At 41.8% G+C, this 72,089-nt stretch overlaps 3 protein-coding genes across 3 annotated transcripts; all 3 read left to right on the forward strand.

The window, feature by feature from the left end:
- The first annotated feature begins 29,519 nt into the window (after positions 1 to 29,519).
- On the forward strand, positions 29,520 to 30,681 carry LOC122039480 (peroxidase 57-like). Its single transcript, XM_042599119.1, has 3 exons — positions 29,520 to 29,732; positions 29,807 to 30,155; positions 30,236 to 30,681. The coding sequence occupies exons 1-3, from the start codon at positions 29,520 to 29,522 to the stop codon at positions 30,679 to 30,681; spliced, it is 1,008 nt and encodes a 335-aa protein (XP_042455053.1).
- Positions 30,682 to 39,178: 8,497 nt separating this feature from the next.
- LOC122039496 (uncharacterized protein ycf23-like) lies at positions 39,179 to 40,007 on the forward strand. The gene is made up of 5 exons (XM_042599121.1): positions 39,179 to 39,259; positions 39,339 to 39,398; positions 39,490 to 39,579; positions 39,657 to 39,764; positions 39,840 to 40,007. The coding sequence occupies exons 1-5, from the start codon at positions 39,179 to 39,181 to the stop codon at positions 40,005 to 40,007; spliced, it is 507 nt and encodes a 168-aa protein (XP_042455055.1).
- Positions 40,008 to 43,009: 3,002 nt separating this feature from the next.
- On the forward strand, positions 43,010 to 44,478 carry LOC121975885. Its single transcript, XM_042527838.1, has 4 exons — positions 43,010 to 43,291; positions 43,379 to 43,457; positions 43,514 to 43,658; positions 44,130 to 44,478. The coding sequence occupies exons 1-4, from the start codon at positions 43,169 to 43,171 to the stop codon at positions 44,191 to 44,193; spliced, it is 411 nt and encodes a 136-aa protein (XP_042383772.1). The 5' UTR covers positions 43,010 to 43,168; the 3' UTR covers positions 44,194 to 44,478.
- The last annotated feature ends 27,611 nt before the right edge of the window (positions 44,479 to 72,089 follow it).

Consider the following 72,089-nt stretch of genomic DNA (forward strand, 5'->3'; position numbering starts at 1 on the left):
AAGTAGGAGAAAACTGTACTAACCAGGACCAAGGTATAAGGACAATAGGGTCGTCAGACCAAAAGTGTCATAATCCTGTATGCATGTCAATCATATGCATCCATATAAATGCAGCAAATAATGCAGCAAATACAAGTAATAAATGCATCATGCATATGATGCCAATGTCATGGTCACCCCTGACGCCAGTCAGCCATCTCACACACAATGGTGAGACCGAGCGGGTAGGGCCATGATAACCGTGCACTCTGACATCACTACTCCTAATGAGTGACCGAGTGGACGAGGATGCTGTCGGAGTACACCTATCCTCCTACCCCAAATCATAAATGGGGGAGCTCAATGCTCTCATCTCCCGGTACACGATGACAGGGAGGAATCTCTGCCGGCTATCACGCTGCATCACACTACCCATGAGCGGACCAACAGAGCCAAACAGAGTCCAACCGCCTTTCGGCTACCACGCTGCTACACTAAACCAGCGGAGCCAAACAGAGCAGAACTGTCTGTCGGCTACCACGCTGAGTCACCAGACCAACGGAGCCAAACAGTAAAACTGCCACACACCTGTCTGATATACCACTAACCCATGAGTGGTGGTGTGTACAGATATATGTAACTGGCGATGTGCTCCACAATAATGGAGCAAACTATCGCACAGCATGCAATCATGCGGGATGATGCATGACACTAAACATGACAATATCCTGAATAGCATAGCAATATGCATACATAAATATAAAATGTGTACCATAGGACAATGGATCAAATCAAGGTACACAGACTAGATAAAGTACCAAAAACCCTAGGTCCTGAACATGATAAATAACATGAATGTGGCACTACCTATATAAATAGGTATAATCAGGTAAACACTAACATGAGGTGCATAGCAAATAAACAAACAAGCATGTAACAGATCAGGTAGTGATCAACCGAAGCAAATAAGAAACACAATCATTGCTATTTGTTAAAAACATTATTATGCATATCAAATGACATAAAGTCAAAGTACCCGCCTCCAATCGAAAAGGTCCAATCCGATAATCGAGATACTCGTCTCGCGTCAAAGTCCTGTGTCAACCATATAATGCACATTTTTATTTAGCTACAAATTATACGAATAGCTAAATAAAATCTTCTAAATCAATTTAGGGTAAAACCATAATCATTCCACAACTCGATTACATTAAAACCTACACATGAATCCAAGTTAACAATTCTTGCTAACACTTCTCATCTGCAATAAGGATCTGTTACCCTACATCTTACCTAGATTCCATATCTGTTTAACAACACAATTTAAGCCAATACTCACTAACCTTCAAGGCGATCGCTAGTGTCCTACAATCAAAGATGGTGTACAGCCGGTGATAACAACTGATGCTCCGAATAGATGGCGAACAGTATTACCGAAACTGAGAAGACAAATCAAACCACATCAATACCACACCCGAACACTCATTTGTAGCCTCACAGCCCATGAAGTTGCTGAAAATAAAAACCCAGGTGGAGTCACTGACCTGAGTAGCCGGAGATGGGCAGATCGGATCTAGGGCACAGATGAACTCGGCCGCCGGCGCTAGGGCACAGGCGACAACAGCGCTGGTTCGGGTCGAGAGACGGCAGTGGCGCCGAATACAAACTAGGGCAGAGGAGTTTGGCCGGCACTAGGTCAGATCGGTGGCCGACGGAGGTAGATCGGCGTCGGCGCGCAGATCTGAAGAGGGAAGGGCGGCGCTCAAGTGCCGGCAAGGAGAAAACGTCAGCGACACAGGAGGAGAAGTGATCGGGCGGCGCGGCTCGGAAGAGAGGGGAAGATCAGGCTCGGAGAAGAGGAGGAGGCGGTCGGTATCGACGTCGGCCAGGGGAGAGGAGAGATGGCTCTTGTCGTCGGCGGCAGAGGGGGTGAGGGCGTGCACACGAGGGAGAAAAGGAGAGGATCGGGTTTTGGGAGAAGAAGTAGAAGGAGAGGAGGAGAAGAACCGCCTTGAGCGGTTAGGGCACGAGAGGGCTTCGGCGGGGATCGGCGTCGGCCACGCACACGGGGAAGGAGAAAAACAATTAAAGAAAAGAAGAAAAAGAAATAAAAAGGAAAAGAAAACTTTTCCTCGTTAAAATGGGGTAGCCTAAATAGGTTTTCCCGGGCCCCGTTTTTATCCCCGTTAACTCGTTCATACGAGCTCCGAAAAATTCCCGAAAAATTTTAAAAAATTTCGGAAAAAATCTCTTATTATTATCTATCCTTTTCCGATATTTTACATTCTCCCCCACTAATAAAAATTTGGTCCCCAAATTTCGTTATCTTCCATCAGCAAATACTAACAACAGGTAAAGAGTATAAATGTTGAACGGTAAATTAAATCACATACCTCAAGTGAAAAGATGGGGGTATCGAGCTCGGATAGTATCCTCAAGCTCCCAAGTAGCCTCCTCTTCTGTATGATGTTGCCATCCGACTTTAACTAGTTGGATAGTCTTGTTCCGCAACTGACGTTCCTTCTCGTCCAAAATCCGTACTGGAATCTCTCATAAGTGACGTCAGGCTGAACTGGACCTGAGATATCTGTCAGCACATCCGTCGGGTCGGGTACGTATCTTCTCAGCATATATACGTGGAATACATCGTGCACGCCTACCAGGGACGGTGGTAGTGCCAGCCGGTAAGCTACTGCTCCAATCCTCTCCAGGATCTGGAAAGGGCCAATGTATCGCGGAGCTAACTTACATCTGAGACCAAATCTCTTCACCCCTTTCGTGGGCGAAACTCGTAGAAATACATGGTCACCAATAGAGAACTCCAAAGGTCTACATCTCCGATCAGCATAACTCTTCTGGCGGTCCTGCGCCTCTGACATCCTTCGTCTGATAGTATAGACCAACTCTGCCTCCTGCTGAGCTCTATGAGGTCCCAACAACTGGACCTCTTCAACCTCATCCCAGAGGGTGGGTGTCCGACAAGGCCTACCATACAATGCTTCAAACGGTGCCATCTGGATAGCCGAATGAAAGCTGTTGTTGTAGGCGAACTCTACCAATGGAAAATGGTCCTCCCAACTGCCTCCAAAATCTAGTACACAAGATCTCAACAAGTTCTCTAGAGTCTGAATAGTCCGCTCTGACTGTCCATCTGTCTGCGGATGGAAAACTGTACTAAATCGGAGCTGAGTGCCCAAGGCCTGCTGCAGACTCTGCCAGAAACGAGACGTGAACTGGGGGTCTCTATCCGAAATAATAGTCAAAGGGACACCATGTAATCTAATGATCTCCCGGCAGTACAGATCTGCCAATCGATCCAGGGGATCAGTCCTCCGGATCGCTAAGAAGTGCGCGGATTTGGTTAATCGATCAACGACTACCCAAATCGCGTCATGGCCTCATCGTGTCCTCGGCAAACCCACCACAAAGTCCATGGTAATATGTTCCCATTTCCACTCGGGAATAGGAATCCACTGAAGTAAACTGGCAGGTCTCTGGTGCTTAGCCTTCACCTGCTGACAGACAAGACATCTAGCTACGAATTCCGCGATGTCTTTGTTGGTGCAACATCCCTCAGGTCAAGGTTGACCTGGTTGACCAAGCTGAGTCTTGGTTTGAGTTTAGATGTTTGACAATAAGATGTTAATTGAAGAAGAGTCAAGTAGGTCAAGGTTGACCGAATACTTGACTGGGAAGTCCTAACTGGGATGTTAGGCAGAAGGAAAATCCTGGTGAGTGAAGCCAGGTGAAAGACCTAGTGAGTGAAGCTAGGCAGATGGAAAACCCTGGTGAGTGAAGCCAGGTGAAAGACCTAGTGAGTGAAGCTAGGCAGATGGAAAACCCTGGTGAGTGAAGCCAGGTGAAAGACCTAGTGAGTGAAGCTAGGCAGATGAAAAACCCTAGTGAGTGAAGCTAGGTGAAAGTCCTGGTGAGTGAAGCCAGGTGAAAGACCTAGTGAGTGAAGCTAGGCAGATGGAAAACCCTAGTGAGTGAAGCTAGGTGAAAGTCCTGGTGAGTGAAGCCAGGCAAGGGAAAATCCAGATGGATCAAGGATGATCGGACATCTGGTGTTGGGAAGTCCAAGTAGGTCAAAGGATTGACTGGATACTTGGCACGAGGAAATACAGATAGGTCAAAGGGATTGACCAGACATCTGAATAGGAAAGTCCAAGTAGGTCAAGGGAATGACCAGATACTTGGCATGACGAGAAAAGTCCAAGTGGGTCAAAGGAATTGACCGGACACTTGGTGGGAAGTCCTGGCAGGTCAAGGTAGTGACCAGATGCTAGGCATGATGTACCAACAGGTCAAGGATGACCGGATGTTGGTTTGGGAGTCTTGGAACTTGGTTTTTGACAAAAACCAAGTGCTGGATCGATCAGGGGATCGATCCAGGAGCTGGATCGATCAGTGGATCGATCAAGGCTTTTCCCAGCGAACAGAAGCCTCTGGATCGATCCGTGGATCGATCCAGATGTCCCAATCGATAAGTGGATCGATTGGGACGCGGCTGCTTCGCGCGATAAGCGCTGGATCGATCCGTGGATCGATCCAGGCGTTTTTCCTAGAGCACAGAGGCGCTCTGGATCGATCCGTGGATCGATCCAAAGCCTCCCCGATCGATTGGGAACATTTGAATCGATCGGGTTCCGACCGTTGGCGTCGATTTAAGCTGCAGGCGTGTGATGGCTGCGGCATCTCTTAACCGATTCACTCCAGATCTCTCGCCAACTTCTCCACAGCGCTCTCAAAGATCAGATCGCCAGTTCTTGAAGGATCTTGGAAGCTTTCCAAGTCAAGAGGCGGATCAAAGGCAAGAAGAGAAGCTAGGGTTAGGGTTTTCTGTACTCATTGTAAGCTTTGCGCTTGTGTTTTGTTTCCCTTTCCTTTCTTCTTGTACTGAGAGTCTTGTAGGGCTTCTCCGCCCTCGGTAGTTACCGAAAAGGAGTGTTTTCATAGTGGAGGGTGCGTGCGTGGTGTGGATCCTTGGACTAGTCACCTCTTGTGAGGTGGATACCAAGTAAACCAACCTTGTTAGCGTTGTGTGATTTGTTTCGTATTTCCGCTGCACATCTTAGAAGAAACGAGCAACGCCGAGCAACGAGCACGCGACGAGCTATTCACCCCCTAGCTACTTTTGGTCCTAACAAGTGGTATCAGAGCGAGGCCGCTCTTCACCGGAATCATCGCCGGAAGGGTCAAGCATAACAAGAAAAGCTAGAGGGTGAAGAAGTTGGAGCAAATTCTTCAAGTTCAAGACTTTATCAAGCTCAACTTCAAGATGCAATTCCAAGATGGACTTGGATTTGACACAAGGGTGGCTCTACCATACACTTCTACGAGTTTCGATTCTTGGAAATCAAGAATCGAAAATTTTCTTATGATGGAGATAGAGCAATGGTTTGCTCTAATGGAAGGCTTCAAGGCTCCAAGAAATTCAAAGGGCAAAGTTCTCAAGAGGAGCAAGTGGAGCCAAGAGCAAGTCCAAAGGTGCGAGGCAAATGACAAAGTGACCAAGCTTTTGGTCAATTTATTGCCAAGCACCATCCTTTGCAAAATTGGAGAATTTGAAGATGCAAAGGAATTATGGAGCAAATTGGACAAGCTTCATGAAGAGATCCCCTCCACTGTACAAGATCATGAAGAATCCAGAGAGGGTGACTCTTTGGAGCAAGACCAAGAGGAGGACTCCGAGGTTGAGAGATGCTCAACCTCCGAAGAAGAGGAAATCCAAGAAGCTTCATCCTCAAGGGAATGCAACGAAGGGAACAAGGAGGGAGCATACTCCTTGTTTCATGTTCAAGATGATGAAGCCTCCACCTCTAGGATTGAGGGGGAGCAATCCTTGGTGACGCCGGATCAAGAAGAAGGAGAAGCTTCGACATCCGGGTCAAGTGAAGAAGAAGAAGGTGGTGCCACCTCCGAAATTCAAGAAATAGCAAATGGAGGAGGAAGTGTCATCCCTACACAAGAAGGTATAAATGTTTCAATTAAAAATAAAAATCATATAATATGTTTTGAGTGTAGGGAAAGTGGGCACTACAAGAGCAAGTGTCCCAACTTGGCCAAGAAGAAGGACCAAGTGGCACAAAAGGGCAAGGAGAAGCCCAAGGAGACCATCCCCGGAACAAAAAGGAGCAAGGAGCACATTGTGTGCTTTTCTTGCAACCAAAAAGGGCATTACCGAAGTCAATGCCCCAAGGGGAAGAAGATGGTCAAGGCTCAAGGAGGCATTAGTCAAGGGGGAGCCTCCAAGGTAAAGAAGAAGGTAACATTTATTGAGCTTACCCCTTTACATTATGGTAAAAAGCATGATAGTTCTAACTTATATCATTTTAATGCGATTTACCATAAGAATAGGAAGCATGAGGGCTTTAAGGAAAAGCATGTGGCCCTACATGCCAAAACTACTACACCTAAGGCTAGGAATGTAGGTAAAAGTCTAGGCAAGAACTCTAAGGATTGTAGCTACAAGCCTAGAAACAAAAATGCTCATGAACTTAATGGAAAAACAAAAACTAAGGACTTAGTGATGGAAAATCAAGTCTTGAGGTCAAGACTTGATAAAATGGAAAAGACCCTAAAAAGGATGGAAAATATCCTATTAGGGCAAAAAGAGCATAACCTAGGTTTAGGGGTACAAAAGCCATCCAATGGCCATAGAGGTTTGGGATACAAACCAAAGGCTAAGAAGGATGTGCCCTCTTACCATAGAGTTCCATATAGTTATGGAACAAACCCTAGGTCTAGTGGTCAAGCCAAAAATACTAGGGAAGTCATCCCTAAGAGTATTTTTGCAATAAATGTGACTAAGGCTTCTAAGAAGTCTAAGAAAGTCACAAACAAGGTCACAAGGGAGGCTATCCCTAGAGTTGACCTAGAAAGTGTGACCAAGGCCTCCAAGAAGCCAAACAAGGTCACTAGGAAAGTATCTAGGGAAGTTATCCCTAGTGAATACCTAGAGCATCCAAGGAGCACCAATAGGTGTTGGGTTCCTAGGAGCATCTTCTCTACCCCATAGATGGGTTAGAGAGTGTCAACTCCGATTAAAAGGGTAGTTAACCCAACTTTGAGGAAATTGACACTCAAGGAGCATTTTCAAGATTTTTGTTAACCTTTGAAAATGAAATGGAATTATTATTTACTCCTTGAAAGAGTAAAATGTGCCTAATGGTGGAAAAATTGATTTTAATCTTAAATGGCACATATTGGGAAATTCATAAGAACTACCAAGTTGGGATTTTGGTATGTTCTTAGTAAATTTAAGGCAATCCGGACCTTAATTTAAAAGTGCTACTCTTGTGGAAAAATGAAATATGCCAACATTTGAGGATATGCTTACTTTCGACTGGCATAAATTAATCAAGGGAATTAGAAATGCCAATTTAAGCTTTGGCATTTTCTTAAAGCACTTTAGGGCAAATCTAGGTTTAAGTTGTAAGTTTAGCTAAGGTTTTAAGGATACTTAGATAGTTAATCTAGGTATATTTTATTTATGCTAAATCTTGCCATGATTGTTTGCCCATCATATGTTATGACATCATGTCTATTTTTGCATTCATGTTTTATTATGCAAAATCCAAAAATACCATGTCATGACATTCATACATCATGTAGTTATAGGAATCTTTCTTTTGAAAGTTATTTTATTTTGATGTATGCCATAACATTATCATGCATTAGTTTATTTCCTTGTAATTAAGGACAAATGGCATTTAACAACAATTATTGACAAGTGACATCCTAGGTGGATGTCTAATATCTCTAGAATGCCTAGATAGATATGCATGATCCCTAGATTAGGGCAAAACCAAAATCTCACATCTCACAAGGACTATAAGGTGACTTGTACGTGTTTTAGTGTACATTAGATACAAGTGAGATGTTAGGAAGATGAACAAAACTCAAGATGTTGATTTAGTGCATTCTTTTGAGTTTTAAGTTTCATCAAAACACATAGTTATGTGTTTTCCCATCATTGGGAAAGCTAATGTACAAGTCATGTGCATTATGCCCAAGGAACATGATGGGATATTTGTTTTGAAAATGTTTTTAAAATATTTTTGGAAAACCTTGTTGAAGACTATCTTTTGATAGTAATCACCATTGAATAGTTAGACACAAACTTGAAGAAAACGCTAAAGTTTTTGCAAGTTTTCAAGTTTGTGTCAATCTTTGAAAATATGAAGTATTTTCATAGAAAACTATCTTTCCATGATTAAGTATGCCCTAAATAATGTCTACACGAAATTTCATGATTTTTGGATTTTTGTAGAATTTTCTAGGGGTTCCTGAAGTTGGCTGAATTTGAAATTCAGCAACTATCAGAGGCTCCGATCGATCCATGGATCGATTGGAATGCCTGAATCGATCCGTGGATCGATTCAGAAGGCAACTCTTGCGAGCAGAAGCTCGCTGGATCGATCAGCCGATCGATCCACACATCCTGAATCGATCAGTGGATCGATTCAAATAGGTTGAATCGATTGGAACCCAACTCCAATCGATCTAGGACGCTGATTTTGGCTGGGAAGGTCTGATTTCTGCACTCTAAACCTAATTGAGTCTAGGTAACCATTCCAAACCCCTAAAAATACATTTGTATACATAAAACGGGTGTTTTCGTGTGGAAAACAAGGATGGATTGGTTAAGGAAGGCTAAGTTGAAGTTTAGGTTGAGGTTTGTTTCAAATTTTGAATATTTGAACCTCAAAACTTCTAAATTTGGGTTTCCTAAAGGTTTAGGGATTCCAAGTCATTATTGGTGCAATGACAGAAGTTACCACCATGTCTTTAGGGGGAGGGACTCTTTAAAGACATGAAAAATTATTTTTCATGAACCTTGGAGGGTGGTTAACCTTCTTTAAAGAAAATGCTCTTGTATGAGCTTTTGAACTTGAAATGGGGAGTGGATATCCTTATTATTTCAAGTAGGAACTCACGTGGTTAGAAAATGCTCAAGGTTGAGTATTTGTCTACAATGAGGGAGAAGTTAAGGATAAATGAAGGGTATGGGACCTTCTTTATCGTGTTGATCACAACGAGTGATGTTGTGAACAACGATGAGCAACTCTTCAGGGGGAGAGTCTTTCAACAATGGATTTGTTGAAGTATACCCGAAATTGAGGCATGGGTTGATGTGTGCCTAAAGATGGGTTGAGTGTGCCCTACAGGGGAGTTTGATGTGTGCCAATAGGGGGAGAATGAAAAGACTAGTGAAAGGGAGACAGTTAGGCTTTCATTATCTAAGAGGGAGTTTGCCCTCTTAGGGGGAGAATGAAGAGCTTAACTTATGCTTTCATTACCTAGTGGCATGAAGAATGAGGCTATGGGATTAGCCTAACTTACATGTGGTATTGTAAGTATTATTGTGGTATTGTCAAACATCAAAAAGGGGGAGATTGTTGGTGCAACATCCCTCAGGTCAAGGTTGACCTGGTTGACCAAGCTGAGTCTTGGTTTGATTTTAGATGTTTGACAATAAGATGTTAATTGAAGAAGAGTCAAGTAGGTCAAGGTTGACCGAATACTTGACTGGGAAGTCCTAACTGGGATGTTAGGCAGAAGGAAAATCCTGGTGAGTGAAGCCAGGTGAAAGACCTAGTGAGTGAAGCTAGGCAGATGGAAAACCCTGGTGAATGAAGCCAGGTGAAAGACCTAGTGAGTGAAGCTAGGCAGATGGAAAACCCTGGTGAGTGAAGCCAGGTGAAAGACCTAGTGAGTGAAGCTAGGCAGATGGAAAACCCTAGTGAGTGAAGCTAGGTGAAAGTCCTGGTGAGTGAAGCCAGGTGAAAGACCTAGTGAGTGAAGCTAGGCAGATGGAAAACCCTAGTGAGTGAAGCTAGGTGAAAGTCCTGGTGAGTGAAGCCAGGCAAGGGAAAATCCAGATGGATCAAGGATGATCGGACATCTGGTGTTGGGAAGTCCAAGTAGGTCAAAGGATTGACTGGATACTTGGCACGAGGAAATACAGATAGGTCAAAGGGATTGACCAGACATCTGAATAGAAAAGTCCAAGTAGGTCAAGGGAGTGACCAGATACTTGGCATGACGAGAAAATTCCAAGTGGGTCAAAGGAATTGACCGGACACTTGGTGGGAAGTCCTGGCAGGTCAAGGGAGTGACCAGATGCTAGGCATGATGTACCAACAGGTCAAGGATGACCGGATGTTGGTTTGGGAGTCTTGGAACTTGGTTTTGGGCAAAAACCAAGTGCTGGATCGATCAGGGGATCGATCCAGGCTTTTCCCAGCGAACAGAAAGCCTCTGGATCGATCCGTGGATCGATCCAGATGTCCCAATCGATCAGTGGATCGATTGGGACGCGGCTGCTTCGCGCGATAAACGCTGGATCGATCCAGGCGTTTTTCCTAGAGCACAGAGGCGCTCTGGATCGATCCGTGGATCGATCCAAAGCCTCCCCGATCGATTGGGAACATTTGAATCGATCGGGTTCCGACCGTTGGCGTCGATTTAAGCTGCAGGCGTGCGATGGCTGCGGCATCTCTTAACCGATTCACTCCAGATCTCTCGCCAACTTCTCCACAGCACTCTCAAAGATCAGATCGCCAGTTCTTGAAGGATCTTGGAAGCTTTCCAAGTCAAGAGGCGGATCAAAGGCAAGAAGAGAAGCTAGGGTTAGGGTTTTCTGTACTCATTGTAAGCTTTGCGCTTGTGTTTTGTTTCCCTTTCCTTTCTTCTTGTACTGAGAGTCTTGTAGGGCTTCTCCGCCCTCGGTAGTTACCGAAAAGGAGTGTTTTCATAGTGGAGGGTGCGTGCGTGGTGAGGATCCTTGGACTAGTCACCTCTTGTGAGGTGGATACCAAGTAAACCAACCTTGTTAGCGTTGTGTGATTTGTTTCTGTATTTTCCGCTGCACATCTTAGAAGAAACGAGCAACGCCGAGCAACGAGCACGCGACGAGCTATTCACCCCCCCCCCCCTCTAGCTACTTTTGGTCCTAACAGTCTTTCTTCATACCGTTCCACCATTAGGAACACCTCAAATCTCGATACATGCGGGTCCCGCCTGGATGGATCGCAAATCGAGAGCGATGAGCCTCCTAAAGTAGCTCTTGTAAGACCGAATGAAACTGAGGTACGTATAATCTGCCTCGGAAGTATATAATACCCTCCTCGTCTCGTGTGAACTCGATCTGCTGCTCGGAAGCTATCTGGCTGCCAATGAACTGCAAATGTTGATCACTAGCCTGGGCCTCTCGGATCCTCGTCCTGATCGACGACTGAGCAACCATGGTAACAAGAATACCCTGCTCTGTATGTCCCTGCTCCTCAAGGTCTAACTCGGAGAAACCCTGAACCAAGTCCGTAACTGAAACTCGGTGGCAAGCCAAAGTCCCTCTGGACTTCCTGTTGAGTGCATCGGCAACCACATTAGCTTTCCTCGGGTGGTAGCTAATGATACAATCATAATTTTTCAGGAACTCCATCCATCTCCTTTGTCGGAGATTAAGCTCCTTCTGAGTAAAAATATATTTGAGACTTTTATGATCAGTGAGAATCTCAAATGTAATGCCGTATAAATGATGTCGCCAAAGCTTCAGAGCAAAGATGATGGCAGCTAACTCTAGATCATGAACTGGGTAGTTCTTCTCATGCTTCTTCAACTGTCGAGAGGCATAGGAGATTACCCTGCCGTGCTGCATCAGAACAATGCCCAAACCTTGAAGAGACGCGTCGGTGTAGAGTACAAATCCATCCTCTCCAGAAGGTAAAACTAACACTGAAGCCGACACTAATCTCCGCTTCAGCTCCTGAAAGCTGGTCTTGCAATCCTCGGACCACGTGAACTTCACGCCTTTCCTGGTAAGACGTGTCAGCGGCATAGCAATACGCGAGAAACCCTCGACAAAACGTCGGTAATATCCTGCTAGTCGCAGAAAACTGCGGATCTCCTGTACTGATTTCGGCTGCTCCCAACTAGTGACAGCCTCGATCTTCTGAGGGTCTACTGAAATACCTCTGCTCGAGACCACATGTCCCAGAAAACCAACTGAGGATAACCAGAATGCACACTTGCTGAACTTCGCGTACAGCTGATGTCGTCGAAGAGTCTCCAAGACTATACGAAGATGTTGTGCATGCTCCTTCTCGGAATGCGAGTAAACCAATATGTCATCGATGAAAATGATAACAAACTGATCAAGATACTCCAGAAAGACGTGGTTCATCAAGTCCATAAACACCGCTGGAGCATTGGTAAGCCCAAATGGCATTACCAAAAACTCATAATGACCGTATTTGGTGCGAAATGCTGTCTTCTGGATATCAGAATCTCGTACTCTCAGCTGATGATATCCGGACCATAGATCAATCTTAGAATACACTGATGTACCTCTGAGCTGATCAAACAAATCCTCAATCCGTGGTAAAGGATATTTATTTCTGACTGTCACTACATTCAGCTGTCTGTAGTAAATACATAACCTCAGAGTACCATCCTTTTTCTTGACAAATAATACCGGATAACCCCATGGAGAAACACTAGGGCGAATAAATCCCCTGTCTAAAAGCTCCTGAAGTTGAACCTTCAGCTCGTTCAACTCTTTTGGTGCCATATGATAAGGAGCTTTCGATGCCGATGCGGTCCCCGGAATCAGCTCAATAGCAAACTCCACTTGCCTCCTTGGAAGCAGACCTGGTAGCTCCTCTGGGAATACATCTGGGTACTCTCAGACCACCGGAACGTCGGAGAGCTGCGAACTACTACTGTCCACAGTACTAATCAAAGATAACAGAAAACCCTGACAGTCATGTGACAGCAGCTTCTGAGCCTGAATCGTCGAAATGATCGATATGCCGTTGTCTCTGATGCCAGTGAAATTCCACGAGGGTTGGTTCGGAGGCCGGAATGTGACCACCCTCGTCTGACAATCAACAGTGACATGATATGATGACAAACAGTCCATGCCAAGAATAATATCAAAATCAACCATTTCCAATACTAAAAGTGTTGGGTTCGTCGGGCCGCGAAAACCGCTTTTTCGCGTCTCGGAAACCCCGAGTCACCCAAAGCCATGGATCTCGTGCAAAGATTCGTAAACAAAATTTTTCGAAAAAAACCTTTTTCTTGTACGAGTTTGTAAAAACTTTAGATCTACACTAAAGTTAAGATCATTACCCTTGATGCGCGCCCCACGCGAATCCCGCTCGTCCAAATGGTGCCGGATCTCAAGACCGTCAAGCGTACGGTCCTCTAGAAGTATCCACACGGACACACTAGATGGAGGTGACCAAAAACCAAGGTGTGCTAGCACCTATGTGGTTCGGCCAAGGAAGGAGGAGAGGGAGAGAGCAAGAAGAACTTTAGGAGGAAGAAGAAGGAATGAATGATGGAATAATTTTCAAAATGAAAATTATTCTCCTCATTCAAGTGGCCGGCCACCTTCTCATGTCTAACTCCCATTTCCACATTAAATGCAATTAATGTGGAGCCATTAAAGAGTTGTAACCCCCATGAGGTGGCACTCTAGGATGATGTGGATCAACACTATTGGTCCACATCTTGCCACCTCACTAAATGACATGGCAACAAGTGTAACCTCCTCATTTAATGTGGGCCACATTAAATGCTATGGAGGCTTGTAACCTCCATGAGGTGGGACACATTGATGATGTGGAGCAATCTATTGGTCCACATCTTGCCAACTCACTAGTGATGTGGCAAAAAGTCAAGTCAAACATAACTTTTTCTCTTCCTCTCAAATCAAGTCAAACTTGATCAAATCTCTCTCATGGTTGATCTAATCCAACCATATGATTCAAGCCAACTTAATATAATGAATCTAATTCATTAAATTAAGTTGATTTAATGAGTCATAATCTAAATTAGACTCATTGAATACATGAATCAACTTGAGTACAACTCAATTAGCCCAATTTGGATTACTCTTAATCCAATATGATTCATCAAATAAATCTAATCCTCTTGGTTCATCATATGAACCAAATCTCCATCTAATTGTCCTTAGTGTGTGACCCTATAGGTTCTTGTAAAGTTGGCAATGCCCTAAACTTATTTAGGAGCATAAGTAATGAGCGGTATCTAGCAACACATCATTACTACCCAAGTTACAAGAATGTCGAGATCCGACATCACCTTGTGACTACTAATTGTGACTCCTCACAATATATGACAAGTGTCCTTCTATCCTAGACATCTAGATTGATCAATATGAGGCATAGACCGTGTCATCCTCTAATCAATCTAAATCTTGAACTCCAAGTAGACTCACTCGATCAAATGAGCTCAACATCTAATGTTGACTCATTTGGGCATGGCCATGCACTTAGTGGTCTCACTCTATCAAGAATACCGATGTCGCTCCCGTCATATGGGAGGGATAGATCCCATCTACATCACTCACATCCCTCTACATAATTCGTTATATACCCAGTAATCGCCTTTATAATTCACCCAGTTGCGGGTGACGTTTGACGAAACCAAAGTACATAACTCCTTATGTAGGGATCCATGGTGACTTCAGGTCTAAGGACTAATAGTCATACTAATAGCCACATGAGAAAGTATATGACACTCATATAACGATCCATGATACTTTCTCATGGCGGGTCATTCAGTATACATTCTCTAATGCATACCCATGTGTCAGCTTGATATCTCTATATCCATGACTTGTGAGATCAAGTCATAGAGCTAACCTACATGCTAGTCTTATTGTATTAACATTGTCCCTGAATGTTAATACTCGACTAGGAATGATTTAGAGTAGTGTTCCCTGTATCATCTCACTATCGATTCAACCAATCGATTGATATAGGTAAGAACCTTCTACTCAAGGACGCTATTATACTTAGTCTATTTGGCACTAATATAAATAAGTATAATAACCAAACAAATGCCTTTATTAATATACTAGAATATGATATACATGAGTCCATATAATCATCAAATGATTGGCTCTAGGGCTCTAACTAACAATCTCCCACTAGCACTAGTACCAATCAGTATAGGCTCTAAGGCCTAAAGACCTAGTGTGACCATCATGCTTCCTCCGTACAAAGCCTTGGTCAAGGGATCCGCGATGTTAGCCTCTCTCTAGAAATCTTCACATCTCCTCTATCGATAATCTCTCGAATGAGATGGAAGCGTCGTAGTTTAGTCCGCTGGTGTGAGGGAGGTTCCTTCGCCCGTGCTATAGCTCCATTGTTGTCACAATAGAGCTCAACTGGGTCAGCGATGCTAGGAACCACCCCAAGTTGGCCTCCTTTGCTGCCTCTGATGCAGCAATATACTCGGCTTCTGTTGTAGAATCAGCTACTATATCCTGCTTCGAACTCTTCCAGCTGACAGTACCACCATTAATGCAAAATAAGAACCCTGACTGCGATCGGTAATCATCCTGATCGGTCTGAAAGCTGGCATCACTGTAACACTTTACAGTTAGCTCATCATTGCCTCCATATATCAAGAAATATTCTCTAGTCCTTCGTAAGTACTTAAGAATATTCTTGACCACTATCCAGTGACTTTCACCTGGATCTGACTAGTATCTGCTCGTCATACTCAAAGCATACGAGACATCAGGTCGAGTACACAGCATGACGTACATGATCGATCCTATGGCTGAGGCATAAGGGATCTGATCCATGCGGTCTCTCTCCTCTCTAGAAGAGGGACCTTGAGTCTTCGAAATACTCACGCCATGTGACATCGGCAGAAATCCCTTCTTGGAATTCTGCATGGCAAACCGAAGGAGTACCTTGTCAATGTATGTACTCTGACTTAGGCCAAACAATCTCTTAGATCTATCTCTATAGATCTGTATCCCTAGAATGCGGGATGCCTCACCTAAGTCCTTCATTGAGAAGTAACTCCCTAGCCATGTCTTGACAGACTGAAGCATAGGGATGTCCTTCCCAATGAGTAGTATGTCATCCACATACAATATGAGGAAGACAACTATGTCCCCTACAACCTTCTTGTAGACACAAGGCTCATCTTCGTTCTTGATGAAACCAAACTGTTTGATCGCATCATCGAATCGAAGATTCCAGCTCCGAGAAGCTTGCTATTGTAGCCTACCATGACTATGAGATATGGCAGATGGATGTCAAAACCGCGTTTCTGAATGGAAGGACACTTGTCATATATTGTGAGGAGTCACAATTAGTAGTCACAAGGTGATGTCGGATCTCGACATTCTTGTAACTTGGGTAGTCATATATGGATGTCTAGGATAGAAGGACACTTGTCATATATTGTGAGGAGTCACAATTAGTAGTCACAAGGTGATGTCGGATCTCGACATTCTTGTAACTTGGGTAGTAATGATGTGTTGCTAGATACCGCTCATTACTTATGCTCCTAAATAGGTTTAGGGCATTGCCAATGTTACAAGAACCTATAGGATCACACACTAAGGACAAAGGCAAAGGCATCCATCGTCCAAAGGAAATACTAGGGCAAGCCCAAAGGTAAGGGAAAGTCCCAAACCAAGGGCAAAGGCAAGGCACTGAAGCCTAAAGGAGGGGTCGCCAAGGATGCTACCTACTTCCACTGCGGTCAGACCGGGCATTGGAAGAGGAACTGCAAGGTATGCTTGGAGCTTTGCTCTTGGGCTCTCCCCAGAAGGCCTCATGCCAATGGAGATATCTTTTCTCTTATAAACCCATGATCTTTTCCATGTTTTTCCAATATGGGACTATGTTTGCAACCTTGCAACCCCAACAATCCCCCCCTCAAACAAAGGACCATAGGCTTCCCACGTCCGATCCTCGACCCACCAGGTCTTCCTGCCCCTCAGTCCACCCGACCTACTAGGACTTCCTTGCCTAGTCGCAACTAGGACTTCCTGCCTGGTGTCTGGTCCTCTTGATCCGAACATAGGAGCCCCCCTTTCTTTGTTCGAGGTAAATATTATACCCACATGGTTCAATCAGATCATAGCTCTTGTGCACAGTCGGCGGTTAAACCTTCTGACAGTCCAGGCTCTGATACCAATTATTGACTTTATCTCATTGATTCATTCACTCTTCTTCTCCCTTGGGTGCTCTCTCTTCTCCTTCTCCCATTCCATATCCTATATGGTGTCTTTATCACGGCCTTGGATGGAACTCGGTTGAGAATGAAAGATGTCGTGTCTAGAGCATAGCCCCAAAGGTATGTCGGAAGATTTGTGTGACTCATCATAGATCGTACCATATCTAATAAGGTGCGATTCCTCCTTTCGGATACACCATTCCACTGTGGTGTTTCAGGAGGAGTGAGTTGGGATAGAATCCCACACTCAGCTAAATAGTCACGAAACTCATGGCTTAAGTATTCACCACCTCGATCTGATCGAAGTATCTTAATACTCTTGCCAAGTTGGTTCTGTACTTCATTCTTGAATTCTTTGAACTTTTCAAAGGATTCAGACTTATGTGTCATCAAGTACACATAACCATATCTACTGAAGTCATCAGTAAATGTGATGAAGTATCTATAACCGCCTCTAGCAGCAACATTGAAAGAGCCACATACATCACTATGTATGAGTCCTAACAAATCAGTTGCTCTCTCGTTGTGCCCACTAAAGGGAGTCTTGGTCATCTTGCCTCGTAGGCATGACTCGTATATCTCATATGATTCAAAATCAAATGAGTCCAGCAAACCATCCTTATAGAGCTGGGATAAGCGCTTGTCATTTATATGACCTAAGCGATAGTGCCAGAGATAGGTGTGGTTCATATCGTTCGATTTGAACCTCTTAGTACTAACGTTATAAATAGAGCTCTCAAGGTCTAGAATATAGAGTCCGTTCATCAGAGGTGCACTACAATAGAACATATCGTTTAAATAGACAGAACAACATTTGTTCTTTATTATAAACGAGAATCCTTTCTTGTCCAAACAAGAAACTGATATAATGTTCTTAGTCAATGCAGGCACATAACAACAATCGTCTAACTCTAGTATAAGCCCAAAGGGCAGAGATAGAAAATAAGTCCCTACAGCAACAGCAGCAACCCGTGCTCCATTGCCTACTCGTTGGTCTATCTCGCCCTTTGTCAATGCTCTGCTATTTCTCTGTGCTTGTACATTAATACAAATGTGCAAAACACATCCGGTATCTAATACCCACGTCGAAGAAATAGAGAGGTTGACTTCTATAACATTTATACCTAAAGTAGAAATCTTATTTCTCTTCTTGTTAAGATCTTCCAGGTGTCCTGTGAAGTTCCTCTTCCAGTGCCCTGCTTGTCCTTGATATAGTTGACGAAGATGTGCAACCATATCGTAAGCATCCATCAACTCATGTTGCTTCTGAAGCTCAGAGTTCATGGTTGCGAGCATTAGACAGGACACATCTAATGCGTCATCTTGATGCTTCTTATAAGCATCCCGGTCAGCTCGCGAGGCAGTGGCAGGAGGAGCCTCCGGAATGGGCTGCTCCAGAACGTACAGTTTACGTTCCTGAGTGGGAACTATTCTCTGGTTCCTGTACCAGTCCAGGAAATTTGCTCCGTTGAGCTTGTCCTTCTTAAGGACAGATCGCAGAGAGAAAGTGTTCGTATTCTACGTCATGGATATTCTACAACAGAAATAAATGCAGAAATAAATATCATATTCTTTAAAAATCATTTAATTAGGCCTTTAATTAAATGATGCTCCCACTGAATTCTATAATTCTTATGGGACAAGATCCACATCATACTAACCCTTGAGTTAGCTTTGGCTAATACGCCCAAGGCTTAGTATGATCGATAGGTAACGATTACCAATTACATCTCTATGCAACTCTTGTTTATAGAATCAATATCCGTATTTATATTAAAACTCGAGTTAGCTTTGGCCCGAGAGTTAATATAAACGTGATTTTGTCCTACCTTTCCAACTATTGGAAGAATGCCTATAGTTGACTCGATCCAACCGAGTAACTTGGAATACTCAATCTAATTGAGTTTGTATTCACCCATGCGTTGATAGGCGCGACCAAAATTGTCCCTCCGTACCCTACCAAGATAATATGTATTGCTCTGCTTTGGCAGATTCAACAATACATGTGATCGAGGTAGTGATAGGTATCACGGCACGGTTAGGCATTTAGAGTTGGTTCGATCTAGATCTAATCTAATCGAGAAGGATGCATCTTGTGCACGACTTAGATCTAATCTAATCGCAAGGGTGCATCATGTGCACGACTTAGATCTAATCTAATCGTTAAGGCACTAATTAATTAATTAATTATTAAACATGCATCAGATACATAACAATTAATTAATTAATCTATTTGTGATTTAGTCATGGCCCTACTACGATCTTCTCAAGCCAATGAGAAGATCGAATGGTCAACCTAGGGTCAACAGCTTCTCCAAGCTCCTCCCTTTGACCACCTTGTGTTGCTCGTGCCCGCCTCGGAACTCCGTCTCGTATGGACCCTCCACCGCTCCAATTTGTACATTAGAATTTGAAACTCGAGTTACATTCGAGTCTAAATCTAATTTACAACTAGAATAAGAGAAAGGCACGACACGCAGGCCGTGGAAAAAAAAATAAAAATACAGCACACACCACGCAGGTCGTATTATGAATTACAACACAAATCAATCTTATTGGGTATTTTGGGCCATGACTATCACAAATTAATATATAATTCAAAATTATATATTTTCATAATTTTCTATAATTTTAAAATAATTTTTACAATTTTATGAATAAAATTTCCCGGCGGTCCCGTTTAGCAATCGCGGAACGGATCCCCTTGCGGGGCCCAGGGGCAGCGCCCCTACCCGCGATCTAACCATCGCGAGGGTTCCTTTGAGATCCAACAGTGCCTAAACTCGCTGTCCCAAAACGATTTGGGTCGAGACATTGCCGTTTCGGAAAAATCTTCCCGGCAGGTGCAATCGCGAAGCAAATTCCCTTGCGGGGTTAGGGGCTATGCCCCTACCCACGATCTAACCATCGTGAGTTGCTCCTTTGTGATCTAATGACACCCGACCCCGCTGTCCCAAACGGATTTGGGGCAAAACGAAGCCGTTTAAAAGAAAACCTTCCGGTAGCCGAAGCCCACAATTGCAGAGACACTTGCGCTTCGCTTCTACGGAAAAATTACTCACAAAACCTCTAAAACCTTCATGTTTACAGAACATCACAGAAGGTATATTTTTCATAAAAATACAAACGAACTCGTACAAGTCTTTGCATCGGGGCTCTAAAACCGCTTTTTCGCGTCGCGGAAACCCCGAGTCACCCAAAGCCATGGATCTCGTGCAAAGATTCGTAAACAAAATTTTTCGAAAAAAACCTTTTTCTTGTACGAGTTTGTAAAAACTTTAGATCTACACTAAAGTTAAGATCATTACCCTTGATGCGCGCCCCACGCGAATCCCGCTCGTCCAAATGGTGCCGGATCTCAAGACCGTCAAGCGCACGGTCCTCTAGAAGTATCCACACGGATACACTAGATGGAGGTGACCAAAAACCAAGGTGTGCTAGCACCTATGTGGTTCGGCCAAGGAAGGAGGAGAGGGAGAGAGCAAGAAGAACTCTAGGAGGAAGAAGAAGGAATGAATGATGGAATAATTTTCAAAATGAAAATTATTCTCCTCATTCAAGTGGACGGCCACCTTCTCATGTCTAACTCCCATTTCCACATTAAATGCAATTAATGTGGAGCCATTAAAGAGTTGTAACCCCCATGAGGTGGCACTCTAGGATGATGTGGATCAACACTATTGGTCCACATCTTGCCACCTCACTAAATGACATGGCAACAAGTGTAACCTCCTCATTTAATGTGGGCCGGCCACATTAAATGCTATGGAGGCTTGTAACCTCCATGAGGTGGGACACATTGATGATGTGGAGCAATCTATTGGTCCACATCTTGCCAACTCACTAGTGATGTGGCAAAAAGTCAAGTCAAACATAACTTTTTCTCTTCCTCTCAAATCAAGTCAAACTTGATCAAATCTCTCTCATGGTTGATCTAATCCAACCATATGATTCAAGCCAACTTAATATAATGAATCTAATTCATTAAATTAAGTTGATTTAATGAGTCATAATCTAAATTAGACTCATTGAATACATGAATCAACTTGAGTACAACTCAATTAGCCTAATTTGGATTACTCTTAATCCAATATGATTCATCAAATAAATCTAATCCTCTTGGTTCATCATATGAACCAAATCTCCATCTAATTGTCCTTAGTGTGTGACCCTATAGGTTCTTGTAAAGTTGGCAATGCCCTAAACTTATTTAGGAGCATAAGTAATGAGCGGTATCTAGCAACACATCATTACTACCCAAGTTACAAGAATGTCGAGATCCGACATCACCTTGTGACTACTAATTGTGACTCCTCACAATATATGACAAGTGTCCTTCTATCCTAGACATCTAGATTGATCAATATGAGGCATAGACCGTGTCATCCTCTAATCAATCTAAATCTTGAACTCCAAGTAGACTCACTCGATCAAATGAGCTCAACATCTAATGTTGACTCATTTGGGCATGGCCATGCACTTAGTGGTCTCACTCTATCAAGAATACCGATGTCGCTCCCGTCATATGGGAGGGATAGATCCCATCTACATCACTCACATCCCTCTACATAATTCGTTATATACCCAGTAATCGCCTTTACCCGATTACGGGTGACGTTTGACGAAACCAAAGTACATAACTCCTTATGTAGGGATCCATGGTGACTTCAGGTCTAAGGACTAATAGTCATACTAATAGCCACATGAGAAAGTATATGACACTCATATAACGATCCATGATACTTTCTCATGGCGGGTCATTCAGTATACATTCTCTAATGCATACCCATGTGTCAGCTTGATATCTCTATATCCATGACTTGTGAGATCAAGTCATCGAGCTAACCTACATGCTAGTCTTATTGTATTAACATTGTCCCTGAATGTTAATACTCGACTAGGAATGATTTAGAGTAGTGTTCCCTATATCATCTTACTATCGATTCAACCAATCGATTGATATAGGTAAGAACCTTCTACTCAAGGACGCTATTATACTTAGTCTATTTGGCACTAATATAAATAAGTATAATAACCAAACAAATGCCTTTATTAATATACAAGAATATGATATACATGAGTCCATACAATCATCAAATGATTGGCTCTAGGGCTCTAACTAACAAAAAGATCTACCGTAAGTATCATGTTGCCAAAATCTAACGGGCAACCTCTGACCTCCTGGGTGACATTCAATGTATCACCGGACGGTAGAGAAATGGTCAGTCGCTGCAGTCTAATAGTGGGTAATCTATTAATCTCCCGTATAAAGGTATAGGATATAAATGAATGCGAGCTACCAGTATCTATCAGTATATCTGCAGATAGGGCATAAATAGAAATCGTACCGCGAAAAATGGATCTGTCGGCTCGCTCCGCATCCTCTCGGGTGATCGCATGAATACGCCCAGTCTCTGGCGGAGGAAGAGGTGGTAACGCTGCCTGCGACTGTTGCGTCTGGATAGGAGCTTGCCACTGAAGCGGTATTGGATACTGCACCAGAGAAGTCTGAGAGGGCGGCGACTGATACTGTACCGATGGCTGGGACTGCATCTGATACTAAGATAGGGGCTGAGGCTGCAGCTGATACTGCCCCTGAGTCAGATAATGAGGTACCAGAACGGAGCTCTAGGGTACTATGGGAGTACTGGGGAACTCCTGTCCAAGCATGCCAAATGCAGCTGTTGTAGGGGGAGGAATCCGCTGCTGGCCATGCGAAGGTTGGGACCTTCGCCCTCCTCGATAAGTTCCGGACTGACTAAACTATCCTCCATGACCAGACCCTCCGGAAGTCATATGCTGAGTCTTCTGCGGACAATCTCGGCTCTGGTGCCCAGGCAGTTTGTAATGAAAGCAAACTGACTGTCCCAGAGAGCAGGCTGAGGTGATGTGATCTCTGGACCCACATCTGAAACAGCGAATTTCGCTGGCGGGTTGTTTCCGGTTCTGCTGTGGAGACCGGAAACGTCTTGAGGAAGACTGCCCTGATTTCTGAGGCCTACGAAATACCCCAGAAGTACCCTGACCTGGTCTACTGCGACTGCTCTGCTGCTGTGTAGCCTGTGGCTGCTGGATCTGTCCAGACGTCTGACCAGGCTGCTTCCTTTTTCTGTCCGGAAACGCTCTCTGCTGAGCTGTCTCAATCATGAGGGCTCTGTCCAACGTCTCTAAATAAGATGCGCAACCAAGACCAACAAGCCTTACTTGCAAATGTCCATCCAGCCCCTGAATGAACTGCTGCATACGTGAACTGTCCTCAGTAACTAGTTCTGGACAAAATCGGGCTAATCTGTCAAAGTCTGCATTATATTCTGTCACCGACCGATTGTTCTGTCGCAGACTCAGGAAATCCTACCGGTGAGCCATCTGATAAGCTCGTGGAAAGAAGCGGCTCTCAAAAGCCTCTCTGAATATGACCCAAGTGATGTTCTGCTCGCCGATGATGGAACGCTAAGTAACCCACCAAGTGTCGGCCGCACCCCGTAAGTGAAAAGCAGCCAGCTCTGCTTTCTCCCACTCGGAGCAAGCCATATAGAAGAAAGTACTCTCCATAGTCTCTATCCATGATAGGGCCACACTCGGATCAAGGTTTCCCCGGAAGAGTGTAAATCGACTATTCATCGACTCTGCTAATGCTGGGATCCGAGCTCGTGCGATGACAATGCCAGTGAGATGTGTCGGAACGGCTGCCTGAACTGGCGGAACCACTGGAGCTGGTGCTATAGGTGGTACCGTTGAATAGACCGGAGGAGGTACTCCCGGTGCGGCAGCATAGACTGGAGCATATGCCGCCGGTGGCACTGCAGGGTCAGAATAGGTGGCCGCGGCTGGATGTACGGTAAGTAGTGGTACCGGATGTGGAGCAACTGGTATCGCTGGTGCAGGTGCTGCGGGGTATACAGTAGGTACTGGGGGCACAGGTGCCACTGGTGTTGGGTACACAGTAGGTCCAGGTGGCGGTGGTGCCGGGTACGCCGTAGGCTGCGCTGGAGCAGGTGTCGGATATGCCAATGGTACCCTTGGTGGTACCGTAAATACGGTAGGGGTGGATACAGTCGGTGCAGCCGAGGTAGGTACCTCTAAAGGAGCCATCGGGGTCTAAGAGCCCGATGCGCCCGCAGTCTGTCCCTGACTAACAGGCTCTACAACAGTAGGCATCTCTGGTAAGTCCAGAGATCCCAGGGTCCTCGTACGTGGCCGTCCAGCACCATGTCTCGCAGTAATACATGTAGATCTCCTCATATCTGTTAAGTTATACCACAGATATTACTACAAGTATAACCATTATAAAATAAATATCATACATATTTGCTGTCTGGAGATGTTCCGTCGCTGTCCAGTCCCCAAATTGACCTCGGAATTCCTTACAAGAAAATCACCGGAAATCCATATAAATCCGAAACGGAAGTCCAAAACATATACATAATGGAAAATCCGTGCAATCCAAAATAACTACCCAGTTTAACTCGCAAACTTAGGCTAACCCAAAAATCTAGAATACCAAAAGCAGGTATCATAACCTACTCTGATACCAATAAATTGGTATCAGCTAAATCTCGAAAATTCGTAACACGAAAATCAAACAAATATCGCCAACTTGGCGCTCTGATACCAAATAAATTGGTATTAGGTTATCCCAAATATCCAAAATATAAAAACAAAGGATCGTATAACTTGTGCTCTGATACCAAATAAATTGTCACGCCCCGGGGGAGTTCCTGTCCGAAGAAATTTCGACAGCATCTCCCCTATATGGGTAACAATATGAAACTTTTCTACAATTCCCTCTGGGCCACATATACATCGGCCAACACGGCCAGAACAATAACAATAATATAAGTACAACACATAGACATCCACGCAGTTTAATAGTTAACAAACTAGCACAGTAATACTTAGACTCAAAAACAACCCTACTCAACTACACCCATAAAATACAAAACATATTTCTACTCCACTACACTCATAAAGCTCAAATCCGACGATAAAATCAACTTACCTCTTCTGTTGTCTAGGCAGGCGTGTAGTAAAACAAATCCAATAAAACTCATAGGCAATATCCAAAAGTAAACTAATACAAGTACAGATGTCAAAAGAAGAATAAGTCTAAACACAGTCTAAACAAGAAAAACGAACTAAAAGAGCAACACTCGTCTTCGTGGACTGCAAGGGACTAGCGACTAGAACCCTCCGGACAGCATCAACCTGAAAATAACAACGGAGGAGGGTGTGAGTCCAACACTCAGCGGGTATCAACTGATATGCATAATAAAGAAAAATAACAATCATCACTAATCATGCGTACAGTCTCCGGATACAAGAAGGATAAATGCAACTGAATAAAGCAGGAGAAAACTGTACTAATCAGGACCAAGGTATAAGGACAATAGGGTCGTCAGACCAAAAGTGTCATAATCCTGTATGCATGTCAATCATATGCATCCATATAAATGCAGCAAGTAAATGCAACAAACACAAGTAATAAATGCATCATGCATATGATGCCAATGTCATGGTCACCCCTGACGCCAGTCAGCCATCTCACACACAATGGTGAGACCGAGTGGGTAGGGCTGTGACAACCGTGCACTCTGACATCACTACTCCTGATGAGTGACCGAGTGGATGGGATGCTGTCGGAGTACACCTATCCTCCTACCCCAAATCATAAATGGGAGAGCTCAATGCTCTCATCTCCCGGTACACGATGACGGGGAGTAATCTTTGCCGGCTACCACGCTGCGTCACACTACCCATGAGCGGACCAATGGAGCCAAACAGAGTCCAACTGCCTGCCGGCTACCACGCTGCTACACTAAACCAGCGGAGCCAAATAGAGCAGAACCGTTTGCCGGCTACCACGCTGAGTCACCAGACCAACGGAGCCAAACAGTAAAACTGCAACACACCTGTCTGATATACCACTAACCCATGAGTGGTGGTGTGTACAGATACATGTAACTGGCGATGTGCTCGACAATAATGGAGCAAACTATCGCACAACATGCAATCATGCGGGATGATGCATGACACTAAACATGGCAATATCATGAATAACATAGCAATATGCATACATAAATATAAAATGTGTACCATAGGACAATGGATCAAATCAAGGTACACAGACCAGATAAAGTACCAAAAATCCTAGGTCCTGAACATGATAAATAACATGGCTGTGGCACTACCTCTATAAATAGGTATAATCAGGTAAACACTAACATGGAGTGCATAGAAAATAAACAAACAAGCATGTAACAGATCAGGTAGTGATCAACCGAAGCAAATAAGAAACACAATCATTGCTATTTGTTAAAAACATTATTATGCATATCAAATGACATAAAGTCAAAGTGCCCACCTCCAATCGAAAAGGTCCAATCCGATAATTGAGATACTCGTCTCACATCAAAGTCCTGTGTCAACCATATAATGCACATTTTTATTTAGCTACAAATTATACAAATAGCTAAATAAAATCTTCTAAATCAATTTAGGGTAAAACCCTAATCATTCCACTACTCGATTACATTAAAACCTACACATGAATCCAAGTTAACAATTCTTACTAACACTTCTCATCTGCAACAAGGATCTGTTACCCTACATCTTACCTAGATTCCATATCTGTTTAACAATACAATTTAAGCCAATACTCACTAACCTTCAAGGGGATCGCTAGTGTCCTACAATCGGAGATGGTGTACAGCCGGTGATAACAACTGATGCTCCGAATAGATGGCGAACAATATCACCGAAACTGAGTAGACAGATCAAACCACATCAATACCACACCCGAACACTCATTTGTAGCCTCACAGCCCATGAAGTTGCTGAAATAAAAACCCAGGTGGAGTCACTGACCTGAGTAACCGGAGATGAGCAGATCGGATCTAGGGCACAGATGAACTTAGCCGCCGACGCTAGGGCACAGGCGACAACAGCGCTGGTTCGGGTCAAGAGACGGTAGTGGCGCCGAATACAAACTAGGGCAGAGGAGTTTGGCCGGCGCTAGGTAGAACCGGTGGCCGGCGGAGGTGGATCGACGTCGGCGCATAGATCTGAAGATGGAAGGGCGGCGGTCAAGTGCCGGCAAGGAGAAAACGTCAGCGACACAGGAGGAGAAGGGATCGGGCGGCGCGGCTCGGAAGAGAGGGGAAGATCAGGCTCGGAGAAGAGGAGGAGGCGGTCGGTATCGGCGTCGACCAGGGGAGAGGAGAGATGGCTCTCGTCGTCGACGGCAGAGGGGGTGAGGGCGTGCGCACGAGGGAGAAAAGGAGAGGATCGGGTTTTGGGAGAAGAAGTAGAAGGAGAGGAGGAGAAGAACCGCCTTGAGCGGTTAGGGCACGAGAGGTCTTCGGCGGGGATCGGCGTCGGCCACGCGCACGGAGAAGGAGAAAAACAATTAAAGAAAAGAAGAAAAAGAAATAAAAAGGAAAAGAAAACTTTTCCTCGTTAAAATGGGGTAGCCTAAACAGGCTTTCCCGGGCCCCGTTTTTATCCCCATTAACTCGTCCATACGAGCTCCGAAAAATTTCAAAAAATTCCCTTATTATTATCTATCCTTTTCCGGTATTTTACAATAACTATCACATGTAACGCGTATCTTCGCCGATGCTTGGTCCCGTCTTTATATAGAGCTCCGGAAGCGTGCGTGCATGTTTCCCAAGGTGAGCACGCATCTCAAAGCTTTTCCTGTAAATACGTGTCAATAAAGTGTCCATCACACAGTACCATAATGGGCCGAGCATATCTCTGAAGTGATAGCGGAAGCTTCCGCCGTACGATCCTCTGTCTGATCAAGCCGCTTGTCAACGACACTAATTCCTAAAAGGATGTCGAAAGATATTCTGTTGTGTCTGTTACTTGGCCGAGCAGAATAGCCGCTCGGCCGGAACTCCACTGTCCATGTGCTGTCTGTTGTTGGGCCGAACGGGATAGCCGCTCGGCCGAAAGTCCATTGCCCGTGTATTGTCTGCTGTCAGGGCGAGCGGGATAGCCGCTCGGCCAGAAATCCACTATCCTTGTAATTTGTCGTCGGGCTGAGCGGGATGGCCGCTCAGCCGGAAGTCCGTGTGCTCGGTTGATATCGAGTCTGCCGTTAGGCCGAGCGGAGGAGCTGCTCGGCCGGAGTTGAATTTTGTTGATGCCATGCCTCACTGTCTGGCCGAGCGGGGTAGCCGCTCGGCTCGATATCTGCACATCGTTTTCCTTTGAGCGTCGGATGTTTGAATGCTCCTCGTGTCGAGGGCGACGGTGATCAGATCCTTCCTCCCGATCGCGATATGCTTCGTCCGACCGACTGATGTCTATACGCATTAACCGTCTTGATTTTGATCTCCATCGTGATAACAGGATGGGGCTTCTCATCATCACCATATTACTGGATAAAAGAACTGCAATTCCTATAATTCAAAAATTGATGAAGACCAAGGGCGGAGCCACGTTCAAGGTGGCAAAAAGAAGAAACATCGAAATGAACGGAGCCACGTTTAAACCTCTACTCGGGCAGTTGCTCAACAGATCAAATCTTCTGTCCCTAAATTTATCTGTCCCCGTGTCTCTTGTCGATCGGACGGACCAGATTACATCTTAAGACATCATGATATCTTTAAGATGTGTGCAGTATCCTCGTGATGTGTAAGGTATCCTTGAGATGTAATCTGATCCGTCCGATCGGCAAGGAGATACGGGGATAGAGAAATTTGGGGACAGAAGATTTGATCTCGTTGCTCAAGGCCTGATAAAAAGGGACAAATTTGAATTTATGATGGGAGAAAAAAAAAACATGAGAAAGAGGAACCAGCCCAAGATGAACGCTCATAGTCCACAACTCTGGATCGGCCTAGGTAGGCTGGCTCTGCCATTGGTAAAGACATCTTGAGCAATGTGAGCCCATTTGATTTTCTTCGGGCTTTTTGTCTTCGATATTTGATGTATCATGACTTAACAGATATCGGAGAAACGGAAGGGAGGCAAAGCGATGGAGATGGTGGACCAAGTCTGGGTGGGGATTACCACGTGGGGAATTTTAAGGTGGTTTCAGATTGGGTTTGCTGCGTGTGCAGGACTCGACTGAGAGGCCAACCATGTCCACTGCGGTGGTGACGCAGATTGCTGGACGCTGAAAGCATCACCATCTCGCGACACAAATTTTTGAAAGTTTTTCACGTAAAAGTCAACGACGAAACCTCAACCGAATGAGCCATTAATAAGCACAGCAGGCAAAACTTAAAATAGCTGCGTTCACCCACCAATCGAGGTCACAGATTCACCACCGCCAATGAACTCGTAAAAGTCCCAATTAATTAATTTAACCTCACGGATCATAAAAAAAAAACAGTCAAAACCATCGGAAAACTCGGAATTATATTCAATTATATTCATTACACGGCACGCTTCTCCGTCACTGAACTGGCACACGCACACCCCCAGAAGCTTAAAATACGCTTCGAACAATGTAAAAATGGAGTCCATGAATCGAACACGTGACTTCCACCTTCAGCTCGACGCTTGCCATGGCACCACTCTGCTTTCCTCTGTTCTTACTGTTACTTCCCTTTCTAACTCGTCCAGCGATCGCTTCCTCCTCGCTGCGACTAGATTTCTACAGGGAATCCTGCCCCCGAGCCGAGCTCATCGTGAAGCAAGTAGTCCTCGACTACTTCCATCGAGACCCCTCGATCTCCGCCGGCCTTCTCCGTCTCCATTTCCATGACTGTTTTATCCAAGTATGTTATAATACTTAGCTGCTAAATCTGTGTCTGCCTTCTTTTTAATCTGCGGAATTCAACGGCCGCTGCAGGGATGCGATGCTTCGATCCTGCTCGATAGCACCGACGACAACGTGGCAGAGAAGGAGGCGCCGCCCAACCTGACGATACGTGGACTGGACTTGATCGACGACGCGAAGGCGGCGCTGGAGGCGGAATGCCACGGCGTGGTGTCGTGCGCGGATATAATTGCGCTGGCGGCGAGAGACGGCGTCGCACTGGTCGGGGGAGAAGAGTATGAGCTTCCGACGGGGAGGAGGGATGGGCTAGTGTCGACGATGGCGGACGTGCGTCTCCCAACGCCTTCCTTCTCCGTGGAGGCTGCCCAAGCTGCGTTTGAGAGGATCAATCTGACCTTGGTCGACCTCACCGCGTTGCTAGGTCAGTTCTAGCTAGCTGTTATCGACTCAGTAAGAACGTAACTCTCCTTGTTGGGTTGATCTGATGTTTAATTCTTTCAGGAGCTCACAGCATCGGTTTCTGCCACTGCGTCTTCTTCATCGGCCGGCTTTACAACTTCAAGAACACCGGCTTTGCCGATCCGAGAATCGACCCGGCTACACTCGAGTCCCTGCAGCAGAAGTGCCCTCCTCAAGTCATCACCTTCGACAACGTGACCAGAGACCCGAAGCAGTTCATGAACCCAGAGTCCAACTCGTCTTCTTCCTTCGGAAACTCGTTCTACCGCGGCGTGCTGGAGCAGAAGGTGCTGCTGGGGCTGGACCAGGACCTGGCCTTCACTGACCTCACTGAGAAGCTCGTCGTGAGGTACGTGGAGGATCAGTCGCTGTTCATGAAGCAATTCTCGGCGTCCATGGTGAGGCTTGGGAATGTTGGGGTGCTGGGTGGAACGGAAGGGGAGGTCCGTTTGAATTGTCGCAAGACAAATAACAGCACAGAGACGTGATTGATACAGAGTTGGAGTTGAATTGATGCGGCCTGTTTGGATCGTATTGCTTCTTCTGCCTTTGATTTTGCAAAAGAGACGATGCAATCTGAGTATAAACAATTGTTCCGCTTCTTTGGCAGAACCAAAAAATGTTTTGGATTTTGAATATTTATCTCGATCAAATAATCCACACTAATTTCTATTACTTGCAATTTACTGATGATAAAATTAATTACCAAAAGGTAGCTAGTTCGCCCGTTGGTTGCGCGGTCAATTAATTCTACCAAATCCTATCATTTTCCAGTGAATCACTAATTTGACAAACATCCGTTTGATTTTTTTTTTTTTTTTTTTTTCAAATCAATCGTTTTATAGGTAATACGGGATGTAACAAATGAGTCCAAAAGTTAACGGAGCGGCCAAAGTCAAGATGACTGTTTGTTAAAGTGAAAATGATATGACGGTTAAACTCAATGGAAGCAAACGACATTCTCTACCTAGCTTTGATATTTGCCTTACGTTAAGGTTCTGGACCAATCCGATCGGTTTACAAGTCGTTTGGGAGAAGATTGACCGACCCTTAAGTCGGTCGAACATAAAGGGTTTAATGTATTATTCTTGAACTGAAAAGTTAGCATGCCCGATCATTCAATAGCCGACTAGATTTAAAGACGACCGGTCTTATAGGTCGGTTGGAATGTCTGACCCACATCACAATCGACTAGGTATGGTCAGAATAAGGGTCAGCCTCCCCAACACTTATAAATCTCTTTATGCATGCTTGACCAGATAAAAGGTAAGTCGGGCCTAAGACACTTAGATTTATATTGATTCCCAAACGAATTTTTAGCATACACAGTTTATCATATGATTTCTTGAACAGACTTCTAGCATGCACAATGCATCATATTATTTTCCGAACGGATCTTTAATACTATACAATACATAATTGAGCATCTTAATACAAGGATAAGCATAAAGACAGCCGACCTTATAATCCGGCTAGGATATACTTAGCCGACAACATGAGCTGAAAATCCCAACAACCTGGCAGAATAACAACCACATGTCAGAGAATATTCTACTGAAACCTTCTTCAAGGGTTATTGTGTCTCTCATCAGCCAACCACTCATAACAACATATTCCTTCAACGACCTCAGCAACGACATAAGTTATAAATGACAAAAGAGGTAGATATATGGGTAAATGGAAGATTCCTCGTACAATTATTGCACATTGCCTATGTCACACCCCGGGGGAGTCCATGCCAGAAGAAATTTCGACAGCATCTCCCCTGTGCGGGTGACAATCTGAAACTTCCTACAACATACTCATACTCGGCCAACACAGTCGGAACAATATATATGATAACATACCACGCAGTTTAATAGTAAAACTAAACTAATGCAACGATAAGGAAAACTATCTCAAAAATCCTACTCCACTACACCCATAAAGCTCAAAACTTATATCCTACTCAACTACACCCATAAAATACAAATCACAACGACGCAAATAAAATCAACTCACCTCTTCTGCCATCTAGGCAGGCATGTAGCAAAACATATCTAAATAAATATAAAAAGAAAACTCATCGACAAATAAAAGACCATACAGTAATCCTTAGAATAAAACTAGTACAAGTCTAAAACGTAGTCTATATAACATCATAAGAAAAACCAAATGACCAATTAAATATCCTCGCGATCTGTAGGGGGACTAGCGACTAGAGATCTCCGGACAGCCTCAACCTGAAATAGTAATATCAACAAGGTGAGTCAACTCCTCAACGGGTAACTACTGACATTCATAGTAAGAAAATAACTAATAGCAATAATTATACGTACAGTCTCCTGATATAGGAATGATAAATACAAACTGAAATATATAAGAGAAAAACTGTACTAACTAGGACCTGGTGTATGGATAATAGACTGAGAGGTATAGAAATCTTGTATGCATGTCAAGCATATGTATCCACCAAATATGCAGTAAACACAAGTAATAAATGCATCAATTCGTATGATGCCAATGACATGTCCTAGTCACTCATACTTCTAGTTAGCCGTCTCACACACGATGGTGAGACCGAGTGGGTAGGGTTGTGACAACCGTGCACTCTGTCATCACTACTCCTGAGTGACCGAGTGGACGGGATGCTGTCGGAATACACATATCCTCTTTATCTCAAATCATAAGTGGGGGAGCTCAATGCTCTCATCTCCTTGAGCCAGTCCAAAGGAGGGATTCCTGCCGGCTACCACACTACGTCACACTACCCATGAGCGGACCAACGTAGCCAAATAGAGCAAAACTGTCTGCCGGCTACCACGGTGCGTCACCAAACCAACGGAGCCTAACAGAGCAGAACTGTCTACCGGCTACCACGCTGAGCCACCGGACTAGCGGAGCCTAACAGCAGAACTGCCACATACCCTGCCTGACATACCACTAAACCATGAGTGGTGGTGTGTGCAGATCTATGTACCTAGCGATGTGCTCAACAATAATGAAGCCGACTATCGCATAGCATGCAATCATGCGAGATGGTGCATGACACTAAACATGGAAATATCTTGTTCCTGTCCATCTCTACATAATGTGTACCATAGGATAAATAAATCCAATCAATGGTCTATGTACACAGGGCAAATATGGTATAAAAACCTAGGTCCTGAACATAATAAGGCATGGTTATGTCACTACTCCTATAAGCATATATAATCAGGTGGGTACTAACATGAAATGCAAAATAGGTAAGCAAAAATAAGCATGTAACAGGTATCCGGTAGTGACAAATCGATACAGATATAAAACATAACCATTACTACTTGTTAAAGATTACTATGCATATCAAATGACATATCAAAATAGATAAGTTAAGGTATCCGCCTCCAATAGAAAGGTCAAATCCAGCCCAAATCCGACGTCGAGATACTCGTCTCGCATCAAAGTCCTGTGTCACCAATATATATATATATATATATATATATATATATATATATATATATATATATATATATATATATATATATATATATATATATATATATATTTAGCTACAACTCAAACGAATAGCTAAATAAAAATCCTTAAGAACAATTTAAGGAAAAACCCTAAACCATAAACCTCAACCTACCTAAATTAAATCCAACGGTTAATTAGGGTTAGTTACCTAATCCCGAATCAACCCATTAGATTAATAATCTGAACCTAAATCAATTCTAGTACAATTTATTAATTCTTCACTTCACTGTACAACATTCTTATCTTAAGATACAGACGAAATACAAAGCTTACAACCTTATAAGCCTCTATCGACAGCTACCAAGAAGACCTTACTGATTCCCAACACCTCTTAAGAATTTGATCAGGGGAATAACCAGCAATAGGATGATCCGACACCTTCCCGCCGCATCTACGGATCTGCAAATCCAGATCGTGCTGAACTAGTGACAAGCTATGGCAGGGGTTAACGGGAAGGATAACAGGACAACTACACATCCTACCTTCTTGTAGCCGGAAAAGTGGCAACTGTCAGCTACACCTTAGCTGCCGCCGGCGATCAGGTGGACCCAATCTAGGGTGTGGGGTGGCAATGCGCAGTGAAGTCGGCGTTGGCTGTGGTAGCCGGTGGCAACACAGGGGGAAGAAGGGAGAGTGGCACTACTGCTTCTGGTTCACAAGGGAATCACCGGCCGAGAAGAACTACTCCAGCGTCGAAGAGGAATCGGGTGGAGTGGCTCGCAGACACTACAAGAATTTTTGCATTCAACAACACCCAATAGACAACGCTTTTTAATAAAAACGTTGTCGTTCTTTGTTTTACAACGCTTTTAGTGAAAAGCGTTGTCTATGGTATTTACTTTTTACTAAAGACAACGGTTTTTAATGAAGTGTTGTCTTTAGTGTTGTTGTTTATGGTCAAAGACAACATTTTTTTAAAAAACGTTTTTTAAAGTGTTGTGTATGTTTCCCCTAAACTCACTTAAAATAAATTCGCAGCCCTCGCTTTGCTAAACTCTAAACCCTCAACGCGCGCGCGCCTTCTCCTCACCACTCCTCTCCACGAGTTCTCCTCTCCACTCCTCTCCACGAGTGCCTTCTCCTCTCCTTCTCCTCTCCACGAGTGCCTTCTCCTCTCCACTCCTCTCCACGAGCGCCTTCTCCTCTCCACGAGCGCCTTCTCCTCTCCTTGCCGCGTGATCTCCTCTGAACCCTAATCTCGACCCAAACTCCTCACGCAAAACTCCTCACGCCAGCCCAACTCCTCCAAGTCGACCCAAACCCTCAGTCTCTTCCGCTTCCTCCTCTTTCTCCCTCTCCTCCGCCTCCCCCTTCTCCTTCGCTCCCACCGCCGCTGGCGCCGCCTCATCTTCCGCCACTGGTTTCTCCCTAGGCGCTTCTTCCTCCGCCGGTTCCTCCCCATCTCTCTTCGGCCTCTCAACCTTTGGCTCCTCATCGGCCGCATCCTCAGCCTTTTCTACCTCCAGTCTTTTCTCGACGTCTGCTCCATCTTCCGCCGCTTCTACCTTCAGTCTTTTCCCGCCATCTGCTCCATCCTCCGCCTCTACTACCTCTAGTCTTTTCTCGCCATCTGCTCCATCCTCCGCCTCTACTACCCCGGTCTCTTTTCCTCGCAGGCGGTCTCTTCTCCCAAACCCATCCCTTTTCCCTCAGCATCCGCCGCACCTTCCGCTTCCTCAAGCCCTAATTTTGGTTTTGGATTGGGGGCTTCGACTCCCAACTTCGGCTTCGGTTCGTCTTCCACTGCTGCCTCTCCGTTGTTTGGTACTTCCGCTTCCCCTCCGGCGCCGGCCTTGTCCTCGGCTCAGACACTGTTTGCTTCGTCAGCTAGTGCCGCACCTTCGGTGCCTTCGTTTGCTACGTCCTCATCTCCCCCCGCCTTTTCTGTGCCGACGACGTCTGCTCCAGCTCCATCCTTCGTATCCCCGTTTCCTGCCTCCTCCTCTGCGTCCCCTCTATTCTCTTCTTCTGCTACCGCTACCTCCTCTCCTGCCATCACCAGCATTTCGACCTCTCCTTTCTCCTTTGGAAGTGGCAGTTCCTTTGCTCCGAGTTCGTTCGATGCCGTGTCGTCTGGTAGTACTACTTCGTCCTCACCTGTTACTACCACGTCCACCTTGGCAACTGGCTTTTCTTTTGCGACTCCGACATCTGCTGTGTCCCAACCTTCCTTTGGGTTTACCAATGCTGCTACATCAACTCCCTCCAGTGCATCTATGTTCTCCGCTCCTACTGCTGCAAAGCCTTCAACTCTGTCATTTGGATTTGGGGTGCATGGGACAATTCAATTGATGACAAAGGCAGTTGCTCGGTGAAGTTTCATCAGAAGAATATTGAAGAAGATGACGTACAGATTGTGGGTAAAGACGAAGTTTTACGGTAAAATACAAGTTATAGTGATATTCATTATTATTATAGCATTATAAACTAAATATAATCAACATGTTTTTTTTAATATTTTAGGGTCAATCAGTTGCATTGACATTGGAATCTTGCTCAAATATTGCTGCATATGGTACAATTGTTTGTTTCAATGGCATGGAAAAAATGCTTCATGGTATTCCATTTCCCAAGAATTGCATTCGAGTCTCCATTGATCAAGCAGTGGACAAATCCGCTCCTTTGCCATATCCAATTCCAAGTGAATGTGAAGTAATTGGTGATGCCATAGGAACTGTTGTGGCTTGGCCTGAACAGCAGATTGTGAAGCAAGATGAGGTATATGAGATATTATATTTCTAATTATATTGTCACTTTATTATTATATTTCTAATTATATTGCCACTTTATTATTATTCAACCTAGCTATATCTAACTTGTTTATATTTGAAATTATTAGAAGCCTAGAAGGAAGAAGTTTGAACGAAAAAAATCAAAACCTACTTTGTCAACAAGTGTCCCAAGAGCATTACATATGTTATATTGTTACAGTAAGCATGCTCTAGATGGAGGAAAATGTATATCAATGTGCTTAGATAATGAAGTGTTTGATGAAGATTGTGAACTTTTTCTTGACCTTGAGGACATCAATTCTTTGTATCATTTGGAGTCAATTTCAGGAAATTTGATCGTTGCCTACATATGGTAAGTAAGTTTATTTAAGCAATTTTAGCAACTTTTTCATCACATGTTTGCTTCCCAATTTTAGCAACTTATTATGGTTTATTGTTACAATTTCACCAACTTATTATGAGTGATCATTATTTTTTAATCCACATGATTGTTTTGTATCTAAATTTTATTATTTAGTATCTAAATATTATTTTCTCAGTTGCAACTGCATTGCTTTACTTATGCTGGGAAATTACTGCATTGCTTTATGTTTGCTGGGAAATTCTAATATCTAGCAAGACAGAAAATCCCTGATTTGAACTGCAAGAAGTTTACTAATATTGTTGTGTGAACAAGTTTACTCTTGAAAAATTCAACGTCTAGTAATTTTCTCATACCATGTTATTCTCATTAAGTTAATAGTTCATCATTTCTATTGAGAGGTTTACTAATATCAATTGATGTGGTACACTTTACATAAATATAGCTCATTCATTTTCAACCGGCCCTTAATGTTTGCCTTCTGCCATTTGTTCTTCTAGACAGGAAGTACTTTGCTCATATCTTTTTTCTTGTATATTTTTAAGTATCTTAAATGTGCTTGTCCTCAAGAAATAAAAGAATTTGCATGTATACATTTCTGGTATGTTTAATATACAAGACTGTTCATAGTAAGTTCTCATGTATGGATGTTACTATCATCAGCCATAACTTAGTGTTATGAGTGATCATTATTTTTTCCAACTTATTATGAGTGTTTTGTATCTAAATTTTATTATTTAGTATCTAAATATTTTTTCTTTGCAATGATAGGTGTCTGTATAAAAAGATGGTGAAAGATACCAAGACAAAGAAATTCAGATTTATGAATCCTCACAAACTCCCATATCTGGCAAAAACGGCACAAGACAAATCAGTTAAGCTTGAAACCCTGAATCAAAGGGCAACTCTTTTAGCAGATAAGCTGACAAGTGCATCAACAGATCAACTAGTGTTAGTGCCATGTAATGTCGGGTAAGCAAGAAGTAAAACATCACTTTCAATTGCTTCCTTTCGATAATTTATTCAATTTTATGATCTAATCCTATGTATTTGCCTAGTTTCCATTGGAATCTTAGTGTTATTGAACCTTACAAGGATGCTATTTACCTACTGGATTCCCTAAGTTGCCGCATTCGCGATGATGATTCAAAATACGTAATGGAAATGTGAGTTCAGATTTCTTTTAGTAAATATTTATTATAATAAAAATCTTATTTAACAAATATTCTTAACGTATGAAGGGCCTTAAAATTGTTTAATTCAACCAAGGGAAGGAAAGGTAGGAAAAATGTTAAGTGGGAAGTAGTTAAGGTATGTGTACTTTTGTTTAACATATATTGTAATGTGTATAATTTTCATTAACAATTTGACTCTAATTACTATATATAGGCTCCTCAACAACCGGATGCGAAACAATGTGGTTTTTTTGTGATGCGATTTATGAGAGAAATTATTGAAGAAGTTGAGACTATTGAGAGAGATTCGCTGCAATCAATAGTAACATTATTTAGCTTATCTTAAATTATTTGACATAAACTATTTAAAATTGCAAAGTGATCAGTGTTGATTATTTTTTCCATTAGCATAAATTGTGTATGCTCACAGTTCACAAAAATAGGGTACTCTCGTGAACAAATTGATGAGGTTCGGTCCGAGTTGGCGGAGTGCATACAAGATCATATTTATGAATAGGTATGGAATGATAGTTGCCATAATTCTATTTAGATTTAAGTTCATGGAATGGTGATTTTTTTTGGTGGAATCATAGTTAATGCCAATTTTTTTGATGCAGTGCATAGTTACCAGATCGACCTTGAGCAGTTGACCCCAAAGAAAAGTTGTCACTGAAGTTTAAAAACTTGTGAAAATTTTTAGTGAATGATGATGTTTTGTGAATGATGATGTTTTGGAAAAATTGTCACTTAGGTGAAAGGATGTTTTCTGGATTAATATGCAAGTACAAAGCACTGTATTATATGTTATTCTGTAAAGTTCTGTCAGTGTAAATTATCTAGTTTCTTTATCTAGCTTTTGTTCCACTATTGGGTTTGTTTTTCTAATAATTACTCGTGCAGCAAAATACTGAGCAAGAAGCTGTAGATCTTATAATCAGGTAAAGTAGAAAAAGTTAACTACTTCATTATGCTTTCATCTTAGTATTTGTATATTTGATTTGTCTTCTTTGAACCAGCTTCAAGTCAAAAAGCCAGATCCTCTAGATAGCTGTTAAAAATAAGGTATTATTTGGTTTGTCAGTGATCTTAATATTTGGTAATATTTGGTCTTTGATGCTCACGACAGAGTTCCAACGCTGCATGATTACCTTGTTCAAGCAGATTGCTCGCTGCCTCAGTAGCTCGCATTTTCAGAGTTCCACAGCTCTTCTTTCTTATGATGATCTTGTTCTTGCAGATTTGTGTTTCCTCTGTGGACCCTTTGGCATTTCCTTCTGCAGTGGAAGCAGGTGCCCAAATGGTTAGGATGCGATGAACTTGACTGGTTTCGATCGGATTGTCTGTCATACCAAACATTAAAATCCTTGTGCTAAATGCAGGTGGAAATTGGAAATTATGATTCTTTCTACGAGATGGGAATTCAGTTTTCCCCTGAACAGGTATATGAATCATGATCGTACTTTTCCTTGCAGTTCCTCGAGTATTTTCAGCTATTTCTATCTCGTCACTATTCTGTGGTGCCATTGTCAGATTCTAAAGCTCACTAGAGAAACTAGAAGGATTCTTCCATCCATTACACTGTCTGTAACCGTGCCACACATGCTTAGTCTCCCTGATCAGGTAGCTCATTTATTTCCTCGTAAACTGAGATTTGTCACTAACACAATCTCTCGTTGTTTTTTGTTCAATTTAAAAAGGTGAAGCTAGCAGAGTTGCTGGAACAGGAAGGTGCTGATATAATCCAAACTGAAGGAGGGAAATACTCAAGTCCATCAAAACCTGGTGTCCTTGGTTTGATCGAGAAGGTAACAACAGTACGAATAAGAAATCTTAGCACACTTGTGATGAAAAATGTGATATTTTTCCTCTTTAAAATGTAGGCCACACCAACGCTAGCAGCTGCATACTCCATTTCCCGAGCAGTTCAGATTCCAGTTATGTGCTCATCTGGATTAAGCGCTGTCACTGCACCTATGGCTTTAACAGCAGGAGCAGCTGGTGTGGTATGCGTTCTTTTGCTTTCTAATCTAATCATTATCTGCTACTAGTGAAAGAAATATAGACTCTTTCAGATTCTCTTGTGTTCTTGATTATCTGCTACTACTTCATTGTCAGAAGTAGTTGAACACTAACACTTGGACGCCAACATTTTTGAGTTGGCGCCTAGATTTGACCATCTAACAGACAGGGCTAAAGGATCAACTGCTATGAACACCCTTAATAACTTATACAAATATTTGTGAACAATTAGGTTGGTGGCTATCATTTATCCTCCCTTTTTGTTGTTTTTTCCATGTACCCAATGCAGTTTTCATTTCAAAGGTTCCAAGCTGATGAACAAGGATGGGTGGACACAATCAAGTCAGTGCGATTTGGAGGAGCTGTCAGGATTAGTACCATGAATTGGCTTGGGCAATCTCAATATTTGCGTCAAACTGTCTTCTGGCCTTCCCTATCATCTGCAGTATCTGAGGTATACTATGCACATTTACCGTGAATTTTCCTTATTGAGCTTGGGCTAGTGACGGTTACGAATGTATTTTATTTCAAGAACCGTATAAGCAAGTGTTCGTGCATCTAGTTTTATAACAATGCACTTCGTATCTTTGATCTAAAAAGCTTCTAAAACAAGTCATCTTCTCCAAGCATGCCCTGGTCAACATGCTAGTCACCTACTGGAGTCATTTCCTCGATGGCACGGATGAATACCTGAAATCCATCCTCTACTCCACCATTCTTTGCCACTCCTCAAGCCGAAACAACTGCAAAGGTAGAGTCAACATCAAGTATTACATTGTGCCTGGCTACAAGAAGATCGGCCACAAAATCCAATAAAGACAGTCAAACATCAAGTAGCATTTTGTAACTTATTCCTCTTAGGTTATATGCTTGGTTAATATATATGCTTAGAACTTGTAAAGACAGGTCAAACATTAATATGCTTGGTTAATATATCCATCTACAAGACTCCCGCTTTTTCCTCTAAATATGATTTTCATTTAGCACAGAACTAATGCCAATTTTTTATTTTGATGCAGTGTTTAAAGAGCTTGAGTAGAAGTTGGCCCTAAAGAAAACTTGTCAGTTACGATATAAACACACTTACGGTATGAATTACATGTATATATAACATTGACATATTATTTAGTACGAGATTTACATGTATGAAATTTTTCATACAAAATTTCTTGATTGCCTACAACCCCGTGTGTTGATGACAAGTTGAAGAAGATGGCTCTAAGAGTGATAGCTGAAAGCCTTTCGAAGAAGAGATTGTTGGACTTAAAGAAGCAATTCCATGCGATGGACACCAACAACAATGGTTAGTCAATGATGAGGTTTTGTAAAACTTGTGTGTTTGAAAAATTATTGTCATGAAGTTAAGGATAACTTGTATGATACAAATTTAATTTGTGGATCAATATGTATACATTTTGTTTGTATAATATAAAGTTTTATTTATTTGTTAAATAGTCTTATTATAAAAATGATTGTGGTTGTGGATATTCAATTATATGTAAATTTTGAGTATTTTTATAATTTTGCTATTTTAAGAAAACACTATTTTTTATAAATTTAAAAAGACAACGTTTTTAAGTAATAAAAGACAACGCTTAAAAAACAATGTCTTTGAGACCAACCACAACGCTTTTAAAGCGTTGTCTTTGATATGTGCATTTTTACAACAACATCTTTAACAACGCTTTTTAAGAACGAATAGACAACGCTTAAAAAGCGTTGTCTTTGTGACCAACCACAACGCTTTTAAAGCGTTGTCTTTGATATGTGCATTTTTACAACAGCATCTATAACAACGCTTTTTAAGAACGAAAAGACAACGCTTAAAAAGCGTTGTCTTTGTGACCAACCACAACGCTTTTAAAGCGTTGTCTTTGATATGACTTTCTACAACACCATCTACAACATCACTTTTTAAGTACATACGACAACGCCAAAAAAGCGTTGTTGTTTAGCTTTTTTCTTGTAGTGAGAGAAGATGGACTAAACTGTCGGTGTTAGGGCATAGGGGAATCTCGGTCGACGGTGGCTCGAGCCCTAGGCAGAGGAGCGAGGCTTCTGTGGGCATCGGCGCTGTCGTGTGGAGAAGGCGACGAGGAAATTAGGGCACGACGGTCAGCATCGGCGCGCATATCAAAAGAGGGGAAGAAGTTCAGGAGAAGAAGAAGAGGCGAGAAGTGATTGGGGCACGGGTTTTGTACACTCGGGAAGAAGAAACCGCAGTGTACGGTTAGGGCAGAGATCAGCGTGAGAGGAGGCTCGACACGAGGAGGCGTTGGGTTAGGGCTCGGGCACGCGGGAAAAAAAAGGAGAAGGAAAATAATAAAAGAAAAAGGAAAGAAAAAGGAAAAATCCAACCTTTCCTCGTTTAAATGGGGTAGTTTAAATAGGCTTTCGCGGGGCCTAATATTTGATCCCCTTAAACTCGTTATACGAGCTCCGAAAAATTTTCAGAAAATTTCGAAAAATTTCCTTATGGTTATTCGTCCTATTTCGATATTTTACAGCCTACGTTGTACACTTTCCATTACCTAACAACCTCTAATATTCTTAGCCACCTTATGATTACGAAGATTATAAAAGGTGGTATATAAAGGGGGTCCTCTTCGTTAGTAATGTATGCTCTCTGAATATCTCAGGCTTGCTCTTGCACGCACATTCTTTATTTTTCTTCATTCATCCATCCGGAATTGTATTGACTTAAATGTCGGAAGGTCTTTTATGGACTCTCTCGATTTTTTGGTATTAATATTTTGTTTACTTATCTGAGTGTGCACAGAATAGAAAGAAAATTCTTCATCAATTAAAATATTTTCTCCCTATCAATAATCTATCTACTTTCTATTTTTTTCAGTGCACCATCTCTTTAATTTTTTAGACGGTACATCATCTCTTCAATTTTTTTGACCGAATTAATAAAAATTCTCCAGGGGAAAAAAAAATCACCTTTTATCCTTTGGCTTGACTCGGAGGTAGAGAGAATGCCATCGCTTTCAACTTTACAGATTATTTCTTCACTTCGCCGCCAAGAAGCAAAGTATTGAATCTCTCTCTCTCTCTCTCTTTTTTTTCTCTTTCTCTTTCATTATTGTTCTTTCTTTTTTTTTCTTCCTTGTTTTTTCATCCAATTTCATTAGTAGTTTTGATCGACATATAATTTTCAAGGGGTTCTGATTCAAAGTTCGCATCGATGAGCGAAGTGAAGCATAGCGTTTCGTGCGACGGCTTCGTCGCCGTCGACGTCGACGAGCTCGCTCAACAACTCGTAGTCAACTCGAACGATTCCAGCTCTGGCAGCCCTCGACTCGGCCCCGTATAGATATTTAATCACTTCCCATTTCGTTATGTTTTGGTTCATGAAAATAGATTTTGTTCGACGGATTGGAATTGGTTTGCGCAGGCGGTTAAGAAGATCCTTACGAGAAAAGGCTGCATAGGCGGCGTAGGAGGAGGAGAGCAGCAGCAGCATCAAGGGCCCGGTGAGTCGCCGATCGACTTGGCTATTTAGACGGTAATTAATGATCGCATGCTGCAGGTGAGAGGTCGCCGCTATCTGTTCACGTAGCGGCGGAGGAGGCGGCGACACCGGATGGAGGGCGGTGGAACCACCGAGTCGGGACTCGGCGGCCCGCTTCGCCGTGGCTCAACCCCAACCGAGTGGTGATCGTCTTCGCCGCCCTGTGAGTTGTTAAACACGCATATGGTCGTCGTTTCTAGTTTATTTCGTAACATTTCATGCTAATTAAATACGATATATATTCAAGGGAGGAATGATTCGTAAAGAAATTAAACAGGCGAAGGAAAAAGAGAGAAATTTTATCATCGATTTTTTTTTTAATTTTTTAAAATATTACAGTAAAAATAGTCTTACTTAATCAAAATTATTATATATTTTAATAATTTTACCAAAGTTGCTATAAAAGTTGATTCAATTATTCCAAAGAAAATAATAATTAGTGATAATGTTAAATTTTCGTGGGAAGGAAAAAGATGAAAATGAAAAATATGGTAGATAAGTTCTCAAGGTGCTGTGTCCCCCTCATGAGAGTGAAACATGATGGTGGAACTCTGATAATCCATTAATGATTTTTTACATCATTAGCCAGACCAATTTATAATCTAATTAAGTGTGTGTTTTATTCTTGGTGCAGATCAAGCATGGGGACCTTAATCCTCTTATACTTTACACTCTCCATGGTGAAACTTGAGCAGTGACCATGAAAATACCTGCTGAAACCACACGCTGTTTTACTTTTTTTTCTTAAAATAATAATAATAATAATAATAATAATTTACAAAAGAAACAGATGCTGAATGAAATTCAAGAGATGAGCCGATACATCAGAGAAAGAGAATTGTAAGGCTGGCTGAAAGGAAGAGGTCCAAAGCTGCATCAGTGTGTTATGTTTGTTTCTTTGTTTGTTTTGTACAAGGTGAGGTTGTGCAAATAGAAATAAATTTGTCAAATACATTTAGGGTTTGTTTGTTTTGAGAAAAAAAAGAAAAGAAAAGAAAAGTTAAATTGATTGTTTTCTGGGTGCAAGACGAGGAAAATATGTTTTTTCTTTCTTCCTATTTCAATTGATCTCCAAGGGATCAAGCTCTCAATTTGCTCCACCACAAGGGAATTTGAGAGAGGAGACCAAGACCACGGGCTAGGGTACATTGGTAAAATAATTTCGTAGTTAATTAGGTATTTATGGATCGATTCCTAAGTTGTGATGCACTACAAATTAACTTCCTCTAATGGAAAGGCGACTCGGGAATGATGACTACGAAGTGATGCATCGTTCACACTTTTCGATTCATCTTAGTGGCCGATGGAAAATTTTCATAGAACCAAGTCGGTCATCTTTAAAATTAGTCAATTTGAAGAGTTAGATACCTAGACTACTATAAATAAAATAAAATAAAATAAGAGGACGAGGAGGCTCTGGGGCTTTGATGCAGCAGTAAGACATTTCAACAATTAATTAGAAATCTAATGTTCAAATCCTAGTTACGATAAACTATATAACATTTTTTTCTAGTTGAAGGACAAATCTAAGAATGTTGGCCACTCTGAATAAACAAAAAAAAAATGGCAGTCCGGTGCATGAAGCTCCCGCTATGCGGGGTCTCGGGGAAGGATCCATTGTACGCAGCCTTACCTTGTTTTTTGCAAGAGGCTGCTTCCAGGATTCGAATCTGTGACCTTTTAGTCACATGACAACAACTTTATCGTTACGCCAAGACTCCCCTTCGCCACTCTGAATAAACAACTATGAATGTTTTCCGATTTACATGGATCTTCAAGATTAATTGGTTCAAATATCTGGATTATAAATTAAGAAAAGGGCTGAGGAATCTCATCAATTTCAATTGATGGAACCAGCAAAAGAGAGTGGAGAACTTTTCGAGGGTGGTGCGTTTGATCGAGTTTTGCCTCAAACAGTGACAAGAAAATTTATGTTAGGAGATTATTGGTGCAATTATCCTCGGGTCAAGGTTGACCAGTTTAACTAAACGCAGATTCAAGCTTGAGTTTGAATATTTGGATAATATGCATGAGAAGAAGAGGCCAAGTAGGTTAAGGTTGATCGGATACTTCACGATGTGCGAGAAAGAAGTCAAATAGGTTATGGAGGACCGGATAATTGACTGGAAAGTCCTAACTGGAGGTTAAGCAAGGTAAAGTCCTAACTCGAGGATTAGGCAAGGGTAAAGTCCCAACTTGACGATTAGGCAAAGGAAAGTCTAAGTGGGTCAAGGAGAATCACACGTTGGTAAAAGAAAGTCTTAACTATAGTTAGGCAAAGGAAAGTCCAAGTGGGTAAAGGAGGACTAGTGGCTCAAAGAGGCCTATACATTGGTAAAGGAAAACCCTAACTGAGGTTAGGCAAGAGAAAAATCCAAGTTGGTAAAGGAGGACCGTACTTGGTAATCGGAAGTCCAACAAAAAGTTGGTAAAGAGAAAGGTTGGGTCACTTCGGAGCTAGAGGTGGGGGGGGGGTGAATAGTTCTTGCACTTTGTCGATGATGATGTGTAGCGGATAAACTCGACACAAAACTCCCCAATACTAACAAGATGGATTTACTTGGTATCCACCTTAAGAAGAAGTGACTACTCCAATGATTCAGCTCTCATGCACACTCTCCACAATGAAACATTCCTTTTTGGAAACAATCCGAAGGTGAAGAAGCCTCGTACAAGCTCTCAATATAGAAATACAAGAAGAAGAACAAAAGAAGTTAATACAATAATAAATCTTACAAGATTTACAACATGAAAACCTAGCTTACATCTTCTTCTTGTTTGGGAACACCTCTTGACCTTGGAAGTGTAGTAGCACTTGTCTCCAAGAAGCCTCAAGAACCGGCGGTGATGTCTGCGTGAGCTTGGTGAAGAAGATCAGAGAGAAGTTCTGTAGAAAGGGATAATGAAATAGTACATGCGAACGCCTTCTATCAGGCTGATAATGGCTAATTTTTCAAGCCTAATCGATTATCATAATTGATTAAACTTTCCTAATCGATTAGACCAATTGATTAGGAAGCCTTCTATTCGCAGGAGAATAGCCCGTAAGCGATTAAGCTTCTCTGTTTAATTGCTTACCAAATTCTCTGTACATTCACAAAATCTAGGCTTAATCAATTATCGTAATCAATTAAGCATTTGTAATTTATTGACCTAATCGATTACGAACCTCTCTATTCATTTTGAGAAAATTGCTTAATGGATTAAACTTTAGTAATCGACTAACCTAGTCGATTACCAAACCTAACTTCCAAACCAAAGTCTAGGGTTCCTTTACCCAACATCTGGTCAATCATGACCCGTTGGGACTGTAGGACTGTTGCGGCTGGCTAGAAGGGGGTTGTTGGATAGTCCTGTAAAATAAAAAAAATAAAACAACCCTTCCTCGAACTGTTTAAGCTAACACTTGTATATATAAAGTAAGCTGATAAATTAAAAGCATAAAGAAAAAGTGAGGCACAAGGATTTACTTGGTTACAACTGATGTGGTTGTTAATCCAAGGAAGATTAAGCTCACTAAAAACTCCTTCAGGCGGAGAAGCCTCGTACAGTGTTGAAGCGTAGAAAACAGAAGCTCAACTCTAGACTAAAGCTTACAAGCATTGGAATTACAATTCAGAGTCCATTAAAAAGCTTCTGGACCAAGGCTATATTTATAGCCTTGGTTGGGGCGCCCCGAAGTGGTTCCGGGCGCCCTGGGTGGGGGGGGGGGGATAAACTTTATCCCCCAACGATCAGATCGAGTCAAATCTCGATCCTAGTCAAAAGTCTGGTCCGGACGCCCGGAAGGGTTCCGGGCGCCCCGGAGGGCTCCGGGCGCCCCGGGCACCCCGGACTGCTCCGGGTGCCCCGGAGCCCAAAGTCAACAGATGTTGACTTTTTTGTCCGGGACCTCTTCTCTGGTTCAGTCCCGCCTCGATCCGGTTCTTCTCCTCCGGATCCACTCGCTTGGGTGATCTCTGCCATCCGAAAAAGGGCTCACCCGACCCAAGTTCCGGTCTTCTCGAGCAGCCTTCCGCTCCGACTTCTCGTCCCTCAGAATCGCCGCGTGTTTCCTTCTCGTCCACTAGCGTACTCATCCGCAGTCTCCGTCCCTCGGTCGCACCCCGTGTCGACCTTCTTGCTAGCTGCGTCTCTTGCTCCCCGAGCAATCTTCCGCTCCGGCTTTCGTCCCTTGGAACCACCGCATGCTTCCTTCTCGTCCACCGGGGTACTCTTCCGCAGCACCTCGTCCCTGAGACGCACCGCGTGCCGTCCTTCTCGCTAGCTGTGTCTTCTGCTCGAGTACCTGTGCTCCTAAGCTCCTGCACACTTAGACACAAGGTTAGAAACAACACAGGACCTAACTTAACTTGTTGATCACATCAAAACAACCTTGGGGTTCCAACAATCTCCCCCTTTTTGATGTGATCAACCCAAGCTAAGCTAGGGTCAAAAATAGATATGAAAATTAAACAATTTTCAATTTTTCAATAACGTGCAACAAGATAGAAAAATTAAATTTCAAAAAATTCTAATTTTCAATTTTTCTACCTCCCCCTAGACTTATACCTTTTCTTTTCCCCCTTTGATCAAATAAAAAATTGGGGTTGCAAGAAAAGTCTAAAGGTTGACACTTAGAAACTTATAAAAATCTATTTCAATGATTTTCAGACAAAATATTTCCAAGTCAAGGAAAAATTTCTAAGTAAAAAATAACTTGTGAAAAAATTTCTTAGTTTTTGCTATCAAGAAAAAAAATCTTTCTGAGCCCAAAACTTTATGCAAGAAAAACTTTAAGACAATTGATAACATTAAAAAATTTCCTATGCATTTATTTATTTTATTCTAATGCTTTTATCAGAAAATTTTAAATTTTCATTTTAATTTATCATAATTTCTTAACTTTGAAGCAAGAAAATTTGAACATGTAGAAATTTGTATAAATTGTAACATGTCATTTTCTATTGTATTTTGAATTCCTAATTTGCAAAGATATTTTGATAGTATAAATTCTAATTTAATAGAATTTTTCAACAGTATAATTTGTAAAAATTCTTTCAGCAATGTCTTTATTTTGCAAAATTCTTTCAGAAGAATATTTTGTAATTCATAGAAGTATTTTGTCATAAATTCTAATTTTTAAAAATCTATCGACAAAATATTTTATAATTCACAAAAGTCTTTTGGCAAAATTTCTAACTTACAAAATTCTTTTGTCAAAATATTTTCTAACTTGCAAAATTCTTCTATCAAAATATTTTGTAATTCGTAAGAATCTTTCCAGATAATTGGTAAACTGAAACACTCTTTCGATAATTCAATTTTTAAATCACAAAAATCTTCAGGCAACTTTTCTATTGAATTATTCGATAATTCAATTTTTAAATCACAATAATCTCCAGGCAACTTTTCTATTGAATTAACCAGTTGTTCTGAGGGTAGAGGCCATACCTTACTTACCTTATCGGCCGTTGGTTCTCCCCCTATTGAATTACTTTCTTCTGAAGACTCTCCCCCTTTCTCGATGCTCATCTCGGTTGAGCTTTCTTCATCTTTAGGTGGGTCTTCTGCTATGATTGCTATTTCGGCAATTTCTTTAGTCTCGGATTTGGCTTCTTCTGATTCTTCATGAATCTTCAAGAACTTTTCCCAAAGTTCTTTTGCGTTTTTGTACTCGCCAACTCTATTGAGATCTTCATTTGGTATTACGGTTAGAATGTGAAATTCTGCCCGACCGTTTGCCATTGACTCGTCACGTTGCTTCTTGTTCCAGAGGCGTAGATCGAGTTCTTCTCCATTCGTTGTCTTTGGTGCTTCATAGCCAAATTTTAATATTAAAGAAATACCAAAATCAAAATTAAGATATACCTCTATTTTTTGTTTCCAAACAGCAAACTCCCCCACGAATGCTGGTGGGTAGTCGCTAGCTCCTGTAGGATCGAAAAGAATTTAGATATCTCCACAATGATATGATATTGTCCACTTTGGGCCTAAGCCCTCATGGTTTTGCTATTGGGTTCTACCCAAAATGCCTCATGCCAATGGAGATATCTTTTCTCTTATAAACCCATGATCTTTCCCATGTGCTTCCAATATGGGACTATGTTTGCAACCTTGCAACCCCAACAATCCACCCCTCAAACAAAGGACCATAGGCTTCCCACGTCCGATCCTCGACCCACCAGGTCTTCCTGCCCCTCGGTCCACCCGACCTACTAGGACTTCTTTGTCTAGTCGCAACTAGGACTTCCTACTTGGTGTCTGGTCCTCTTGATCCGAACATAGGAGCCCCCACTTTCTTTGTTCGAGGTCAATATTGTACCCACATGGCTCAATCAGACCATAGCTCTTGTGCACAGTTGGCGGTTAAACCTTCTGGCAGTCCGGGCTCTGATACCAATTGTTGGATCGAGACGCGCTAGAGGGGGGGGGGGGTGAATAGCGCTCGCGGCTATTTTAGCGATTTAAAACACAGAGTAGATGTTAGGATCCTTCGTACGGCTAGAGAGGGGGGTGTGAATAGCCGCCCCAAATCGCTCGTTTCTTCCTACAATTCGTTAGCGCAGCGGAAAAATAAACTAGAAACGAAAGGAAGAATATCAAACCTTAACACAGCGATGTACGAGGTTCGGAGATGATGCTCCTACTCCTCGGCGTGTCCGTAAGGTGGACGAACCCAATCAATCCGTCGGTGGATGAGTCCCCGGAGAACCGGCTAATAAAAACACTCCTTCTGGGTGGAGAAACCTCGCCACAGAAACTTCTTGCAACAGCAAGAAAAGAGTACAAGGAAAACAAGAAATAAAGTACAATACAAATGTAAACTTTCTTGCCTTCTCTTCGACTGGAAGAAGCAGCAGCTCCAAGCGGTGACCCAGTAGGAAGCTCACGCGAAGCTTCAAAGCAGCTCAACAAAGCTCAGCAGCAAGCTTACGGGAAGAAGGAAGGAAGAAGAAGAAGAAGGAGGCTCAGCAGCCTTCTTTATAACCTGCGAAAGCGAAGAAACATGAAGAATCAGCCGCGTTGCGTCGATCGGTGTAGTGCCTGAATCGGATCTGTGGACCGATCAGTTTATGATCGGTCCACGCCGATCCATTCCCTCCTCCTTTGCTTCGTTCCGTCCCTGATCGCTCCATGGACCGATCAGACCTCCGATCGGTCCGGGACCGATCAGGCTGATCGGTCCCGCACCGATCAGCCCCTCTGCGCCTCGCCTGCTCGGCTCGATCGTCTCGACGGCCACCGATCGATAACACACTGATATGCCATCGATGTGTTCGATCGGTCACCGATCGATCGAATATTCTTGGTATCCGGATCGATCACCGATCGATCCGACTCATGGTTTTCGCCAAACCAAGTCCAAACCAACATCCGGTCAATCTTGACTGTTGGTACATTGCGCCTAGCATCCGGTCACTCCCTTGACCTGCTAGGACTCCCCGCTAAGTGTCCGGTCAATCCCTTTGACCCACTTAGACTTTTCTCTCCGTACCAAGTATCCGGTCACTCCTATGACCTACTTGGACTTCCCATCACCGGATGTCCGATCACCCTTGATCCATCTGGATTTTTCCTTGCCCGCTCACCGTGACTTTCACCTAGCTTCACTCACTAGGGTTTCACCGCTTCACTCACGTGATTTCCACAACGGCTTCACTCACAGACTTTCCAACCGCCTAACATCCCAGTTAGGACTTTCTCATTCACCTAGCTTCACTCACTAGATTTTCACCGCTTCACTCACGTGATTTTCCAATGCCGGCTTCACTCACTGTGACTTTCACCTTCACCTAGCTTTACTCACTAGGATTTTCACCGGATTCACTCACCAGGATTTCCCGACCGCCTGGCTTCACTCTGGACTTTTCCCCGTGCCAAACTCCCTGTTTGACTTCCCCTGCCAAGCCTCCATACTTGGACTTTCCGCTGCCAAGCTCCGCTTGACTTTTCTCGGGTCAACCAGTCAACCTTGACCTGCTGATAATCTCCCAAACATCTATTCTTGTCCCATATCAAGAATACAACTCTTCCACGAGTGTCAAACATCAACATGCAACTCAACTAGGTCAACCTTGACCTAAGGTTGCACCGACAATCTTCCTAAGTCAAACATCAAAATACAACTCGAGTCAGGTCAACCAGGTCAACCTTGACCTAAGGTTGCACCAACAATCTCCCCCTTTTGATGTTTGACAAAACCCATAATCAAGTTAGGTTAACCCGATAACCTAACTTAGGTTTTCCAATCATCTTCCAATGTCCAATGTTCTTTCCTTGAACATTCTCTGGACATTCTCCCCTTAGGTTAACCCGATAACCTAACTTGGGTTCTCCAATAATTCTCCCCTTTTGACACACATCAAAAGAATTCCAATGTTCTTCCTTGAACATTCCTTGACATTCTTCCCTAGCTTAGGTTAACCCGATAACCTAACTTGGGTTCTCCAATAATTCTCCAATGAACACTCTCCCCTTTTTCACACACATCAAAAAAGATGGTATCAAGGTCAAGAGTTTCTTCCTAATGAAAGTCTCATACCTTTCATTGAAACTCTTAATTTCCCACTTGATACTAAACTCAACAATCAACTTAGTGATAATCCCATATCACTAATCCTCAAAAGTCTTAAGGAGTAAAAACTCCCCCTAAAAGTCAACTCCCCCTTGACAATTAGGTAAAACTCCCCCTAAAGGTCAACTCCCCCTTGACCATTGTACCAACAATGTCTTTGTGAGTTCCAAACCTTTAGAAATCCAAAAACACCATTTCCATAACTGAAATTTCAGACAACAGCTGAAAATCAGAAACTGGCACGCTCTGATCGGTCCCCAGACCGATCAGAAACCCCATGGATCGGTCTGCAGACCGATCCATGCTTCACTGGATCGGTCCACAGACCGATCAGGACTTACCTGGATCGGTCCCCAGACCGATCTAGACTCCGATAGGCAGATTTCTGAAATTTCCTTCCCGAAATTCAGAAACTCCTAGAAAATTCCAGAAAATTCGAAAAATTGTGAAATTTTGAGGATACATTCCTCATAACATATACTATCATGGAAAAATAGTTTTCTATGAAAATAACTTCCATTTTTCAATCTTGATACAAAGTTCAAAAACTTTGAAATCATTCAAGTTTAACTCAACTTTGTATCACAATGTTCAATGATGAATGCTATCACTAGGAAAGCTTCATCAAGGTTTTTCAAATCAATTTTAAAATGCTTTTAAAACCATTTGAATTTAGGACCATAATCTTAGGGCTAGATATACATGACTTGTACACAAGCTTTCCCTATGATCCTTAATTTCTTGAATTAGGGTCATCTAGGTACAAGGACTATGTACCTTGATCCTAACTCATGATCCTAATATCTCACACACATCTAAGGTGTATCAAACCACATTCAAGTCAATTTGATGTGAGATATGGATTAAGGTCAACTTAGGCTAAGTTCTCATGCATTTTCTAAACTTCAATTTGATCTCAATATCAAATTATATGTTTGTCCTTAAATCAATTTCATTGATTATAATGCAAGAGATGATGACATGGCATATAATGATATCATAAGTGAAAACATGTGTCAATGTCATGATGTCATGGCATAGAGTTTGAAAACTTAAATAGAGCATGACATATAAACTAGCCTAAGCATTATCATGACATTTCAAATGATAATAAAACTAAACATGATGTCATGACATGTGAGGGCAAACAATCATGGCAAGATTTAGCATAAATAAATATACCTAGATTACCTATCTAAGTATCCTTAACCACTTTGCTAACCTAAAATTTAACCCTTGATTGCCCTAAAATGCCAAAATCCTAATTTTGACACTTCTTGAACTCTAGATTAATTCATGCCACTTAAAGATCAAATTTATCCTCAAAACTTGGCATGTTTCATTTTTCCTCGAGAGTTCTCTAGATTTTCCCAAATTGTGCCAATTAAAATCATTCTTTTCCATAATGGCACATTTTACTCTTCCAAGGAGTAAATAATAATTCCATTTCATTTTCAAAGGTTCTCAAAACCTTGAAAATGCTCCTTGAGTGTCAATTTCCTCAAAGTTGGGTTAACTACCCTTCTAATCGGAGTTGACACTCTCTAACCCATCTATGGGGTAGAGAAGATGCTCCTAGGAACCCAATACCTATTCGAGCTCATTGGGTTCACTAAATATTCACTAGGGATAACTTCCCTAGCAACCCTCCTAATGGCCCTCTTAGGCTTTAAAGCCTTGGTCATTTGGGACTCATCAAGATCAACTCTAGGGGTGACTCCCCTTGTGACCTTGGTGGTGGTCTTTCTAGCCCTAGGTTTTGTTCCATAATCGAATGGAATATTATGATAAGTGGGCTTGACCATTTGGGACTTAGATTTGTAACCCAAACCTTTCTTGTCCTTGGACTTGGGTTTTTGACTCTTAAACCCTAGAGATGACTTCTCCATGTTCTTAAGAGTCTTTTCCAAAGTATCAAGTCTTGACTTCAAGACTTGATTCTCCTTCTCTAATACCTCAATTTTTGATTTATCACTCTTCCTTGAGGTATTCCTAGGCATATGTCTAGTTGATTTAGGATTCCTACCTAGGTTATCCTTAGCCTTAGATGGGTTGATCCTAGGGTTAGCCTTTCTAGAATTATCCTTATCTAGATTCACATGTTTAGCTCCTAAGCACATGTATTGATTCCTAAGGTTATCATGCTTGTTATTATCGACAAGTGCAATAAAATTCCTAGCATGCATTTTATTAGAATTGCAAAAATGAACCTTAGAGGTTACCTTAGGGTTTGCCTTAGCTCCCCCTATCGATGTGCCCGGTCTCTTGCCCTTGTGAGGTTGCCTCCCCCTCGGACAATGGCTCCTATAGTGTCCCCTTTGCTTGCATTGGAAGCACACGATGTGCTCCTTGCCCTTGCGTTTCGGGACTCCGGCTTCCTTGACCTTTGGCGCCGGTGGAGTCTTTCTTACCCTCTTTGGACACTTACTCTTGTAATGTCCATGTTCCCTACACTCAAAACACATTATGTGTAATTTGCTTGAAATCACAGTGTTTGAGTTACCTAGGGTTGTGGATGGAGATGAGCTTTCTTCTTCATCCCTTCCGGAGGTAGAATCTTCTTCTTGCTCCGATCTTGAACAAGAGGAACTCTCCTCCTCTTCTTCCTTGGATGTTGAGTAGCCCTCAACTCCCAATTCGCTCCCTCCATGATGTGAGCTACTTGGCTCACTAGGCTCCTCTTCATGGCTTGAAGTGGAGCTCTCCTCATGGTACTTGGCCAAGTTATCCCATAATTCCTTGGCATTGTTGTAACCTATCTTACACAAGATGTTAGTAGGCAATGAAAATTCAATTATTCTCGTTACCTCTTCATTGATTTCGGATTTGTGAATTTGTTCTCTTGTCCACTCCTTCTTCTCAAGTGGTTTTCCTTCCTTATCCACCGGAGGAATAAAACCTTCTTGTACACAAAACCAATTCATTATGTTAGTCATAAGAAAGTACTTCATCCTTACCTTCCAATACGCGAAGTCACCGCATTCGTAGAAGGGTGGAATGGTGACATCTTCTCCGAGTAGATCCATCCTCTAGCTCGTGCTCCCCGGGTGTTAATCCGATGAAGAGCAAACCTTGCTCTGATACCACTTGTTAGGATCCTTCGTATGGCTAGAGAGGGGGGTGTGAATAGCCGCCCCAAATCGCTCGTTTCTTCCTACAATTCGTTAGCGCAGCGGAAAAATAAACTAGAAACGAAAGGAAGAATATCAAACCTTAACACAGCGATGTACGAGGTTCGGAGATGATGCTCCTACTCCTCGGCGTGTCCGTAAGGTGGACGAACCCAATCAATCCGTCGGTGGATGAGTCCCCGAAAAACCGGCTAATAAAAACTCTCCTTCTGGGTGGAGAAACCTCGCCACAGAAACTTCTTGCAACAGCAAGAAAAGAGTACAAGGAAAACAAGAAATAAAGTACAATACAAATGTAAACTTTCTTGCCTTCTCTTCGACTGGAAGAAGCAGCAGACAGGTGACCCAGTCGGAAGCTCACGCCAAGCTTCAAAGCAGCTCAACAAAGCTCTACAGCAAGAAGAAGAAGAAGGAAGAAGAAGAAGAAGAAGGAGGCTCGCGCAGCCTTCTTTATAACTCAAGAAAACGAAGAAACACGAAGAAATCTGGCGCGTCACGGTTAGTCGATCGTGGACCGATCAGCTCCATGTGGATCGGTCCACGACCGATCCATTCCTCCTCCTTTCTTCGGCCCTCGATCGTCCATGGACCGATCAGAACCTCGATCGGTCCGGGACCGATCGTGCGATCGGTCCCGCCGATCGCCCTCTGCGCCCGCGCTCGATCGACTCGATCGGTCACCGATCGATCAGTTAACACATATGCTACTGATGTGATCGTCACCACCGATTAGAATATTTCAGATCACCGGATCGATCACCGATCGATCCACTCATGGTTTTCGCCCAAACCAAGTCCAAACCAACATCCGGTCAATCTTGACTGTTGGTACATTGCGCCTAGCATCCGGTCACTCCCTTGACCTGCTAGGACTCCCGCTAAGTGTCCGGTCAATCCCTTTGACCCACTTAGACTTTTCTCTCCGTACCAATCCGGTCACCCCTATGACCTACTTGGACTTCCCATCACCGATGTCCGATCACCCTTAATCCATCTGGATTTCCCTTGCCCGGCTTCACTCACCGGGACTTTCACCTAGCTTCACTCACTAGGGTTTTCACCTGGCTTCACTCACCAGGATTTCCACAACTGCCTGGCTTCACTCACCAGGACTTTCCAACTGCCTAACATCCCAGTTAGGACTTTCTCATTCACCTAGCTTCACTCACTAGGATTTTCACCTGGCTTCACTCACCAGGATTTTCCCGAATGCCTGGCTTCACTCACCAGGACTTTCACCTTCACCTAGCTTCACTCACTAGGATTTTCACCTGGATTCACTCACCAGGATTTCCAACTGCTTCACTCACTGGGACTTTTCCCGTGCCAAACTCCCTGTTTGGACTTTCCCCGTGCCAAGCCTCCATACTTGGACTTTCCGCGTGCCAAGCTCCTGCTTGGACTTTTTCTGAATTAGGTCAACCAGGTCAACCTTGACCTACGGTTGCCCCAATAATCTCCCAAACATCTATTCTTGTCCCATATCAAGAATACAACTCTTCCACGAGTGTCAAACATCAACATGCAACTCAACTAGGTCAACCTTGACCTAAGGTTGCACCGACAATCTTCCTAAGTCAAACATCAAAATACAACTCGAGTCAGGTCAACTCGAGTCAGGTCAACCAGGTCAACCTTGACCTAAGGTTGCACCAACAATCTCCCCCTTTTTGATGTTTGACAAAACCCATAATCAAGTTAGGTTAACCCGATAACCTAACTTAGGTTTTCCAATCATCTTCCAATGTCCAATGTTCTTTCCTTGAACATTCTCTGGACATTCTCCCCTTAGGTTAACCCGATAACCTAACTTGGGTTCTCCAATAATTCTCCCCCTTTTTGACACACATCAAAAAGAATTCCAATGTTCTTCCTTGAACATTCCTTGACATTCTTCCCCTAGCTTAGGTTAACCCGATAACCTAACTTGGGTTCTCCAATAATTCTCCAATGAACACTCTCCCCTTTTTCACACACATCAAAAAGAAAAAAAGATGGTATCAAGGTCAAGAGTTTCTTCCTAATGAAAGTCCCATACCTTTCATTGAAACTCTTAATTTCCCCCTTGATACTAAACTCAACAATCAACTTAGTGATAATCCCATATCACTAATCCTCAAAAGTCTTAAGGAGTAAAAACTCCCCCTAAAAGTCAACTGTTCGGAGCCTGTGAGAATTTACTTCGTTCGAAGCCTGTAGCGACTCCTACTCGAAGGCCCGTGATCCTTGATCGCTTACTGTGGGCAACAACTATAGGCTCGAATAGATTTACAAGTTTAAGTACAAGAAGCAAAACAAAGAATGTAAATAAACTTTTATACCAACAACTAAAATGCTAAATTGAAGCTCCAGGTCGTCGGTGTCGAGTTGCAGCACTTCGGAATGAGTTCGTTAGCCGTTGAATGCAGAAGAATCGCTTGGAAGTTGTTATATTTCACTGCTGCTCGAAGTCCCCTTATAAAGGGCATCCAAGGCGCCTTGAAAGCCTCCGAAGGCGCCTCCACAGCTCCGAGTTCACCGTGCAGATGAGCGCTGACCATTCTGCGCTTATCGCCTTGAAGGCGCCTTCATCCATCTTTAAGGCGCCTCCAATGGAGCATCCAAGGCACCTTCGCGCACCATGAAGGCTCCTCCACCGGGTCTGTGCAGCCACGTCACCTTAGCACCCGAGGCACCTCCAAGCTCCATGGAGGCGCTTCGGACACTGTTCATCTGAGGCTATTCTTCGCACTTTGGTCCCTACAAGATACATTAATCCCAAATATACCCTGCAACACAAAGTTAGCACATAAAACATAATAGATATGATAATGATAGTCTCTGGACTGTCCAGGTCTGACTTCAGGTTTCCGACCGGAAACCCTAGGTCGACCTGACGCCTACTGTTCCCTCTATGGGGAACGCGTCCTCACCTACTCCACTCAGGAGATCGACGCTTTCGGACTTTCTGCTGGACATCCGCTTCCCGGCTAGTCCAGTCTTTCACCTGGTTCGCGACACCAGGACTTTCCACCTAGGGTTACCACCCCCTAGGACTTTTGCCTGAAGCCATCGACCTGCCAAGACTTTCCGCATAGGGTTACCACCCCCTATGACCTAAGGTTACCACCTCCTAGGGTTTTCTCTTTGCCTAACCGCAACTAGGACTTTCCTGATATACTCAAGCAGACTTGTTAAGTCACAAAACACCTTAACTTTGAATCCTTTGCCATTATCAAAACACGAGTTCGATCGTCAGATGCTTCCCGCACCAACAATCTCCCTCTTTTTGATTATGACAACTCAAATTCAAAGTTAAGTAAACAGATATCAAATGAAGAATAGATGCAAATAAAAACATTTAAAGCAAGCATAGCATTACTGAATATTTTGCTAAAGTAAGCTCCATGAATTTAAAGTATAGCATCAAGCTTTAGGCTCCCCCTTAACTGTTACTCCCCCTTTAATATTTTGTTATTCATTATTTTCAATTTGAATTTGCTACTCTCATTTTTGAATTTGAATTTGATAATTATTTGAGTATTTGAATTTGCTACTCTCCCCCTTTGCCATATATCAAAAATAATAAAAATAGTCATTCGATTTTTAAAGAGGGATAGCAAGACTTTGATAACACTTAACATTTTATAATTTCCTTTTCTTATTAAAATTTTTTGAAAGCAATGAGTTAAATTTTGCAAAACTATGCTGATCCGGTAGTAAGGAGGGGGGACCCCCCTTTAAGCAGAGTCAACACCACGTGGAGGTTGAAAGGTCAATCAGGGGTTTGGCCGAGCGGATAAAGATAGGGGTGACCAGTCGAACGTTCCGAACGGAAGCAAAGACACCTGGTGGGGAGTCGGGGTTCCGACGCTCATGTTGAACAGGGTTGTATGGCCGAGCGGGTAACCCGCTCGGCCGAAGGTATAAAGTAGTAATACTGCGAACAGTCTCCACAGAGCACACAACCGTGAATCTCCCGAGCGGACTAGCACATACGGCCGGCCGGACGTGAGGGGACTGCCGACCGACCGGACGCTCGGAATGGGGTAAGGAGACAAAAGGACAAGGGAACATCTTCTGACAGCGGGTATGTTCAACGACCAGGCCATATGCAGGATCTTACGACAGAGGGTTCCGCTGTCCCATCAGAGATGTGCTCGGACTGTAGCAGTATGGTGTCAGGTAAGCTCTTCTGACAAGCCCATACTGAGGTATGATTAGAGGATACGTATTTGCCTCGGTATGTGTGCATGACCTCTTCACAGCTCTATATAAGGAGCCTCACACTTCGCTGGAGGTACGCATTCTCGCATATTCAGAGCCACTTTCTCGTCTTCCTCTTGCGTGACTTAAGCGTCGGAGGGTCGTCGCAGGAGGTCCACATGACCGGTCGAAGATCTACGTCAGCAGTTCGGAGAGCGCCACGTGCCCAGCGTCCGTTGATTCAACGTTCGGACAGGATCATACTCTAAAGGCCCTACTGGTTGAGGAGTATCCTAAAAATATTCCTTGGTTAGATTTGAGTGTAAATTTTCCTAAGTAATCTTTAGTATTTAAAATGTAAACTTTACAACCAAATACTTTTAAATAATTTAGGTTGGGAATTTTATGGTAATAAAGTTCATAAGGTGTTTTATTGTGAGATTTGTTAATTAGAATTCTGTTTTGAATATAATTTGCTGTATTTATGGCTTCAACCCAAAATTGATGATTTAAATTATACTCATTTAGCATGGTTCTATCTCCTTCTTGTAGTGTTCTATTTTTACGTTCCACTAGACCATTTTGTTGGGGGGTTCTAGGACATGAAAATTCATGTTGGTATCCATTTATTTTACAGAATTGGGTAAACCTATGATTTTCAAATACCCCCCCCACTTCTGATACGTTTAATTTTAGTATCTTTTTCATTTTCTATTAATTTACAGAAATTACTAAATATTTCAAAGGTTTCATCTTTTGTTTTTAGAAATTTTACCCATGTAAATCTTGAGTAGTCATCAATTATAACTAACCAATATTGGTTCTTGCTTAGTGACTTGGCTCCATGTGAATCAAATAGGTCAAGGTGAAGGAGATCAAGCATAGAGTTAGTTCTTTCTAGATTCGTTGACTTGTGTGTTGATTTGGTTTGTTTTCCTTGTTGACAGGCATTACAGATTGAGTTTTCAATAAATTTTAATTTTGGCAAACCTCTAACTAGACCATTTTGACTCATTTTAGAAATGAGTCTAGTGTGAGTGTGACCCAGTCTTCTGTGCCACAGTTGGGCTTCCTCTTGTTGTGTCATGAGACACTTTATTGAGGATATTGATAGGTCAATTGTGTAGATGTTATTTTTTCTAAGTCCCTTAAGTCTGATTTCAGGATTTTCGATGTTTTTAACTAAACACCCAGATTTGTCAAAATTGACTAAGTATCCACTACCACACAATTGACTTATACTTAGTAAATTAAAGTTAAAATTTTCAACCAATAACACATTTCGAATAATGAAGTCAGAACTAAGTTCAATATTACCTTTTCCGATTACTTTCAGTTTACCGTCGTTGCCGAATGCAACCGATCCTAAGTTCTTGTATTTGAGTTTAGTAAACTTCAACTTATCTCCAGTCATGTGTCTGGAGCATCCAATATCCAACATCCATTGATCCAATTCCTACACATAAAGTAGTTGAATTGGTTTCATTTAATGGATTCAAAGATAGCTTAATTGAAGTAGACTCCTTAGTTTTTCTATCTCAGCCAATCTAAGTTAGCAATCAATTGATCCTATGGTTGAGATGTTTAATTAACGTTTTGAAAGTTTTGAAGAAAGTTTTAAGTTAATCATTTAAGTTAATTAATTTTGAAAATGATTTAAGTTAATTAATTTTGAAAATAATTAGATTAATTTTGAAAATAATTTTAGGTTAATTAATTTTGAAAATAATTTTAAGGTTAATTAAATTTGAAAATAATTTTAAAGTTGATTAAATTTTAAAAATAATTTTAGGTTAATTAAATTTGAAAATGATTTTAAATAAGTTTTAAACGATTTATAAATTAAGTTTTAAAATAATTTTGAAATTAAGTTTTAAAAAGATTTTGAAATTAAGTTTTTAAAATAATTTTGAAATTAAGTTTTAAAAAGATTTTGAAATTAGGTTTTAAAATAATTTTGAAATTAAGTTTTTAAAATAATTTTGAAATTAAGTTTTAAAAAGATTTTGAAATTAAGTTTTTAAAATAATTTTGAAATTAAGTTTTAACAAGATTTTGAAATTAAGTTTTTAAAATAATTTGAAATTAAGTTTTAAAAGATTTTGAAATTAAGTTTTTAAAATAATTTTGAAATTAAGTTTTAAAAGATTTTGAAATTAAGTTTTTAAAATAATTTTGAAATTAAGTTTTAAAATAATTGATTGTAGAATTTGAATTAATTATAGTTATGAGTCTAATCTTGAATTTGAATTTTAAATTCCTTAGTCATCTCACCCGATCCAAATTTTCAATCAGGTAATCCTATAATTTTTGTGAGATGAATTGAAGTTCAATTTAAGGGTTTTGTTTAACTTTGTGTTAGATTTAGGTTTAGCTTTGGGTTTAACAAGTAAGCATTCTTTGGATAAACTTTTGGGTTATGGTGAGTCACAAGGAGCTCATTAAAGTAACCATGCTTTCGAGGTTTTCCAAATAGTCCTACCCATTGAACTTAATACTAAACCTTGGTCTAACTAGTTAGGATCCATTTAAGGGTAGCTTCGGTCAGTTCCACTTGGCCAAATGCACCAGGTCAAAGCCATATCTTCCTAGACATGCGATGCCCAAGCTTCCCTAATGTATTATCATCCAAAAACTTCACCAGTACCGTGGGTCAAGTTAAACCTAGCCCATTTTTTCTAACCTTAATTACCTTGCCGGGTAGTCTACTCTTATTTACCCATCTCGGGTAGATTAAGTTCGGTTACCCAGTCGGGATAGTTTAGTTAGCGGTGCCAGCTATTCTGGATCCTCCTTCTAAATTTTTATTTGATTTAAATTAACTTTTGAGTTTTAATTTAATTTTGAATTTTGAATTTGAATTTTAATTTCAAATTTTGAATTTTGAATTTTGAATTTTAATTTCAAATTTTTAATTTAAATTTTGAATTTTAAATTTTAATTTTGAATTTTTAATTTAATTTCGAATTTTGAATTTTAATTTCAAAATTTTAATTTAATTTCAAATTTTGAATTTTGAATTTTAATTTCAAAATTTTAATTTTAATTTAATTTTGAATTTTGAATTTTGATTTCAAATTTTTAATTTAATTTCGAATTTTAAATTTTGAATTTAATTTTGAATTTTTAATTTAATTTTGAATTTTAATTTCGAATGGTTTTTCTGTTAACTCCCCTTGGATCATAGCCTCGATATGGCCTGTAACGACCCAATTTTCCTTATTTTAAGTTCTAAAAGTCCATAAAAATATTTGGAAATACTTTTAAAATATTCTAGAGATTTTTAGGAATTTTTAGAGTATTTTTATGTAATTTTTGGAGGTCGTTTAGTAGGGTTACAAAAAGAAAGAAGTTTTGATAAAAACGTTGAAGGGGAAACTCGAACCCGAGACCTTGACCCGAGCCGAATCTCAGCCGAACCCAGCCAACCAGCTGAGCTACACGGTTTTACTAACCTAGTATGGAGAGAAATAGAGTTAAGCATAGTTGGGATCGAATTAAAACTAAGTTATAAAGGGTTAAGTGTTTTTCCCGTGACCTAAACCTAACCTTTTCCTCTCTTTTTTCCTCTCCCGACGGCGCGATTTTTCTCTCGGGCGAAAATCGCAGCCAAGGCTAGGGTTTTCTTCCTCCGGCGTCGGCGACGTGCTTTTCCGGCCGGTCTCCACCCGTGGGTGACCATTCCGGCAAGGGGAGCTCGGGGAACACAAGGAAACGGGAGAAAACGAAGCTCTACCGAAACCCTAGGGCATCTCTCTTCGGTTGTAAGTCCAAGAACCCGAAGTAAGTGCTTCTCACCTGCGGTAGGAGTAGCTCTCAGGTTTTATTTTGTGTTTTGTTGTAAGATGAACAACAGTAGCCTTTTATCATAGTATGTGGTTTCGGATTTTGACCTTGATCTAGCAAATTGGTTTAGGTTTTTGGTTTAAATCTGTTGATATTTTTAGAGCACGGACAGAATGCAATTTGGTTTAAGATTTGGTTCATGTTCTTTTGATATTTTTAGAGCACGGACAGAATGCAATTTGGTTTAAGAATTGGTTCATGTTCTTGTGATATTTTTAGAACACGGACAGAATGTTTAAGGGCCTTCCTTGATTGTTACAACATGTGAATTTAAATGTATTTACCTTACATTTCAAGCATGTCTAAGTAGTCATATTTCCTTCAAGTCACAGCATGATTAAAGGACTGTTAAGGTTTAGAAATAAGTTGGTTTTACAAATTTGCTGTTCGGAATTGGTTGCTGCTGTGGGCTTGACCAAATTCATTTCCTGTGACCAAGTAGTTTTTTTTTATATATCAGTGGAATATGGTTTTAGAATCTCTTGTATAATGTATATATGTGAGAAGTACAAGCAAGCAAGACTAAAGTCACAAGTTGAACCTGAATTCCAGAATTTAAAATCAAAGCACACTAAGTGCTTAAATAAATGGCAAGGCGTTTTATTTAGAAGAAGTAATTAAAGAAGGATATAAAGAAAAGTATTTTACTTTTAAAGGGCATGTACCGGACACAAGGTCCAAGGGATGGGCTCCAAGTTGCCCCTAGACATAAGGTCTAGAAGTGTCTTAATGGTTTTGGGATTAGCTACCTCAATTCTCATTAAGAAAGGCGCGCAAAGTGGTACAATGCCGGGCCCAAGTAAAGTTGAATATTATTTTTAAAGTATAAAAGTATTAATTTGGAAACAAACAGAACAAGTTCTTTTATCTAAGTTGCAAATTCTAGCAAGTTGAATTGTTGTTTTCCTTTAGAGATTCATGATGTAGTTCTATCTGCTATTTTCATGTTGAGCATGTACTCCCTGTTTTCTTTAATGCTTATGCATTCCATATCGGATTTTGTGAGTAGAAAGCACTTACTAAGCTTTTAGCTTATAGATACTACTTTCCTCCTACTGCAGATACAGATAAAAATAAAGGAAAGGCTAAAGTGGTGTAGAAGAAGGCGACAAGGAGACGTTGATGGTGTGTGTGGTGGCTGTTATGGAAGCTTGGGACCTTGCTAAGAAATTGCTGCAAGTTAATTTAATTAGTTTTCTTCTTAAATAACTAGGAGAATTTAGAGAAATACAGATTCTTTTTGCTCTTTCTATTTTGCTGTTTTGAAGTTGTTCAAATGCTTTTGTTCTGTTGAATTTCTGGAATCATTCGGATGTTAAATGCTTATGTTCATTACTTCTTTATACTCTGCTAGAATGTTAAATTTCTGGAAGGTTAAATCTGCTGGGAAGTTTGGATTTGATTGCACAGTGGTCTCTCATGTATGTTGGTATTCATGTGCTAAAGCTGGAGTTTTATTTCTGCCGTGGGAATCATATCCGCAGGAATTCTTTTGTCTATAAAAAAAATGTGCACTGTTTCGGTTTGTTAGAAAAGCATGAGCAGTAAGAGTTTTGGTGTATGAAAGAAAAACATGTGTATGAAAGAAAAGCATGTGGTTCGGCTTGTTAGGAAATGAATAAGTAGTATTCTATTTCACTTCCTCTTAATTACTATTTGGTTGTAGAATGAATAACTACATTTTGTAGCAAGGAATGTTAGGTAGGATTTCATGAATGCAAGTTAATAAAGGAAGTTGCAAACAGTAGAGATATTTAAGTTCATTGTCTATATGTTACACTTGCTTGTTGTTATACTTATTTGCATGTTTAAATAAGTAATGAAAAAAAAAATAAACAATAAAAAAATAATAATAATATCAGAACAGTTTAAAGCATTTTTGATATGTGATATGTTTTTAACAAATAGTTGAAAGCATTTCTAGTGTTAAGTAGGTAGTACCAGTTATGTGTAGTTAGTAGAATCAGTAGCGGTCACCCTCAGAGTAGTAGGAAAGAGGGTGGTCGTTACATGGCCTGTCGAGGTAGTGTATTTGATCCTTCGGGACCTAGTATTGGCCAAGTCCAATTTGATTGACTAATTTGGACTTGGGGACCCATGCTTGGACTGATTTACTATTTGACTTGTTTATTAAAGATAAATAAGATTTATATTTCTTTTTAGTTTTATATCCTAGCCCAGTTCTATTGTAAACGACTTTTTGTGTCCTAAGAATTAGGTCAAGATTCTTGGAGCCTAAAGAAAACCGTTATAAGGTATTTGTTAAATCCTTGACCTGATTTTTCAAACTCGAATTTTCTTCCTCAAGTTTTTGTACTTGAGTTGAATTTTCGGTCTGAACTTGATCAGGTAAGGATTTAGAGTTAGTCACTTCTTTAAGGATAGCTACTTCTTTTAGAAGTGACTTAATCTTAAGGTTTGACTTAGCTAACTTGCGTAATAAATAATTGACTAAATTATTAAGTCTAGGAATGCTTACAGCGGAGTCTGGCCCTTCGGAAATGGATACGGATTCGTGGCTTCGCTCGGACTTGGCTTCTGACTTGCTCTCGCTCTCAGATTCGTCGATCTGGTCCCGGGCCATCAACGTGAGTAAACACGTCTGATCGAGTTCGTCGTCGTCGTCCTCCGAAGAAGATTCGTTCCACGTCGCCTTCAGGGCCTTCTTCCTTCTTTGCTTTTTTGCTTCCTTTTGGTTGGGGCAGTTGGCTTTGATGTGCCCCTTCTGGTTGCATCCATAGCAGATTACTTCAAATTTTACCTTAGAACTCGGTTGGGCCTCCTTGGATTGTATCGCCTTCTTCAGGTCTTTCTTGTTGAAGCCCTTATTCTTCTTGTAGAGCTTCTTCACGAGGTTCACGAGTTCGCTGGTCAGTTCGTCTTCTTCATCTTCTGAGTCAGGTTCGTCTTCTGATTCTGGTTCAGTTTTTTGCCGTAATCTCGGTTCCCGTGTTCGACTGGTACCTGCAACCAAAGCAACCCCCTTCTCAGTTGGCTGTGCATTAGTCTGCTCATGAAGTTCAAACTCAGAAAATAACTCATCTAATTTTAAACAAGACAAGTCCTTGGAGACTTTGTAGGCATCTACCATTGATGCCCACAATGTACTCCTTGGAAATGAGTTTAGAGTGTACATTATGACGTCCTGATTCTCGACTTTCTGCCCGATCGCATGAAGAGAGTTGAGGATATCTTGAATCCGTGCGTGGAGTGAACTCGTCGACTCTTCATCCTGCATTTTTAGATTGTACAGTTTATTAAATAATAAGTCACGCTTACTTACCTTGGTTTCCGAGGTGCCCTCGTGGAGTTCGATCAACTTTTCCCAAAGCTCCTTTGCTGATGAGAATGGACCAACTTTGTTGAGTTCCTCTTTGGTCAGTCCACACTGGAGGGTGCAGGTAGCTTTGGCGTTGGCTTCCACTTTCTTGATGAAGGAGGGTTCCCAGTCTTCGCAGGGAGTCGGTTTGCCATCAGTGCCAATCGGTAGTTGAAATCCAGTTCGGATGATCATCCACATCTCGAACTGGATCTTTAGAAACGTTTCCATCCGTCCCTTCCAGTACCCGAAATCTTCTCCAGAGAAGAGCGAGGGACGGACGGTGCTGAAACCCTCTTGTTGGGCCATCGAGATAATATGCAAGGAGAAAAATAAAGAAATGTGCCAAGACTAGGTCTTGGATTAGTAGTGTGGGAGTAAAGAATTGAAAAACAAAAACTAACTCGAGTGGTGTTGCACCAAGTTCGAGTGAGATCGATGAACAAAAAAAAAACTGGAATTTAGTAATAATACTAATTTCAGTTGACTACGAAAAGTTTAAAACACCGTGAAAAATTGCATGATTGGTGGTTGCACCAGATCAACGCTACCTCGCTTTGATACCAATTGTTGGATCGAAAAGAATTTAGATATTTCCACAATGATATGATATTGTCCACTTTGGGCCTAAGCCCTCATGGTTTTGCTCTTAGGTTCTACCCAAAAGGCCTCATGGCAATGGAGATATCTTTTCTCTTATAAACCCATGATCTTTCCCATGTGCTTCCAATATGGGACTATGTTTGCAACCTTGCAACCCCAACAGCTCCGGCCATCGTTTTGTTGCTTTAGATGACAATTAGTCCTTCTTGAAGCATCTCGGCTTTAATACCACTTGTAGGACCGTTGTGGCCGGCTAGAAGGGGGTTGTTGGATAGTCCTGTAAAATAAAAAACAAAACAACCCTTCCTCGAACTCTTTAAGCTAACACTTGTATATATAAAGTAAGCTGATGAATTAAAAGCATAAAGAAAAAGCGAGGCACAAGGATTTACTTGGTTACAACCGATGTGGTTGTTAATCCAAGGAAGATTAAGCTCACTAAAAACTCCTTCAGTCGGAGAAGACTCGTACAACGTTGAAGCGCAGAAAACAGAAGCTCAACTCAAGACTAAAGCTTACAAACGTTGGAATTACAATTCAAAGTTCATTAAAAAACTTCTGGACCAAGACAATATTTATAGCCTTGGTCGGGGTGCCCCGAAGGGGTTCCGGGCGCCCTGGGGGGATAAACTTTATCCCCTAACGATCAGATCGAGTCAAATCTTGATCCTGGTCAAAAGTCTGGTCCGGGCGCCCAGAAGGGTTCCGGGCGCCCCGGAGCCCAAAGTCAACAGATGTTGACTTTTTCATCCGGGACCTCTTCTCTGGTTCAGTCCCGCCTCGGTCCAGTTCTTTTCCTCCGGATCCGCTCGCTTGGGTGATCTCTGCCATCCGGAAAAGGGCTCACCCGAACCCAAGTTCCGGTCTTCTCGAGCAGCCTTTCGCTCCGGCTTCTCGTCCCTCGGAATCGCCGCGTGTTTCCTTCTCGTCCACTAGCGTACTCATTCTCATCCACTGGGGAACTTTTCCGCAGTACCTCGTCCCTCGGGCGCACTGCGTGCCGTCCTTCTCGCTAGCTGCATCTTCCGCTTGAGTACCTGTGCTCCTAAACTCCTGCACACTTAGACACAAGGTTAGAAACAACACAGGACCTAACTTAACTTGTTGATCACACCAAAACAACCTTGGGGTTCCAACAGGGACTTCTCATTGCCTAGCATCTGATCAACCTTGACCTGCTGGGACTTCTTCACCAAGTGTCCGGTCAATCCTTTGACTTACTTGGACTTTTCTCCTTGTGCCAAGTATCTAGTTAATCCTTTAACCTAATTGGACTTTCATTTGCTTGGCTTTACTCACCAGGACTTTCATCTTCCTAACTTCACTCACTAGGGATTTTCACCTAGCTTCACTCACCAGGATTTTCCCACTACATGGCTTCACTCACATGACTTTCCCACTGTCTAGCTTCACTCACTGGGACTTTTCACTTGGCTTCACTAACTAGGATTTTCTCACTGTCTGGCTTCACTTACCAGGACTTTCATCTACTTAATTTCAATCACTAGGGCTTTTCACCTGTCTAGTTTCACTCACAGGGATTTTCACTTGACTTCATTCACCAGGATTTTCCTTCTACTCGGCTTCACTCACAGGGACTTTCCAATTATCTAACCTCCAGTTAGGACTTCCTAATTAAGTATCCGGTCAACCTTGACTTACTTGACTCTTTTTCACACCAAACTAGTTAAACATTGACTAGAGAGGAAATGCTCCAATAATCTCTCCAAACGAACGATTACATCTGCAACCTCCATATATTGTCAAACATCAAAACTCAACTATAAAGACTCAAGTTTGAGCTAATTCAAGCTTAGTTAACTTGGTCAACCTTAACCTAGGGAAATTACACCAACAATCTCTCCCTTTTTGATGTTTGACAATACGTTTAAATTAGGCTAATCCCATAGCCTCAACTTCTTCTTCATGATAGAGCATGAGGGTTTCCTTTATCCTCCCTCTCAACATAAGAGTTTTACAATCTCCCCTTGTAAACATGGAGAATTTCCTAACTTAAACCCTACATTCTCCCCTTTGGCACACATCAAAAACTCTTCCCCTGGAGAGTTATCCACACGTTGTTCAACAACCTCATTCGTTATTCATAACACCACAATGAAGTTCCCATACCCTTTATTGTGTTCAATGCTCATTCCAAAGCATTTGCACTCAAACAATGAAGATATCCAATCTTTCATTATTTTCTAACACTTAAACTTTAGCATTCATCATAATGAAGATTTCCAACCTCCCATAGTTTCATTGAAGATAATTTCTGTTGGGTCACTTCGGAGCTAGAGGGGGGGGGGGTGAATAACTAGTCTTGCTCACTCGCTTGTTTCGTAGATGTTGGTTTACAACAGATAGAATAAAAGTCAAGCTCTCCAATGTTAACACGTAGATTTACTTGGTATCCACCTCAAAAAGAGGTGACTAATCCAAGGATCCATACACCGAGCACACCCTCCACTAAGAAAATAACTCATTCTCGGAACAATCGGAGGCGGAGAAACCTTGTACAATACTCACATAACAAGATACAACTCGAAGCAAGAAATAAATATAGAAATACAAAAGAAAACCTCTTCTTGGTTGATCTTGTGTAGCTTGAGGATGCCTCTTGACTCTTGGGAGTGCAGCAGCACTTGTCCTAAGAACACTTCAAGAACTGGCGGTGATGAGTGTGAAGAAGCAGAGAAGAACTCGTGTAAGCGCTGCCTCATTTGAACTCGCTGTCGCCTTTATATTCCGCGATCTATAGGTCCTAATCAATTGTACCTCCTCCCAATCGATTGCCACGTCAGATCCTAGCGATCCCAATCGTCTAAAACCTGCATCCTGTACAACTGTCATATCCCAATCGATTGATCAGTTGATTGGGGAGCTTTGAATTGATCGACCAATCGATTCAGAGCGCCTCTATGCTCTGGTTGGAAAAACCTTGAATCGATTGACCAATCGATTCAGACTTCCTCGCAGAGAAATCCAGCCCTAATCGATCGACTGATCAATTGACATGGCCCAATTGATCGACTGATCGATTAGGAATCTCTCTGTGCTCGCGAGAAGGTCTCCTCAATCGATCGACTGATCGATTGGATTGCTTCCACTCATAGCACACTCCCAATCGATCGGCTGATCGGTTGGGCTCTGGTTCAATCGATCACCTGATCGATTGACCAACCCTAAATTACCTAACTCAAGTCTAGGGTTCCCAAACCTAACATCCAGTCAATTTTGACCTATTGGGACCCCTCATTGCCTAGCATCTAGTCAACCTTAACCTGCTTGGACTTCTTCACCAAGTGTCCGGTCAATCTCTTGACCTACTTGGACTTTTCTCCTTGTGCCAAGTATCCGGTTGATCCTTTGACCTACTTGAACTTTTAATCACCAGATGTTTGGTCATCCTTGACCACCCACCTAGATTTTCATTGCCTAGCTTCACTCACTAGGACCTTCTTACCGCTTAGCTTCACTCACCAGGGCTTTTACCTAACTTCACTCACTAGGATTTTCTTTCTGCCTGGCTTCATTCACCAAAACTTTCAACACCAAGTGTCCGGTTAACAATGACCCACTTGGATTTTCCTCTTCTGCCAACCTTTCCATTGGACTTATCCTTGCTTAACCTCCAATTAAGACTTTCCAATCAAGTATCCGGTCAACCTTGACCTACTTGACTCTTCTTCTTGTCAACCTAGTCAACCTTGACCAATCTCCCCAAACGGACGATTGCTCCTGCAATCTCCATACATTGTCAAAACAATCTTCATATATTGTCAAACATTAAAACTCACACATTACGACTCAAGCTTGAGCCAATTCAAGATTAGTCAACCTGGTCAACCTTGACCTAAGGGAATTGCACCAATAATTACATGTCTTTAAGGAGTAGCTCCCCCTCAAACATGCTCTATGTTTCTATCATTGCACCAATAATGACTTAGAAATTTTAAACCTTTATAAAATCTGAAGTTTGAATTTTTGAAGTTCAATAATCAAATTGAATGCAAACTTCATCCTAAACTTCAACTTAGTCTCTCTTAACCATTCCAATCTTATTTTCATCATGAAAACTACTCTTAAATATTCACAAATAAATTACTTAGGGTTAAGGATAGTTAACACGATTAAACATGGCTTATTCAACTTAAATATACTTATTTAAGTTGAAATCAGGGCCTTAAGCGATTAGAGAAACTTCTTAATTGCTTAAATCTAGCCTTAATTGATTAACACACGATACTAATCACTTAAGCCATGCCCTAATTGATTAAGCAATCTGCTTAATCGATTCTGACCCCTTAATCGATTGTTGTAATCGATTAAGCCTCTTCTATGAGCTACTATACTCATGAAAACTCACCTTAATCGATTTACCTAATCGATCAAGGTGTGGTAATCAATTGCCCTAATTGATTACCATTTCTGAAATTCTAAAATCAATTTCAGTTGAATTTCAGAAATACATAAATAATTTTACAAGATTTCAAAAATCATGAAAATTCATGTAGATATTATTTATATCATATACTATCATGAAAAATAGTTTTCTAAGAAAATACATCCCTTTTTTAAAGATTGACACAAAATTAGAAATCCTTAAAAAACTTCAATGTTTCTTTCAAATTTGTGTTCAACTCTTCAATGGTGATTGCTATCAAAAGATAGACTTCACCAAAGTTTTCCAAAGATATTTTAAAATGATTTTCAAAACAAAAATTTCCAATCACGCACTTTAGGTTAAATACACATGACTTATACATTTGCTTTCCCCATGATTGGATAACACATAATTATGTGTTTTGATGAAACTAAAACTCAAAAAGATGTACTAAATCAACATCTTGAGCTTTGTTTATCCTCCTAACATCTCACATATATCTAATGTGTACTAAAACATATACAAGTTAAGTTATAGTCTTTGTGAGATGTAAACTTTGGATTTTC

The sequence above is a fragment of the Zingiber officinale genome, chromosome 1B (assembly GCF_018446385.1).
Source record: "Zingiber officinale cultivar Zhangliang chromosome 1B, Zo_v1.1, whole genome shotgun sequence".
In the NCBI taxonomy this organism is placed as follows: domain Eukaryota; kingdom Viridiplantae; phylum Streptophyta; class Magnoliopsida; order Zingiberales; family Zingiberaceae; genus Zingiber; species Zingiber officinale.

What these genes read in the sequence shown, in the direction of transcription:
- LOC122039480 (XM_042599119.1), top strand. Translation starts at nt 29,520, where the DNA reads ATGGCACCACTCTGCTTTCCTCTGTTCTTACTGTTACTTCCCTTTCTA. An exon ending in TCCATGACTGTTTTATCCAA is followed by an intron (nt 29,733 to 29,806) that starts GTATGTTATAAT and finishes CGGCCGCTGCAG; the next exon opens with GGATGCGATGCTTCGATCCT. An exon ending in CGACCTCACCGCGTTGCTAG is followed by an intron (nt 30,156 to 30,235) that starts GTCAGTTCTAGC and finishes TAATTCTTTCAG; the next exon opens with GAGCTCACAGCATCGGTTTC.
- LOC121975885 (XM_042527838.1), top strand. Translation starts at nt 43,169, where the DNA reads ATGAGCGAAGTGAAGCATAGCGTTTCGTGCGACGGCTTCGTCGCCGTC. An exon ending in GCAGCCCTCGACTCGGCCCC is followed by an intron (nt 43,292 to 43,378) that starts GTATAGATATTT and finishes TGGTTTGCGCAG; the next exon opens with GCGGTTAAGAAGATCCTTAC. An exon ending in GCAGCAGCATCAAGGGCCCG is followed by an intron (nt 43,458 to 43,513) that starts GTGAGTCGCCGA and finishes CGCATGCTGCAG; the next exon opens with GTGAGAGGTCGCCGCTATCT.
- LOC122039496 (XM_042599121.1), top strand. Translation starts at nt 39,179, where the DNA reads ATGATCTTGTTCTTGCAGATTTGTGTTTCCTCTGTGGACCCTTTGGCA. An exon ending in TGGAAGCAGGTGCCCAAATG is followed by an intron (nt 39,260 to 39,338) that starts GTTAGGATGCGA and finishes TGCTAAATGCAG; the next exon opens with GTGGAAATTGGAAATTATGA. An exon ending in TTCAGTTTTCCCCTGAACAG is followed by an intron (nt 39,399 to 39,489) that starts GTATATGAATCA and finishes TGCCATTGTCAG; the next exon opens with ATTCTAAAGCTCACTAGAGA.